This window comes from Rutidosis leptorrhynchoides, unplaced genomic scaffold (assembly GCF_046630445.1).
Source record: "Rutidosis leptorrhynchoides isolate AG116_Rl617_1_P2 unplaced genomic scaffold, CSIRO_AGI_Rlap_v1 contig224, whole genome shotgun sequence".
Classification (NCBI taxonomy): domain Eukaryota; kingdom Viridiplantae; phylum Streptophyta; class Magnoliopsida; order Asterales; family Asteraceae; genus Rutidosis; species Rutidosis leptorrhynchoides.
In genome coordinates, this window is record NW_027266473.1 from 1 (window position 1) to 70,170 (window position 70,170).

The 70,170-nt window shown below is 35.5% G+C and overlaps 10 protein-coding genes and 3 pseudogenes across 10 annotated transcripts; 8 read left to right on the forward strand and 5 right to left on the reverse strand.

The window, feature by feature from the left end:
- Positions 1-1,774: 1,774 nt before the first annotated feature.
- Positions 1,775-2,440, reverse strand: LOC139882085 (uncharacterized). Its single transcript, XM_071866459.1, has one exon. It carries the CDS (start codon positions 2,438-2,440, stop codon positions 1,775-1,777), a length of 666 nt encoding a protein of 221 aa, XP_071722560.1.
- A 4,055-nt stretch (positions 2,441-6,495) lies between these two features.
- LOC139882068 (serine/threonine-protein kinase D6PKL2-like) lies at positions 6,496-8,639 on the forward strand (annotated as a pseudogene).
- A 663-nt stretch (positions 8,640-9,302) lies between these two features.
- LOC139882069 (putative U-box domain-containing protein 55) lies at positions 9,303-11,451 on the reverse strand. The gene is made up of 4 exons (XM_071866444.1): positions 11,064-11,451; positions 10,047-10,165; positions 9,827-9,942; positions 9,303-9,570 (listed from the first exon to the last, which is right to left on the reverse strand). Exons 1-4 carry the CDS (start codon positions 11,449-11,451, stop codon positions 9,303-9,305), a joined length of 891 nt encoding a protein of 296 aa, XP_071722545.1.
- Positions 11,452-15,820: 4,369 nt separating this feature from the next.
- On the forward strand, positions 15,821-19,057 carry LOC139882070 (SEC14 cytosolic factor-like). The gene is made up of 13 exons (XM_071866446.1): positions 15,821-15,875; positions 15,986-16,014; positions 16,757-16,840; positions 16,953-17,006; positions 17,155-17,232; positions 17,354-17,407; positions 17,565-17,624; positions 17,698-17,793; positions 17,890-17,991; positions 18,111-18,191; positions 18,389-18,688; positions 18,842-18,913; positions 19,025-19,057. Exons 1-13 carry the CDS (start codon positions 15,821-15,823, stop codon positions 19,055-19,057), a joined length of 1,098 nt encoding a protein of 365 aa, XP_071722547.1.
- A 33-nt stretch (positions 19,058-19,090) lies between these two features.
- On the reverse strand, positions 19,091-20,818 carry LOC139882071 (WEB family protein At1g12150). The gene is made up of 2 exons (XM_071866447.1): positions 20,636-20,818; positions 19,091-20,530 (listed from the first exon to the last, which is right to left on the reverse strand). The coding sequence occupies exons 1-2, from the start codon at positions 20,816-20,818 to the stop codon at positions 19,091-19,093; spliced, it is 1,623 nt and encodes a 540-aa protein (XP_071722548.1).
- Positions 20,819-24,030: 3,212 nt separating this feature from the next.
- LOC139882072 (cellulose synthase-like protein E6) lies at positions 24,031-27,115 on the forward strand. Its single transcript, XM_071866448.1, is given in 8 exon segments — positions 24,031-24,317; positions 24,529-24,728; positions 24,731-24,852; positions 25,037-25,177; positions 25,272-25,569; positions 25,572-25,615; positions 25,704-26,273; positions 26,564-27,115. Coding segments are annotated over 8 exon segments (2,214 nt in total).
- Positions 27,116-28,830: 1,715 nt separating this feature from the next.
- Positions 28,831-30,628, forward strand: LOC139882074 (pentatricopeptide repeat-containing protein At4g33170-like; annotated as a pseudogene).
- A 719-nt stretch (positions 30,629-31,347) lies between these two features.
- On the reverse strand, positions 31,348-32,359 carry LOC139882075 (protein C2-DOMAIN ABA-RELATED 11). Its single transcript, XM_071866449.1, has 3 exons — positions 32,240-32,359; positions 31,774-31,869; positions 31,348-31,674 (listed from the first exon to the last, which is right to left on the reverse strand). Exons 1-3 carry the CDS (start codon positions 32,348-32,350, stop codon positions 31,348-31,350), a joined length of 534 nt encoding a protein of 177 aa, XP_071722550.1. The 5' UTR covers positions 32,351-32,359.
- Positions 32,360-33,951: 1,592 nt separating this feature from the next.
- On the reverse strand, positions 33,952-44,107 carry LOC139882076 (sister chromatid cohesion protein PDS5 homolog A-like). The gene is given in 38 exon segments (XM_071866450.1): positions 33,952-33,990; positions 34,095-34,456; positions 34,626-34,786; positions 34,876-34,938; positions 35,032-35,063; positions 35,182-35,265; positions 35,362-35,413; positions 35,510-35,589; positions 35,749-35,806; positions 35,808-35,828; positions 35,908-36,407; positions 36,496-36,576; positions 36,983-37,129; positions 37,241-37,397; positions 37,654-37,850; positions 37,980-38,114; positions 38,249-38,366; positions 38,477-38,613; positions 38,787-38,846; positions 38,942-39,091; positions 39,186-39,312; positions 39,392-39,546; positions 39,819-40,001; positions 40,370-40,561; positions 40,739-40,787; positions 40,894-41,008; positions 41,011-41,042; positions 41,324-41,424; positions 41,426-41,471; positions 41,546-41,708; positions 41,791-42,007; positions 42,256-42,474; positions 42,569-42,695; positions 42,976-43,006; positions 43,009-43,029; positions 43,032-43,155; positions 43,280-43,483; positions 44,012-44,107. Coding segments are annotated over 38 exon segments (4,836 nt in total).
- Positions 44,108-45,273: 1,166 nt separating this feature from the next.
- On the forward strand, positions 45,274-48,523 carry LOC139882077 (uncharacterized). Its single transcript, XM_071866452.1, has 5 exons — positions 45,274-45,702; positions 46,593-46,952; positions 47,171-47,389; positions 47,692-47,805; positions 47,936-48,523. Exons 1-5 carry the CDS (start codon positions 45,274-45,276, stop codon positions 48,521-48,523), a joined length of 1,710 nt encoding a protein of 569 aa, XP_071722553.1.
- A 5,433-nt stretch (positions 48,524-53,956) lies between these two features.
- On the forward strand, positions 53,957-55,148 carry LOC139882078 (F-box protein CPR1-like). The gene is made up of 2 exons (XM_071866453.1): positions 53,957-54,616; positions 54,711-55,148. Exons 1-2 carry the CDS (start codon positions 53,957-53,959, stop codon positions 55,146-55,148), a joined length of 1,098 nt encoding a protein of 365 aa, XP_071722554.1.
- Positions 55,149-57,458: 2,310 nt separating this feature from the next.
- LOC139882079 (F-box protein CPR1-like) lies at positions 57,459-58,544 on the forward strand (annotated as a pseudogene).
- Positions 58,545-60,152: 1,608 nt separating this feature from the next.
- Positions 60,153-61,276, forward strand: LOC139882080 (F-box protein CPR1-like). The gene is made up of 2 exons (XM_071866454.1): positions 60,153-60,690; positions 60,741-61,276. Exons 1-2 carry the CDS (start codon positions 60,153-60,155, stop codon positions 61,274-61,276), a joined length of 1,074 nt encoding a protein of 357 aa, XP_071722555.1.
- Positions 61,277-70,170: the final 8,894 nt, after the last annotated feature.

Sequence of the window (70,170 nt, forward strand, 5' to 3'; positions counted from 1 at the left end):
GATATTTTGGAGAGATTAGAGATTTTTTTCGAATAAAGAGAGATTTAGAGATAACATCGACTCCAAGTAATTATTATTTTATTATTATGTTATGTATTATTATGAGATAAATTTGGAAGTAGGTTTGTATATATAGGTATGGAAGTAAACGAAGTAAGAAATCAATGGCATCGATATTTTCGGAATGCATATTCAACGGCACATAATGAACATGCCATTGAACAGTAAATGCAATAGTAATATGTCTCTATTTCTTCCAAAATTTTGTAATATAATTGTGGAAAATTGGTTTGGTACAGTACACACTGGCCAATTTGAGCTGGATTTAGCGATAGATGCTACAGGAAACTTGAGGTTCTCTAATACTATGAGGTACTAAATATAATCAAACTTGAACTTGTATTTTGAAACAAAACGGTCGATTGTCGAATCGAGTCGATCTTAATTTAGATTATTAATTTTATGATCGTGCCGATCGACCCCAGCTAGAATCTCTGTCTTCTGGAAATGATTGAGGTATTTATAAGATAACCTAACACAAATCATATAGTTTATCGAAAAAGAAAATGTCTATAACCTAACAATCTTAATTACAATGAAATTGAATTCAATTTTCAGTATTTCCCACATATATACACGAGGGACTTTATTATATACTCATGAGTAGGGGACCTCAAAATTTCAATATATATTACAGTTGAGTAAATCTTAATCACCTCCTAACATAAAGAAAACATTCTTTAATTTTTATTTTTATTTTTCTTTTGATAATTAATATATAATATTGCTTCTATTTTATCGAGTGATCCAAACACGATGTCGAGTCCCATCATGACAACGATGAGGACGCAAAACGAATGAAATAAGGTTTATTTCATTATAATTATATGTAATATTATATAAAAAAAAGTGACAAGTATTTTTTGAACCGAGAGTATGTTTTAAAATTAGTTTTAACAAAAAAAATAAAAATTTGCAAAGTATTTGATGGTGATTGTTGTAAGCTAAAAATTGGATGATTATTATTATTATTTTGCTGGTAAAATGGGAAAAGAATTAAACTACCCCAACATCATCATTTACATTTTACAATTAAAAATATTAACTGGACCACCAAACTCACCATCTATCTTCCAAATATAACTATAAAGTTTGGACTGTTTATATTTACGTGCATGTATTGTTAACATGTTTTTATATTATTTTTGTTATAATAGTGACTCGTATCATAATTTTTCGTGGGTTCGATATTCATTTTATCATTATAATATATGGGTCATATATGTATTTTTGTGCGCGATTTAATCCAACAATATTTTACACCATTACCCGCATATAAAAGAGCACAAATGTTCAACTCGATCACACGACGATATTGATAAAAATACGAGTGTGAAAACAAATTGCAATTCCCAATATTTAGATAAAGAATATTGGTCGGAAATCCAAAAGTAATCTTTGACGGTTTGACCAACAAATATTTCTCACGTTTTACTTAACTCAAAATAAATAAAAAAGGAAAAAAAATATAATTTTTTTTAAAAGATATTTTGTAAAATTGGCTGTTATATATTGAACCAGAAAAAAAAAATTAATGTATATTTTTCCTAATAATTAGCGGAAAAAATAATATTTTTTTGGTCTTAATATTGGGAAAGCATGCCATGGAAAAAAGGCAAGAAAATGTAAAGTGAATCCATGTCAGGAGGAGGGGTATTTTGGTCAAATAGCTATCCAGTTGAACTTTTTTTTTTATGAATGGTACTGGTATATTTCATCGCAAATTGTGGGATGCTACATTTTCCGACGAGCTTGGTAATCGACCTTGCCAATTACAACCAAGATTAGTTAAGGAATGGGCAAGACGATTAGTCGCTCGAGGTAAAAAAATAAAAGAATAGGAGTCAAAAGCCGACACAAGAGCTTTGATCCTAAAAATGATCTCTTTGCAAGATAGAAAACAGATTCCTACGCTATTAATATTCTGAATAACTATCATTGCATCGGATTCAAAGATGACATTTGTATATCCCATCGAGATTGCTAATTGAGCTCCTGCTAGGATTGCAGCAGCTTCCGCATATGCAATATCAGGCGAGCTGGCTTCAATGGTGGCCTGGCATAGGATAACATGGCCTGAAGAGTCCCTAAAAACCAGCCCAAGACCCCTGCAGAAAGAGTTTGAAAAAACTGCAGCGTCACTATTGATTTTTATGTGGCCAATCTCAGGTGGAGTCCATCCACTATTCCTAGGGCAGAGGGTGACTTGCTCCCTATTAAGGGTTGAGGTCCATTCAAGCAGCATTCTTTTGACAACCATGAAAGCCGAAAGGGGGATGGAGCAAGATGAATTGTTCCAGGCTTCGTTTCGATTTTTCCATGTAATCCATAACACCATATTAAGCAGTTTCCACTTTTCAGAAGAGATCAAATTGCTCATTCTAATGTACCAGTAAAAAATGCTTCATTATGCCATTCTTTCACATTAAGTTCAGGGAACAAGAGAGTCCACAATTTGATCACCCAGTCACATTCCAAGAATAAATGTGAAACATTCTCAGAGGCTAGAAGACATACCGGACATTGTTTGTCGACTACCATACCTCTTCGCAGCAAGTTGTCTCTAGTGGCAATGCTTTGGTGTCCCAACCTCCATAGAAAGGTGGCTATTTTCGGCATGAATTTCAAGTTCCAGGTTAGCTTCCAGAATGCAGACTGGTTCGATTTGCGAGGTGGTAGAACATTCTGCAAAGCAACATAATAGGCACTGCGAACTTGGAAGTCATTGTTCTTTGTACCCTTCCATGCGAGGATGTCGGGCTGAAAACAGTAGACTGGGATTCGAAGGATATCATCAGCTAGAGAGGGCCTGAAGAGAGACCCGATTCGCTGGACATCCCACCATCCTGAATGCCAATCAAGAAGCTGAGAAACTTTATAAATGCCCATGTTGTTCAGAATATCAATATCAGCCCGTGTCAGGGTGCTAAAGGGCAGCCATGGGTCCTCTATTCGGATTTGTCTACCATTACCAACTCTCCAAATGGATCTCGAAAATAGAGTTGGTCTTCCTTCTAAAATGCTTCTCCATACAAAGGATGGATTGCATCCTGTTTTCGCTTCAAAGAATGAACAACAGGGATAATACCTACCTTTTAAAGATCTAGCCAGCAAGGAAGAAGGGTCCTGAATCAGTCTCGAGCCTTGCTTTGCTAATAAGGCTAGGTTGAAGGCCTTGAGGTCTCCGCCATGTCGTTTCGCGCTAGACATCGATTTCCAGCTGACCCACCTTGTTTTCTTGCGACCACCCCACCAAAAGTCACGAATGGCTTTCTCTATTTCCTTCAGAATCTTCTTTGGAAGGAGGAAGCAGTTCATTACATAGCTCGGGATTGCTTGGATAACTGATTTGATTAGAACCAGTTTGCCCGCCTTAGATAAAATCTTTGAGGACCAGTTTGTTAACTTTGCCCAGACCCTGTCAGCAATACTCCTGAAGCAGAAAGATTTGTTACTCCCGACTAGCAATGGCATGCCTAGATAGCGATCGTGAGAGAGAACCTCCTTGATTCCAAGGATAGACATTGCTTGGTTCCTATCATGGGATTGGGTATTCGGCTGAAATAAATCCCAGATTTTGCTTCATTAATGCCCTGTCCCGAAACAGCTCCATATTCAGTAAAAATCTGTTGAAGAGCTTCTAGTTCGCTGCGTTGTGTCTTGACAAAGAAAACGCTATCATCCGCGAATAAGAGATGACTGATTCTAGGACTGGAAGGATGAATGCTACACCCTGTTATAAGGCCAGAATCCTCAGCTTTCTTGAGACAAGCTGATGAGCCTTCCGCGCAAAGGATGAACAGAAACGGGGATAACGGGTCGCCTTGTCTTAAGCCTCTTTCCGGAGTAAATGGAGTCCCTGGAATGCCGTTGATAAGGACAGAGAACGAAATGGAGGAAAGGCAATTGAGGATCCAGCCATTCCATGTATCTGAAAAGCCTAACTTGGACAGTAGAGCTATTAAATACCCCCATTCTACACGATCAAATGCTTTGATCATGTCCGTTTTAACCGCACACCAACCATCAATACCAGATTTCCGCACTTTTAGGGAATGTGAGAGCTCATAAGCCAAGATTACATTGTCAGTGATGATACGACCAGGTAAGAAAGCCGACTGGTTTTGAGAGATTACCTTTGGCAGCACCATTCTTAGCCGGTTAGCGAGCACTTTAGAAGCAAGTTTATACGTGAGGTTGCGAAGACTGATTGGCCTGAAGTCGGGAAGAGCTTTTGGGTCTTTTGTCTTCGGGATAAGTACTATGTGGGTGTGGTTGAATCCTTCTGGGATATCTCCTCCGTTTAAGAAATCATTAATACAGCCTGTAATGTCTTCTTAAATAGTCATCCAGTGAGTTTTAAAAAACTCTGCTGTTAGACCATCCGGGCCAGGTGCCTTATTCACACTAATATTTTTCAGAGCCATCGAGACCTCCTCAACTGAGATTGGAGCAGTGAGCATGTCATTATCAGTTTGCTGGATTTTTTCTTCTACACATTCTGTGATAGTAGAGAACTCCTGGCATCCATTGGTGGAGAATAAGGTCTGAAAGAATTCAGAGGCCCAACCAGCAACATCATTCGGCCTTTCAAGCCAGTTACCTGCCGAGTCAAAGAAACCCCCAATATGATTTCTTCTTCTCCTGCTTGAGGCAAAAGAATGGTAGAAATGTGAGTTCTGGTCTCCCACTCTAATCCAGTGGCATTTAGCTCGTTGACTCCAGAAAACTGCTTCTTTATGGTTGAGCGATTCAATCTCATATTGTAAAAGTCTAGCTTTTTCTCTGTTTTCGACATCAGGAGGCTTAGATTGGATAGCCTCTAGCTGAATTGAGCAGTCTTTTATTTGTTTCGCCCAATTGGTGGGATGTTCTTTCCTCCATTGATCAAGCTTATCGCGACATCTATCAATTTTTTTCCAGCAATCAGAAACGGTATTGATGCTTCCCCCTATCTGCCATTCAACTTTGATCATCTCATTACAATCCGTATCCTTGCTCCATTCGTTGTGAACTAGCAAGCAAAGGAGAATTACCAGAGTCAGGAAGATTTGGATTATCTTGGTTGGAATTGATTGTGTTTTCAGCACCATTCGGTCCTCTCTGTCGAGCCACCCTCCTCAAGCTACGTCCGACGACCACAGAGATTGAATTGGAATGAGTCTGAAGAAGAGCGACTGGCGGAGTGGTTGTCTCTGTCACCGTAGACTAGCAAGCATTAACATTGCATTACAGACTTACAGGTGAGAATAGGGACCCATTTGGTAAATTTGAAAAGTTTCTAGGGACCATAACACCCACTAATCAAACTATAACTACTCGATAATCATTTCCTCTTTGTTTTATTTTGTTCAGTACAGTATAAGAATTTCTTAAGAAAAGTTTTGACTCATCCCTCTCTCTCTCTTGTTCAACATACACTCTCTGATCATTCTCAGCGAAGAGGAGAAAGGATTAGACTATAATCTCTCTCTCTCTCTCTCTGTCTCTCTCTCTCTCTATCTCTCTGGGTGCTGTTTAAGCTTTTTTTGACTATCAATTCATAGCAAGGACCCCTCACTTTCAATTTTTAAGCTCCCGATCCTTGAAATCAGGTACCTTTTTCTTGTTTAATCTTCGAATATCACTTTTTTTTTCCACCTGGGTCTGTATTGTTACTCTGGATCTGTAATGGGTTCTCTCTCAAACTGCCATTTTTGTGATCAAGATCTGAGCTTTGGCAGTTCTTCATTACTGATTTTGTTCATTTTATTTGAATATGGTTTTGACTTTTGAGCTCTATAGTAACTGGTGCTTAAACTTTAAACAATTTCTTCATTGTTGATTTCTCAGTTTAGGGTGGAGTTCATATGTATGTTCTTAATCGATTTCTTAGTTTGTGTTATTTGTCATAAGCAAGGCCCAAAAGTTGCATGTGATTTGAAGTTGCATATTGAGTTGGATGCTTAACTAACTTATTCTGTTTTAATTGTTATTATTCCATATAACTAAGGTTTGCATGTGTCCTGTTTACATGTTCTCTTTTTTCCCTTGGACAATACACATGATTTGGCGACTCGTTTTTTTAGATTTACTGCTTTGAGGCTATGAAAGATTGCTTTTGTTCTTCTTCTTCTTAACTAGTTTGCAGTAACTTTAACAACCTCCTTTTTAGCTGTATTCAATGATTTCAATTGAAAGTGGTAATTTCTAATGTGACTATCATTATTTATTTAGTCAGTTTGCACCTGGTTCCTGAATCCCGTTGTGAGGGCTAGGGAGTGTAGTGTTTAATACTTATTGTAACGTGTATAATAGGTGAATTTTTCTGTTTGCAGTGTTGGAGAAGGATATTTGTAATGCTGTGATGATTAGATGTAATGCTGTGGGGGGTCATTGAGAGCAAATGATCATTCGTTCATTCTGATACAATTTCAGGAATCTGTATATCTTCTGATGGCCTCAAAAACTGGTCACAAATCTTCCTCGAAAAACCCACCAGAGAACATCTAGTATTCAGCAAGTGGGTGCAGATGATCCCAAATCTATGCCTTCACCGGTTCCAGTAGCGGCTGCTGAAAATAAAAGGTCGCCTAATTCAAATCACGAGCTCACTGATCCCTTGAGCCACAAATTTGAATCTTCTCTTTCCCTCGCTCTTGAACAGACATCAACTGAAGTAGATTCTTCGACTAGAGGTTCACAAGATGTCTCCGTTGATCAAGAGAAGAAAATGTCAGAGTTTAGTGGAAGTGTGAAATCTAGTTCAGTTTCCGCCAAAGTCAGTGATGGAGCCAGCAGTATTGCGAAAACTAGCGGAAGTGCCAAGATTAGCAGTCGTCACGATTTTCTCGAAAGCGGAAAGAGTAGCATTTGTAGAGGGAGTTCAAGTACTGATGTGAGTGATGAGAGTTCTTGTAGCAGCTTTAGTAGCAGTATAAGTAAGCCTCACAAAGCAAACGATGTGAGATGGGAAGCAATTCAAGTTATTAGGTCAAGAGATGGTGTCCTTGGTTTAAATCACTTCCGGCTTCTTAAGAGATTGGGTTGTGGAGACATCGGGAGTGTCTACCTATCGGAATTGAGTGGGACCAAGTGCTGTTTCGCTATGAAGGTCATGGACAAAGGATCTCTGGCAAGTCGTAAGAAGCTGCTTCGAGCACAAACAGAAAGGGAGATACTACAGTCTTTAGACCATCCCTTCCTTCCTACACTTTACACTCATTTTGAGACAGAGAAATTCTCTTGCTTGGTAATGGAGTTTTGCCCTGGTGGAGACTTGCACACTATCAGGCAAAGGCAGCCTGGGAAATATTTTCCCGAGCAAGCAGTGAAGTAAGAAAGCTTACACTCTGTGCAATTTTTGTCATTCTTTAACTGTTCAGAACTTTGATATCCATTAGATTAAAACAGTAAAATTGGAATCATCATTGTAGAATAACCTGCAATATAGCTTCAGATAACTCTTTGGTGTTCCTTATCCATGCAAATTATTTGAAATGATGTCAAATCTATAATGTCAAAACCAAGTGGGACCAGCATTATCTTGGAACAGTCATGCCAAATTGTAATTTGGATTTTGGAATGGTAGCCAAATTATTGGATAATTGGATTTTGAAAAGTCATGCCAAATGTCAAATAACTTTTTGTGTTCCTAAATCCTAGTAATTAATGCATTTAGATCATTAATCATCATGGTTTTAATATATTCTTGCAGGTTTTACGTAGCTGAGGTCCTATTAGCAATGGAATATCTCCACATGCTTGGCATTATCTATCGTGATCTTAAGCCAGAAAATGTTCTCGTAAGGGATGACGGGCACATCATGCTATCTGACTTTGACCTTTCCCTCCGTTGTTCCGTTAGTCCAACGCTAGTCAAAACTGCATCTCTTGAGTCTGACCCTTTACGAAAGAACTCTGCTTATTGTGTCCAGCCAGCTTGCATCCAGCCTTCCTGTATTCAGCCATCCTGTGTTGCTCCTACCACATGTTTTGGACCTCGCCTGTTTTCAAGCAAGTCCAAGAAAGAACGAAAACCCAAAAACGAAATTGGAAACCAAGTTAGCCCGCTGCCCGAGCTCATAGCCGAACCGACTGACGCCAGATCCATGTCATTTGTCGGGACACATGAATACTTGGCACCGGAGATCATTAAAGGTGAAGGTCATGGAAGTGCTGTTGATTGGTGGACTTTCGGTATTTTCCTCTACGAGCTCATGTTTGGCAAAACACCCTTTAAAGGTTCTGGGAACAGGGCTACATTGTTCAACGTCGTCGGCCAGCCTCTTCGATTCCCGGAATCGCCGGTCGTCAGTTTTGCAGCAAGGGATCTGATAAGGGGACTACTTGTGAAAGAACCTCAGCATAGATTGGCGTATAAACGAGGAGCCACCGAGATTAAGCAACATCCTTTCTTTGAAGGTGTGAATTGGGCGCTGATTCGCTGTGCTACCCCTCCTGAGATCCCAAGACCTGTCGAAATCGAGTGTAGTGTACCGGCACCGCCGGCGCCTACAAGTGAAAAGGCTGCCGTTGCCGCAGCTGGTGCGCCTCTCCAAAAAGGTTCTGATAATTATCTGGAGTTCGATTTCTTCTAGTGGGAAATATTCATTGCAATATTGAAACTGTTGCTATTTCTTAGGGCATAAACGTTCATTGCGGTATTGAAACTGTTTCTTTTTCTTAGGGCTGGTAATCGTTCTATTCTAGACTTGTTGGTATTGAACTATGTAAGGATTTTCCATTGATAGATGATGAAGAATTGTATGTTTGCTCTGTTTCTCAACTGTCTTTCTTTCTGAAAAGTGTCTTTATTGATTGCATGGACAGTCCAAATTAATATATGGACATATAAGCCAGCTTAGAAGAGGTTTTGTCTGTCCTCTAGGTAGGAATATAAGACAATGTATGACCTTTAGTAGGTATATGATTTGCAAAATGATTGCCTAAGTTAACATGCACCGAGATTTGTCTCCTTTATAGACCTTTCTGAGTGTCACTTGTTTTCAGCTACAAAAGTAGAAAATCTAAACTTCCGTTCCTCACGTTTCATCAATAACACTTTTTTCGTCCCTTTCGTTTCTCCGTCGGAGTGTTATTGGTGATAAGAGCGTCTGAATAAATACTTTTAGTTTTAATTTCATTACCAGTTTGCAAAACTTAAAAATGCATAAAACACATTACCAACTATACAAACCAACCCATCATCATACTTAAAATAGTAAAAACTAAAAATGCAGATTCAGTCGAGACTTTTTATTTTATGAAGCTTTGGAACGGAAACATATGCAGGAGAGAGGGTCATTCTGTTGTTGCTGCTGCGTGCCTTCTACGACAAGTTTTGGAGAAGAAGAAGAAGCTGGTTGATTAGAAATACGTGGAGATGGAGAAGGAGACTCGGAAATTTGATCATCATTATTATTATTGATTTCATTTCCTTCACAAATGACTTTAACCTCACAACTTCCTGGAGCGTTCTGCATTATCTGTTCTGCTATACAATTCCCTCCTTGTCGTGACTTCAACTTTCTGCTCATTAACGGGGAAAAAAATGCATCAACGAATGGAAAAAAAACACGCGAATGATTAAACTCTAAAGGGAAAACCCTTGTGTGCTAAAGCTCCCCGCTTTGGAGGAATGACGTATGAGGAGGATGTCAATTTGCAATGTACATGGCCTGCCCCATACAATTGTAAAGAAGTTTTCGTGACTCAAACCATAACCAGCAGTGCAAAGGCTCACCCTCCAAATGATTAAACTCTGTTAAAAAAAGGAAAAGTTTACCTTGCATTCGATTTGGAGGTTCCGACGACGAGTTCTCTAATGTGGAGAATGGGAATGAGGTCGGAGATAGCTTTCGACACGTCGTCACTCTCTATAAGCATGGTGTCCACATTGATCTGTTGTTTTAAGCAAAGTAAGATATATCTGATGATTTTGCAAGTCATCAAAACCAAATTATTTTTGCATGATTTATTAATGTTAAAGTTAAAACACTTTTGACCTTATAGGAAGAGCACATAGTAAGGTACTTTTGAAGAAATTCTCTCCTCTTCGCTCTTTCTCGTGCCATGTAATTCTCTATTTCCTCTGGATTCACTTGGCTCTTTGGAATCTTTCCTACTAATTAATACACCAATTTAATTAATTATACACTAATTAGATAAGATAGTTAGGTAGGGTTATAACTTATAAATGTAAATGTCAAAATAAATTTAATACGATGAAACATTTGAGTGGGTAGTTTCTAAGAAATCTATCGTAACAGATTCAATTCGATTGAACATTTATCAATTAGGACGTGATCTAATATTTAGGAAATTTTTCCACTGTGAGGTTATGAGTTTGAATCCGCGGGTACGAATTTTGGGTGGGACTGCAGGAATTTATAAATACAGTAAAATAGAAAAAATTTATTGGACATTTCCAATTCTCACATGTCAAACCTACATATAGGACTCGGATAAATCAAGATTATTAATTATAGTCTAGATTAGATGCAGGAGAATCGAATACGAATATTCTGATGAAGTCAAACCTGCTATTAACTAAAAAAGAATATCTAGCTTTAAATAAATCATAATCAAGAAGAAAATGTTTGCATGATTTGAGATACCAAAGCATATTTAATTAGGTTAAAAATGTAGATTGTCACATTATTGTTGTTAACATCAATTAGTGTCACAAGTTAACAATAACTTCTAGTAGGTTTAGTGAAGACCGATGCCTCGAATGGCCTAGATTGTCGAAGCCATAAGTTTTGACGATGACTCATCAATATTAACAATACGTATCTCGATCTGATAACTATAAATATATCCATGATTCATCCTAGCTAGTTTATAATGATCGGATTCAGATGATCTCAAAATGAAGAATTATTCATTGTCAATGAGTAGGGATGTACGTTTGACCATGACTAGTCATAGTCGACGATACATATCTCTATTTAACAACTAAGATCGGATTCAGATGATCGCAAAATAAAGAACAGGCATATCTAAACTTTGTTATTACTTACATGGAGTAGGGATGTGTTTGACCTCCGGGAAGATATGAATGAGATAGACCATAGTGCCCGGCGGCCGTAGACTGACGACTTGCCTTAGAGCCCAAGAAAGCGCCTGAGTGCTAGTTTCAGTCTTTCCGACTGCCACATAAATGCTGTCCGATTCAATAACGTTGCCATAAGCGTCAATCGAGAACAAACTTCCGTCGACGTCTTCTTTAATCGGCTTCATCGTAGAAAATCCTCTTTCTCCGATCTCAACGAGATCATTGTCAGTCTCTTCTTCGAAAATCTCTTCAATCTCTGATATCCCACTAGTACTACTAGAGCTTCCCATGTAGTAATTTCCATTACTATTATTTGCGCTCATCTCTGTTAGTGAAACAGATGATGATGACATTATAGTAAATGAAATTAAGTTGGATTAATGGAGTTTATGAGAAGACGACAATTTCAGTTCTATATATATATATATATATATATATATGTGTTTGTTGTTGTGATAAATGTGTCGGAACTACTCCCTCCGTATACAAATACAAATAGAAGACGTTTTCACTTTTTAGATTCATTGTAAATTTGATGTATCTAGACAATAATGATGTCTAGATACATCAATTTTTCAATGAATCTAAAAAGTGAAAACGTCTTCTATTTGTATACGGAAGGAGTAGTAACTTTGAATGTCTCCAAAAGCCTCATCACTGAACAAGATTTATAATTTTTCTTATGGATAATAATATTCCGATCTACTTGAGTTTTAACGAAATAATTAATGATAATAAATATTAAATCTTTATTTAATTTATTATTAAAAATTATAAATATTTATATAAATAGAATAATTATATTTATTAATTATTAAAATTACAAAAAAGATAAAATTAAAAGAATAACTAAAATATGCCCAGCATTCATAAAACGAAAATTATTAATCCAAAAAAAAATAAAATCATTTGGTCAACTTTGTAGTCTGCCGCTTAATCGCTTTCAGACATGAATGCATATGTCATATGGCCAAATGGGTGTCTAAACTTTGAAATAATTAGCATCTAGGTGCTTATCGTTACAAAAACGCCAGCGCGGTACAAAACGAGACGTTAATTCATAACGGTACTATGCATATTCCGTTATTGTTGATACGTAAATGCCTAACGATGTCCAGCTTTTGAGATAACATACCTCTATGCATCTCAAAGTTCAGGTAGTAAACTATAAAGTTTGAAAAGTTCAGGTGGTATGCTGCAAAGTCGGACAAAGTTTAAACCCTATTGTGCACTTTTCTTATATTCTACATATAACATATGCGAGAATATACTATATATAGTATATACCATATGATTAAGGCAATAATTTATTTGTGTTTGCTAATACATGTACACCATTAATTTCTTTAAAAATATCGATAATATCGGAGGATTTAAGTTGTTTTCTTCTATATATCAACGTAATTGTGAGATTGAAAACCTCGTTCTTATTATGTTTTACGTCAATCTTGACTATTTTTATGTGTGGAATCCTGAATGTGTCCCTCCCAACAAATATCGGCTCGGAGGATATCACTCTCACCATATTACTACTTGGTGTTTCATTAGGTTTATATCGCTCATTTTTTAGAAAGAAACTTTATGACAAAATCAACGCAAGCTTTTTTAATAATTTTGGTCGATTTTTATTAATTATTTCTCTTGTAACTTTTTTTATTGATTTTTTCCCTGATTATTTTCTATTTTAATTAAGCTGATGTCGTTGTATAAGCATACCATTCACGAAAGAATTATCCCAGAATATCCCTTTTCGTTTTTTCTATGTTTATTTATTTACAATAATTTCTTACCTCATGCTCTAGTTTAATAATATTATAAGCTTACACCACGTATATTTTAGTTCTAAAATTTTATTAATATAAGTATAGATGTTGACTTGAAAATTGTTTTTCTCTTACATAAAAAAAAAATTGTTTTCCTTTGAATCAAAGAAAAAAATTGTTTTCCAAATCGGCACGAAAAATTTGAAGATATTATCCCTTTCTCCTCCTTAAAGATTTCCCTATCTTATACATTCAAATCACGCTTTGTCATGTGTTTATAGACAAAATCTATTCTTATAATGATCGAATAAATTTTAAAAAATATATAAATGTCAATCAATTGATAATATGCATGTCTAAATGATGATGTGTTAGAAAGTTTGTACCAAAAAATTTCTCTCGATTAATAATTAACACTTTTGCCTTTTTGGGCTTTTGGGCCTTAAAAATACTTTCGGAGATTTGCAGTATATTTGGGTTTGGGCTGTGGGTTTTTGTATTTGTTGGCCCAACAAATAATTTGTATTTGTAATAATTTTTCTTGTACCTTCCGAAATCTCATATTGGCAAAATAATGATCGAGAATATTTTTTGCACAATTAGTATTATATTTTTTTTTACAATATTATATGAATCTTAAAAAAATACTTGAATATCTGGTGATGAATAAAAAGGTGCCGATGTGAAAAACACCTCTCTCCCTTTTTTGCTTTTTCTTCCACTTTTGTGAGATAAAATTCAACATCACGTGTCAAAAAAGAGAGAATGATATTCCATACGTGAAGTTTATTTAGTTAATTAACCATACGAGGTTTAAAGTTAATTAACCATACGCAAATACACATATGGTGAAATGATAAATTAATTTATTAAATAAGTACCCAAAATCAAATGATTAAAATATCTGCCTTCTTCTTAAAAACTCGAATTTTTTTAGGACCATATAAAAAATTATTAATTAATTAAGTTCATTATTAATTATCTAATTATTTGATGGGTCTGGATGAATGTGGCGCTGCTGTAATGTTACTATAAGATGGTGACACCTTTCCATGTCTAGCTTTTCACGATTAAATGCATTAAGGGGGACCATCAATAGGTGTATTTTTGACAAATATTTTTAATAAAAAGAATTAACTTCATAAAAGAAATTAAAAGTAAAAACTACACTCAAAATTTCTGTATCTCATGTCTTTTTTTATTTTATTTTTTTTATAATCGAGAAAAATTGAATTTCATTCATTTAAAACATTCAAATGGACTAATTTAATTACATTAAAAAAAATTATGAAGTGAAAATATATAGAAACTAACGAAAAAGTAGTGTTCAGTTTTGTTAGAAAATAGACTAGCTATCGATTTCTCCTTTTACAAATGATAAATAAAGAAATCGAATTTTTAATCTTCATGATCAGAGGACCAAATAATATCGTGATGCTCGCTGAACGAGCTTGTAATTCCGTAAGCAGTGATCGACATTTCCCTTCCAACTCTATTTTTTTTTATATGCATCCTTAAAACCAATGATATAGCTCTTCAAGTAGCCAATACTTCAGCATGAAAAGCATCTTCTGTGTTTCCAAGTATCTTATATAATATGTCAATAATATAATTGATTTATTAGAACATGAATTTATATATATACAATATTTAAAGGTTTCATTTAATTTTTACTTTTGGGTGTAATTCCTAGACAAATTTAAAAGCAGAAATTGAATTTTACAAAGAACGCGTTTTATGAGTTGAATCATGAATGGACCACCAAAAGTCGAAGATGGGTAGCAAAGATTTTCCCTTTGTTTGCTCACAGCAGACCAAATTTATCTATTAATTTATGCCCATCTTCATATGCTTTCATTTTTCTGTTTAGAATGTTCTATAGATTTAAAATAATGAACTTAATATTCTCAAAAAAAATAAAATATATTAGTATAAAGAATTTAATGATATAAAATCAAATTGAATCTATCTATTATCGCTTTTAAAATTAAAAAAATCTCGTTATTATATATAAAATGTATTAGTAGTAACATTAATTAACTACCCTTGTTGACGGAGTCGGAGTATATGGTAAACCGTCAGAGACGTGGCACAATCGGCAGACGGCAGTATATACAATGCTTATTCATCGGACGGCCACCGCAAGATCACAAAACAACGGTGGTCCACCATCCTAATGTGTTAAAAAACAAAAATCAGTTTAATTGATTACGAATTATGTATTTGGAACATGGTTCTGTGAACATCTTCCAAATATATATTTTGAAATAAAATATGAAAAAAAAACACTTTTTAAGAATTTTTCAGATCATGCTATAACATCTCCTTAGAGGCTTACAACTTATGATTTTTATTTCGAGTTTAAGTTTTCTTTCACAAAATATTTTTCCTGTCTCAAAAAAAAATTAAAAAACAAATCTACATCTATTTCAACGCGAAAGTAGTATTGATAATGCACTTTCATGAATAAATCAAATCGATTCAACTCAAATTAAATTTAAATTATAAAATCTACGATAAGTTTGGAGAGTCGTAGATTTTATAATCTTTCTATATTTGTTATTTTTTTTGTATAAATTTATATGATAAGTATATTGAGATGGGGAGTAATAATAATTAAATTTGAAAAATGTGGTAGCTGGTAAAATTAAATAATACTAATAAGAAATTGAGACAAGAAGTAGTAAATATGAACTTTTGATCATGTGTAGGCCAGCCTTTGTTGAATCTTGACTCTTCTTCTGTATTATTATTTTCTTTTAATTAATTTCCCTTTTTCTCATTATTTAATTTACTAATAAAGCTGAGAACAGATTCAATAAACCTGAAAAAAGGAAAACAAAGATCTCTCTTTCTCTCTCTAAATGGTCAGTACTAGTGTATATATATATATATAATAATAATTAAAAGGAGCTAAATTTGGTGTTGGGTAATTTGCATTTTACCCAAAACAAGCAAAATGGGTATCGTTTCACAAGAAGCAATCATTCAGTTTCAAGCTTTAGTAGATCAAGGTATATAGTTCGATCTGCTATAAAAATTGTATTTTTATTGAAATTTTTTGCAGCTTTTTAAAGTTTACTAATTTTGTTTTGCCATGTGAAATGTATTGACAATTGGGCAGTTGAAGAGCCACTCAAGGCAACATTTCAGGTACGTTAGTTTGTCTGTTCTGTTTTCCAATACAGTTTAAATTATGGTTTTTTCTCGTTATTTGAAGAAATCTAGCTTACAGTTGAGCTGAAATTTAGAATGCTGGTGTTGGGTTTTAGTTGTTGGGAGTTTGGTCCCTTAATTTTTTTTAAAAATATTTGATTTTTGCTTCTGGGTTTTGGAAATTGACAATAAGTTCCTTCCTTTTTGAATTTGATGGAACTTTTGACCTCTGATCTCGTGGATATAAGCTTCAAGCTAGTTTCCATGGTTGTTGGAATGGATTTATTTGGTTTGGTGAATCTGATTTGAGTAGAAGATATTGAAACGATTCCATTGCTCATGAATTCTATCTCCTTATGGTTGGCTGAAAAAAGAGTTCAGATGTGGTGCAGTTAAAACATTTACCTTTTAGTTGGTTGATTTGAATTCGTGGTGATCTTCAATGGACCTCTTGGATAAAGATAAACCTCTTGGTAGAGAAACCCACAGATGTTTTGCATTTGTGCCTGGATATTGTCATCGATGGTTACAAGTACTTTGTTTGTTTTCAAATGTCATCTTGTAGTCCTAATAAAGTGAAAGATGGTACTGATTTATAACTCTAAAACTCCAAATAGCGTGAAAGCTTCACCTTTTAGCAAATTGCTTGATTTCTGTTTATCTGGATGCTATGATATTGATTTCTACCTCCACCTTAACTCAAAACATATAGCTTTAAGGGTTTGTTCTTGGCTGGCAGAATGTTCATCAAGGATATCCAACCGAAACTTTGGTTCGTTTTCTAAAAGCAAGAGACTGGAATGTTGCCAAAGCCCACAAGATGGTTTGTTTCCTATCTTTTTGGTTGGAAGATCTTACATCTTTGTGCTTCCTACTTGGTTTCAGTGAGTCTTTGTGTATTATTTAAATGAGACAATCCCTCTATCATGTTTCAGTTGGTGGATTGCTTGGAATGGAGGGTTCATAATGATATTGACGACATGTTAACAGTAAGTTCAACTGTGCCGGGCGTTTGTATTACTCATTTGGTTGATTGTCGTGATATATGTTAGACACTTGATCTTAGACTGAGTGTTACCTTTTTGTTTTCATTTTCTATATGGTAATTTTGTTCTTATGCTATTTTGTATTCCACAGAAACCAATAGTTCCTCCTGATTTTTATAAAGAAGTTCGTGATTCTCAGCTAATTGGAATGTCAGGCTATTCAAGAGAGGTGATAACCTAACAAAAGTTGTTCTATTCATTATCGACAATGTTAGTCTTGTTCATTGAACTAAGTGGATTTACCATATCCCCTATTATTTCTATTGCCTTAAGTCATATATATTTTGCAGGGTTTGCCTGTCATTGCCATTGGTGTAGGGCTTAGCACATATGATAAAGCTTCTGTAAGTACTATGAATAAATAAATTCCTTCATGGCCTTTTTATTGGGAACTTGGCTGGAGGATGACTTGCTATTACTTCTATTTCACGTCAATGCAATTCCTGATCAACCTTAAACATCAAAATGGTTGAATGGTCTCAATTATTCTTTTTACGACAGGTCCACTATTATGTCCAGTCCCACATTCAGATCAACGAATATCGAGATAGTGTGATATTGGTGAGTACCAGAGTTTGAGTTTGCTTATTTTCTTGATATATAACATTAGTCTGACTTGTCTGTTTTCTTGTAGCCTTCAGCATCGAAAAAGCATGGTCGACCTATCACAACTTGTGTTAAGGTCTTAGACATGTCAGGGCTAAAATTTTCAGCTTTAAACCAAATAAAGGTATGCCCTTTCTCCAAATGATCCTCTTTTCTTCAGATTGCATAGATTGAACTTAGAGTATCTCCCCACTCTCTGAAATCGTTTTATTTTATTCAGATATTGACAGCAATATCAACAATTGATGACTTGAACTACCCAGAGAAGACCAATACATATTATGTTGTAAACACTCCGTATATATTTACAGCCTGCTGGAAGGTAATCCTCTTCATTTTTTTATGTAGTATACGCTGCTTCCTCAGTGGATGGACTTCTGTCTTTTACTTTGCTGCAATTTCCATCATAGTTTCACGTAATGACCAATTTGCCATCAGCAGGTTGTCAAACCTCTTCTGCATGAAAGGACGAGAAAAAAGGTTAATGTTTTACCAGGCTGTGGGAGGGATGAACTCCTTCAGGTACTTGTTTCTGCTCATTGTTTGAGAAGTCGCAATGGATTTTGGTCATTTTGTCCTTATTTTGAAAATTTTACATCAAATTACAGCTTTCAAAAAGAAAAAGACTAATTCTGGATTTTTTCTGAAACACAACTACACAAGGAATAGATATCATATTGAGAAATAACTAATCTTGTTTCCTTACATTTTCTTTGTAGATTATGGATTATGAATCGCTCCCGCATTTCTGTAAAAGACAAGGCTCGGGGTCTTCTCGTTATTCTGACTATGGCGATTGCTTTTCTCTAGACCATCCATTTCATCAACAGCTGTACGACTACATGAAGCAGAAACAAGCAAATCAAGAACCTTCAGGACCAATCAGACATGGTTCTGTTCATGTGGAGCTTCCTGAAGAAGCTACTGCCGAAGAAACAGAGATTGTCAAAACCCTAGAATCGGAGCTACATAAGTTCGAGAATGGGAACGGGCTGTCAAGTTCCCTAGATGAACTCAAGGTATAATTAACTATTGAAACATGAATTCATATAGAGATTTAGTTTGACGATGAGTTTGTTATAGAGCTACTTATTAGACAAGGAATGCCAGTCTCTGTAGGCTAACATTCTGTATATACTACTAAACTATACGTATCATGTATCAATAAATAGCTCAGATCATCGTTTCGATTTGAGAGTTATGTTACAGCAAATACATTGTATTTTAATTACCTTGGACGGAAAGTCAGTTTGATAAAACGATTTTCTCTTTTATGCATATTAAAAACCCTTTTCTTTGGGTTTTTTTTACCTTCATAAAGAAGTTTTTTCCCTCTGAATCTTATGGATTTGCAGTTACATTACATAGTCTCTCAGGAAACCAATTAATTGGCTGCTTCATATTTTCCTATGTAAATTGTATCAACGGTTGGCAGTTTCTTGATCCACACGGAACTTCTGGAGCTCGTCGACAACCACAGTTTGTGCAGCATGTGCCTGCTCGGCTCCCTTCAAAGCAATGTCTGTTGCCGTCTTGATTTCCTCTATAGCTATCAGATTAGCCTCCATCTTCTTAACGGCTGCTTCTTTGCTCGCATTTATCACCATCAATTGAGCCACCGCCTCAGCCTCTTTTTCCTCCGCCAATTTCCGTGATTCCTCTGCCTTCTTCTGCAGAGTTTCAAACTCCGCTGCCGGAATTCTGATCTTTCCGGCCATGGAATCTTGTTGATTCTGGCTACTTTGATTTTCGGAAATCACCTTCATGTCATCACAAGCCGCCTTCTCTGCTTCTTTCGCCTTTTCCACCTCTTCTAGGGCAAGTTGTAACCTTTTCTCCAATTCCTCTGCCATTTTTCGCACATTCTCGGCTTCTTGTTTTATTCTTTCTGCATTGTTCTTCACATCTTCTGCTTCATTCTTAGCTTTCCCAGATTCCAATGTCAATTTTTCGATTTCCGCAAGATATCTCTCTGCTTCAATCCTCTCCAACTCTCCACGCTCCTTCCTAACATTTTCTATCTCCTGCTTAAGGCCATTCACCAAATTCCTAAAACGAGCTTCTTCTTCCACTACTTGTTGTAACGTTCTAGAAGCTTCATTGAGCTGTGCTGTTACGACTTTCACGACTCTCATTTGTGAAGCGTGTGCTCTTTTCATCTCTTCTTGTAATTTTCCTATCTCCACAGTAGTTTCCGCAAATCTCATCTCAAGATTCCTAGTCAATTCAGGATCATACTCATCCTTCAAGGAAATCATCTTATTTTGTATCTCTTCTCTAGAATTCCTATAAGATTCTTCCCTAGCATCTTTTTCCGCCCAAATCTTATTCTGTGCCTCTTGCTCCTCGATGGTCGCGAAGTTTAACTGCTGCGCCGTCTCTCGCATTGCCGTGATTTCCCTCCGGAGCTCCTCAACTTTTTCAGAATTCACATTGGCCGTATGTTGAGCCTCAGCAGCCTGTTGAAACGCTGCCTGTTTCGCGTCGAACGCAGCGTCGAAATCTTGTCGGGCTTTATTAAGTTGTTGTTTGGCAGCATCTAGTTCGTTGGCCATAGAGCTGTAATGGTTTCTTGCAGCGTCAAGTTCCTGTTTCATTACACCACTTCCAAGCTGGTTCGTGGATTTTGCATGTTCGAGTTGTTTGGCCTTTTCCTTGACAACTTCCGTGGCTTCAATTACCGTCTTTTTTAACTTGTTTATACCTTTCAGACTGGATGTTAAATCCTCTAATGCTTTTTTTGCTGTTTCGAGCTCGATTAGAGCTTTAGATCGTGTCGTTTCAGCATTTTCCAGATGCTGCTTTATTCTCTGATGTTCTTTCTTGGCTAATAATAGCTGAGTCTCTTTGTCTATCACATTCTAGCATGATAATAGTAATAAAAATTATTGGCAGATTGTGAAGGTTTTCTTTTCAATGACAGAAATCTAAAAATCGACAAGTCTTTTCAATAATAATATATATACCTCTGAAGACAATTTGGATCTTCTTGGTGTACGTCTGTCTCGTTTCTTGACGACTTCACCAAATAAGCTAACGGCAGCTTTGACGGATTGAAACGGTGCCCTTGTGTCGATCTCTCCAACCTCTCCTTTCGGAGATCCCCCTCCACCCTTCTGCTTATCGTTTGAACGAATTATATTCACCATTTTTTTCTATTTCTTGTCAAAATTCACCAGCAATAAGTCAATAACAGAAATTCTTAAGAACTTATGAATCAATCTGATTCATAGAATAAACATATGTTGAAAAGAAAAGAGTCATGCCTTGAAAATGAAGATCTTGAGAAGGACATGAACTTCTCATACAGAAATTAGAATCCTAGAGGTTGAACAGAAATCCTATAATCATATCGAACATGTAACAAAATCAGTGAAACAAATAAACAAGAGCGTAACAGAATTGCTCTTACGCGTAGGAAGTTTTTACCTAAGAATTTTTCGAGAGAATTGATGTTCTGTTTTTTTTTTTTTTTTTTTGTTTGAGATTGTCATGAAGGCAAGAGTGTATACGAGGATTTCGCGGGTTTTAATGGTAAATGGTAAATGTGAAATGTGAAATTTGTTTTTTCGATGTTATGATAAATGTGAAATGATATTATACTGTACTACTGTATGGTACTACTGATTAATCTACCATACATTTTGTAATTCATTATCATAAGAAATGAGATGGAGGAGAAAGTCATAAAGTCAACACAAAGGATACAAAATTAAAATTCGCATCACCTTATATGATTGAGTGAAATTAATCCGTTCTTTTTTCGTTTAATCTAAATTATTTTAATTGTATCATTAAATGATTGAGTATATTTTTAGTTCATTAAAATAAATGAATTGAATATGATTTAATTAATCGGATTAGTGATTGACGAGTGATTAAATATACATTATAAATTATGCTTTTCCATCTTATAATATATTATGTTTTCTACATAAAAATTCATATAAAATACATCATATATTTTGAGATAGAGATAATAATAAGGCAAAAGTAATCATATTTTTAACGTTTTTGAACTGGTCAGTCCCTCCAAACATAAATCGAACTAAATCGTCCCTCAAACGTTAATTTTTGAATTATTTAGTCCCTCGTCCCTAACGGACGTTAACTTTGACCGATCTGTCACTTTTAGCCAATCAGAAGGTGACATGTGTCACTTACGTGTAAAAATGCCACGTAGACTTCTTATCCCGGACCGAAAGTGAACCGGACCATAATCGAACCGGACCGGAAAAAATCAATTTATCTTCTCTCCCTCTCGTCTCTTGTTCGACCACGCCACCATCTCTCCTCCGTCTTGAACGATCATCGTCAGCCACCATCCCGCCCACATCTCGTCGTCGTTCCGACCACCTCCTTTGCCGCTGAAGATCTCCGAGCCACAATATGATGTCACTCAAGACTTACCTTCCTCCATTGGAAACCCAAAACAGCCCCCATTGGAAGAACATTAATTAACTAATTATAATCTCTAGTTTGGAATTCACAACCTTAATTTATTGATATAAACACAAGACAAGGCCAAACCTGCCATAAATATATTTTTGCCGATGAATTACAGCTACTTTAATTTAGACTAGAAACTTTCCGTCACTGAATCAACATGAATACGCAAGAAGGAAGCAAATAGACGATGAAATAGAACATACATGTACGACGTATGTAACCCAGTTGACTGAATGAAACCATTAATTAATTCATAAATAAAACCTCTATTCAACATCGAAAATCGAATCGAATGAAACAAAAAAAAGACCTTGAAATTCAGCTATTGAGATAGTGCAGTGCATAAATCGGTCTTTCAATTAGGTGAAGACGTCGATCTATTATGTGCGACGAGAGGTACAGAACGAGGAAGCAGAAAATGGGGCGATGAAGCCGAAACCCTCGGATCGGATGGAACTCTGGTGGACGAAGAGGTCCTCGGAGCCGTCGTTAGGGGCGATGAAGCCGAAACCCTTCTGGTCGTTGAACTACTTAACCTTGCCGGAAATTCTCTCACCCATAGTAATAATTTTCTTATTAGTATATATATTATTATTGAGAGTGTAAAGAGTAGATCTGTGGTTGTGGAATCTGTAGAAAGAGAGATTTCTTCTTTGCCTCCCACCTCACTGTCGCCAGTAGATCGAGAAGAGAACGGAGAGGGCCGAGAGTTGATGAAGAAGGAATCCTTTGGTTCCCATTTCGAACTGGGCGTAAATGTAGAGGGAATCGCAGAGAAGATGTCGATTTCGACGACGACTGGTGGAGGAATAGTTGTCTGGAATCTCGTATATGCAACGAAGAAACTGTTGATGACGATGACAATAGTGTGGCCTCCATTTCTGAGTATCTTAAGCTTTGTGAGAAAGATTGAGCTCGAGGTTGAAGATGATGTGAAAAATAATGGCGAGACGGAGAGTATATATGCTGTGATTGATTGAATTCGGTCCGGTTCAATTTCGGTCAGGTTCAATTTCGGTCCGGGATAAGAAGTCTACGTGGCATTTTTACACTAAGTGACACGTGTCACCTTCTGATTGGCTAAAAGTGACAGATCGGCCAAAGTTAACGTCCGTTAGGGACGAGGGACTAAATAGTTCAAAAATTAACATTTGAGGGACGATTTAGTTCGATTTATGTTTGGAGAGACTGACCAGTTCAAAAACGTTAAAAATAGGGACTAAATAGTTACTTTTACCATAATAATAATATTAAAAATCATACTCCATAATAATTAAGTGGTAGATGATTGGAGTTTAGTTAAATATATATTATAATATTATTAAATATTATACTAATAATAAATGATAAAAATTATAATTTATTTAACTATAATTAAATAAATAAATTAACATAAATATTATTATAAAAAAAATTAACATATATATATTGAATGAGTCTATACAGATCACGAGACAAAATTAGATGGAAAGAGATCGGGACCAATACCCCACTATCTATTTTAGAGATTCTGACTATATGGACTATGGTCCCAACTGCCAATCGAAAGTCCAATCATTTTACTATTTTTGTCGTCGTTTCCCGGCAAACAATTTATTTCGAAGGGAGTACAATTTTCAGTTTTGTTATGGAAAAAGATGTACAATTTCCAAATTTATTATGGAAAAAGATGTACAATTTCCAAATTTCAGTCTTAAATTAGGCAAAGAATATATTTTTTTATGGAAAAGATATATAATTACTAACCTACTCCCTCAATTCTTTAGTGCCTATCCATTTTAACTAAGAGTTTTACTAATACTATTTCCGTCTCTAATTAACTGTCGTTTTTCTTATGGAATTTCATAAGAATTAGGAAAGAAGGAAGTATATATTATCACAGATACATACTGCAAATCTTGTGCTCAAGAACATGGAAAAACAAGAAGATGAAAATTATCGGCTTTTCGAAACTAGAAAACCAGGAAAAGAAGGAATACTGTTTCGCTTATTAACAGCTTCTACATATATCAGTTTCTTCTTCATCTGTTTCTACAGAGTGAGTCAATTGCCAGAATCATCAGTTTCGAGAATTCAGTTCTGGACTTGGATTGGAATATTCCTAACTGAGTTTTGGTTCATCTTTTATTTCTCACTATTGGTTCTCGTGAGATGGAATCCTATTTATCACTCCACTTTCAAAGACAAGCTCTCTCAAAGGTCAGTAGTGTATACTCCCTTCATATCAAAATAGACGATATTTTGGATTTTTAGGTTTATTCATATAGACATGTATTTAGTTCATATTGATATATGTGTATTTGGTCGTCTATTTTGATATGAAGGCAATATATATTAGTAATATTTTCGAAATTTTATATTTTTTGTTTTTTTTTTTTGCAAAAATATGAATGATATTTAATTATTGTAGGTATGGTGAGAAGGATTTGCCAAGGATAGATATATTTGTATGTACGGCGGATCCAAAGTTGGAGCCACCAATAATGGCGGTGAACACCATTTTATCAGTGATGGCTTATGATTACCCGGCTGAGAAGCTGAGCGTGTACTTATCAGACGACGGCGGATCATGGCAAGTGTTCTATGCTTTGTTAGAGGCTGTCAGCTTCTCAAGATTTGGCTTCCCTTTTGCAACAAGTTCAGAGTAGAATCTAGATCGCCTGAGACCTATTTTCGTACAACTACGGCACAATCAACGGATACTTTGGAAAGTAAAGAGTGGAAGTCAATGAAGGTACGTAAATACATGTTTAGTCATATGTGTATATCCCACATTCGACTTTATTTTCATCACATTGTGACTGATTGTTACCTGCAGGACATCTAAATTTAAGTCCTTTTCAACCTAGTAGTCTTAAAAATGAATAGATGGGAATCTTTTTTTGTATCACTCTAGTTATTCATGTCTGAGTTTCCAGAAAAGTTATGAGGAAATGAAGGACCGAATTGAAAGCACGACAAAGATGATGCGAATTCCTGAGGAAGTATTAAAATGTCACAAGGGTTTTCATGAGTGGACCTTCATCACAAATCGTCGCGACCATCAAGCCATTCTTCAAGTAATAACTTAATTATTTCCATTTGCTAGTTTAATTTTACATTCTTGAAAGAATGATCACAATGAATTTTGGAATTGGTTTCAATTTGTTATAGATACTGATTGATGGAGGAGAAGCGACGGCCCTGGATGTTGATGGACAACCATTGCCAACTCTAGTATACCTTTCCCGAGAGAAAAGACCCAATTACCATCACAATTTCAAAGCCGGGGCCATGAATGCTCTGCTAAGAGTATCTTCAAGGATAAGCAATGCTCCGGTCGTTCTAAATTTGGACTGTGACATGTATTCAAACAACTCAGAGTCTATTAGAGATGCTCTCTGCTTCTTCATGGACAAAAACCACGGCCACGAGATTGCCTATGTTCAATTCCCACAAGCCTTCGAGAATTTGGGGAAAACGATCTCTATGGAAATTCCTTAAGAGTCTCCTTTGAGGTGCACATCAAAATCATGAACTTTACTAGTATAATCAAGTTTTAAAATAATTTACTATAGTAAAAGTTATGTTTTTGTTTGATTGCAGACAGAATTTCCAGGACATGATGGAAATGGAGGATGTTTGTATATCGGTACTGGTTGCTTTCATAGGAGAGATGCTCTTTGTGGGGGAATTTTCACAAAGGAATGTTCCAAGGTTGACATAAATAACGAAACAGAAATAGGAGACGACGCCGCTATTTTAGAAGAAACATGCAAGATTCTTGCAACTTGTAGCTATGAGGAAAGCACGGAATGGGGTAAAGAGATGGGATTTCTGTATGGAACTCCTGTGGAAGATATCGTAACCGGATTATCGATACAGTGTAGAGGTTGGAATTCCGTGTACTTCAATCCTGATAGGAAAAGTTTCCTAGGACTTGCTCCGACAACTTTGATGCAAACACTCATTCAGCACAAGAGATGGAGTGAAGGTCATCTTCAGATAGTTCTTTCCAGGTTCTGCACCTTAGTTTACGGATATAAAAGGATCCCTCTTAGACTTCAACTCTCGTACTGTCTATATAATCTCTGGGCCGTTAACTTCTTGCCGACGCTTTACTATCTTCTAGTCCCATCTCTTTGCATTCTCACAGGCATCACCTTATTTCCACAGGTAAAACTCAATACACTTTTGTCTTTACTGATCATGTAGTAATCGTCATGTCATCATTATTTTTAAAAAATCCAAAAAGAAAAACTGAACTTTACATCCCGAACGTTTGACAATCACGCCGATAAAAATGTTACCATTCAGTTTCCGCCACAGTACTCATTGACGTTTCTCTTTACCCGACATATTTATATTGCAGCGAGGCACAATTGTTCGTAAATTTTTGAAAAGTTGGCTTAGTATTGCAATTACACCGATATAGGCTAACTTATAAGTGTTCCATTGGTTAACAGGCTTCGAGTCCCTGGTTCATACCATTTGCATATGCATTTCTGGCATATCCATTGTACAACCTTGTCGAATACTTATCGTATGGTGGCACATTCCAAGGCTGGTGGAATGAACAGAGGATTTGGCTTTTCAGAAGGATAGGATCTTATCTATTTGCTTTCATTGACACCATAATGTTGAAACTGTTTGGATTGGGACAACCTGCATTTGCAATCACCGGGAAAGTGGTCGACGAGAAAGTGTCCGAGCGATACGAGCAAGAGATTATGGAGTTTGGTAGCGATTCAGTAATGATTACTATCATATCAACTACAGCAATGCTCAACTTATTCTGTCTGGTTGCTGGATTAAGGACTGCTTGGATCACAAGAAACGATTTTGATCGGTTTGCAGCACAGATAGTTTTGTGTGGAGTAGTGGTTGCAATCAACATCCCTGTTTACCGAGGCCTGTTTTTCCGGAAAGACGCTGGTCGGATTCCTTCAGCGGTCATTTACCAGTCTGTTTCATTGGCTTTACTTGCTTGTGTAATAGCCATATCATGTACCAGCTAGAATAAAGGAAAGTTGTCATTTTTTATAATACTATTTGATTCCACAAAAAAAAAAATTTCTTCACGTTCATGCAGACTTTCACTGAAATTTAATCTTCTAAGTTTAAATTATGGTCACTGATCATTCAGTTTCTTATAAAGATGAATTGTTTAATTGGCTGAACCTCTCGGAGAAAATTGAAATTTTTGTCCCCTACCTTACATAGCCGTTTATATCCTCTTGAGTTGAGCCGCCAGATAAACATATCCCAACGATTGTAATTTGTATTTTCCCGACTTTTATATCCTCATCCGTTAATTTGTGCCACATGGCTAACTATATGATATATTACCGATAAGACGACGACATATGTCATACTATGTGTATTTTCATCCATGTAGGATTATCCTATGTGGCACATGATTAAAAAGTATTTTTTTATGAAATTTTATTTAAATTTTTACCATGTAACAATTAAAATTCAAAAAATAAAAGTTCACAATTTTTTTTTAAAAAATAGATTTTTTAATCATGTGCCGCGTATGATTATAACGTGGCTAATAAAACACATATGATGACACATGTCGTCGTTTTATTGGTAATGTGGATAATAGTTACCCACACGGCACAAATTAATGGAAGAAGGATATAAAAATAAAAAAATTATAAACGTTGGAGGTATGTTTATTTGACGGTTCATATCGAAGGATATAAACTGTTTGAATCTCCAACGTGAGAGACAAAAAGTTCAAGTTTCTCGAACCTTTTGTATATGTTTACGATTGCCATTGCATTGCTACTTGGGAACAGAAACCACAACTCGGAACAAAATATAAAACTCGGAACAAAATTCCAACTCGGGTAGAATACGAAATTGACAAGAAGACACCTAATATTTTAATAAAGTTCAATTAAGTCCCTGCAATAGTACATCAACTGATATTTAAGGAATAATAATATTTTTAGTAGCTCAAAATCAATTTAGCTAACAACTTAATATCTCACACGTTTTTTTTACAATTTGCTATCTTTCTGTCAGAAATCTTAACAAACTCATACATTTTGTTTACGTGGCAAGTTAATTCCGTTAAGATTGTCCTAGTCGGCGCCACTTAAACGACACATCACCCCTTGACTCAGCTAATATGACACGTCAGCATCCTCAACCTTAAAAAAAAATTGCAAATTCCGACCACCACTTCCGGCGATGTCCCGGTCGAATATCGTTGGCTATCGAAAAATTTTATATAGCCAGACTGGTTTCGACGAGATGAACATTATGGTGGTGTAGGATTTTTCAAACTTCAAATCGTTTGATGCAGATCTAACCTTAAAGGTTCGATTTTAGCAACTTTAAGCTTAGATCTGCAGACCACCGACGGAAAGTCAGGCCGCCAATTCTGGCGGTGCCGCAGTCTAACGTCGTCGGATTTTGGAAAATTTTATTTGGCCGGACTCGTTTCGACGAGGTGAACATCATGGTGGTATTGGAATTGTTAAAAAAAACAGAAACCAAATTCGTAGCTAAATTCATTTTGATCTACTAACGTTATTAGCCCGATATTTAGCTTCTTCCAACTTCACTTCAACAAACAACAGCTTCAATTCGCGAAAAGACTTGAGGCACAAGTCATGAATCATCGGTAGAACCTTTCCGAGGAATCAAAACATATTCATCGGCGACCGAATCGAAAAGCGACTTTCGACATGAAATGAATATTTCAGTTGTAAATTAAATGATAGTAGCAGAAACTATTGGGCATCTCTTGCACCAATGCTCCAAAGCCAAAGCATTACGTCACGGTCTCCCTCTCCACGCTGTTGCTTGGAAGACAGGGTTGCTCCATTCTGACGTTTTTACAAGCAACCATGTGCTCAACATGTACGCGAAATGCGGAGAACTTACGTCTGCTCGGAAAACGTTTGACGAAATGTCTGAAAGAAAAAATCTAGTAACTTGGTCTGCCATGGTTTCTGGGTATGACCAGTTTGGGGAGCCTTCGCTGGCACTCGACTTGTTTTCTCAAATGCAGGTACATTTTGTACCGAATGAGTACATTTTTGCAAGTGCTGTCAATGCGTGTGCTAGTCTCTTGGGACTAATGGAAGGACAGCAAATCCATGCTCAAGCACTGAAATTCGGCTATGCATCCATCTCTTTTGTAGCTAATTCTCTTATTACTATGTATATGAAATGTGGTCAATGTGATCGGGCTCTGTCGGTTTATGGTGAAGTATTAGAACCCAATTCTGTTGCTCATAATGCACTTATATCTGGGTTTACTGAAAATAAGCAACCTGAAAGAGGGTTTGAGGTGTTAAAGCTAATGCATCATAAAGGTCTTGTGCCTGATCGGTTTACTTTTGTTGGTGCATTAGGAATCTGCACTGATATGAATGACCCAAAGAAGGGAATGATTTTGCATGGGCAAACAATAAAGCTTGGACTTGACTCGACAGCTTTTATTGGTAATGTGATTATGGCCATGTATTCTAAGTTCAATCTGATAGATTCAGTAGAGAGGGTATTCAGATTGATTGATGGGAAAGATGCCATTTCGTGGAATACATTTATAGCTGCTTGGTCTCATTCTGAGGATCATGAAAAGGGATTGAGAGTTTTCAGAGAGATGTGGTATGAAGATTAATCAGCAATTGATGAGTTTAGTTATGCTACTGTTCTTGCAGCTTGTTCTGGGCTGGCTTCATTACACCATGGTAAGCAAATTCATGCTAAACTCGTTAGAACAAAGTCCAGCAATGAAGTAGGGGTTGACAATGCTCTTGTCAACATGTATGCTAAGTGCGGTTCCATTGAACAGGCATACAACCTTTCCAAGCAGATACCGCATTGCAATATGGTATCATGGAATACTATGATTGCCGGACTTGGAAACCATGGTCTTGGAACAAAAGCCCTCGAACTTTTTGAGAAGATGAAGGGAATTGGGATTTATCCCGACTCTGTTACTTTTGTCGGACTTTTAACAGCTTGCAACCATGCTGGATTGGTCGAAAAGGGTGAATTTTACTTCAAAGCTATGGAAAAAGAGTACGGACTAACTCCAAACGTAGAACATTTCTCTTGTCTCATCGATTTATTAGGAAGGGCAGGAAAATTGCGCCTTGCTGAAGAATACATTCGAAAATACTCTTTTTGGAATGATCCAGTTGTTTTAGGGAGTTTGTTGTCTGCCTGTAGACTACATGGAGAATTCGTCATTGGCAAGCGCTTGGTTAAACGGCTTCTACAACTCCGGCCCGATCTTGTGTGCTTCAGATGAGATGTGGGATGAAGTTGCAGAAGCAAGGAGGATGCTGAAAGGGAGTGGATTGAAGAAGGAACCTGCTTATAGTTCGATTGAAGTGGCGGGAAATCGCGAAAAGTTTACTGTTGGAGAATTTTCTCATTCAAAGATTGAAGAGATAAAAGATATACTCAACACCATGGGATGGGAAGCAGGAGAAGAATTTCAATCAACTCCGAGGACAAAGAATTTGTTAATACTCTGCCTTGGATTAGTGCTTTCTTAAGATAGCTAAATGTTCTTTAGAAGAGTAATGTACTCCCTCCGTCTCACAATATATGATGTTTTCCATTCCCATCGTGTATTGTGAGACGGAGATAATATTTGTTAAGAATTAACTTGAACCTTTTCTTTTTTGGTTCCGAGAAATATAAAGAGAGATCGGAAGGTATTCGATCGGAAAATTATAAATGTAAACTTTAAAAAATAAACGTAAACATTTTGAAATGAAAGGATTAAGGGGTGAACATTTGTAGTCCGACCGGTTTTCTCATTGCCGGTCGGACTGCTTAATTAACATTAATCTTCCACCGGCAATGCTATTGTCGGTCCAAAGTTGACATTTTTCCTACCCTAGGCAATGAAGTTGCCGGTCCAAACTTGAAATATAAAGGGCAAAGCTTAATTTGGTTCAAGACCGGCAATACCAATGCCGGTTTTATATGATAATTAACTTCCCTTAATATTGATTAGTCCGACCGGCAATGGGAAAACCGGTCGGACTACATGATGTTCACCTCCGTTTGCTACTGTACACAAAAGTAGCGCACCCGGTATTCGATATCATTGTGCATAGTATTAAGCCTTCAAGCACATTTCTTTTTCAATTTCATCATCAAATTAGGAAGACTCTTCAAACAAGTTAGCTCTTAGTTGAGCCTAAACATTGTTTTACACAAATCACAACTTAAAATGCCTAAACTAAACAGCTTACATAATCATCATCTAATCAATATTAAACTTGTCATGATTTAGTTTTCTTGGAGTGACGGGAGAATCCATGAGACACTGGAGCTTCAGTTCAATCTCTCCAGATTCAATTTCGCAGAGTCTTAACCAAACGCTTTGCACAACTTCACCATTTATGCATTTAATTGTGCTGTCTCTGGCCAGACAGTTCTCGCCGTCAGCAACGACCTTTCTCAATGTCGTCTCCCCGTCGGAAACTTTTAGGATATGCCTTAATCTCGAGGCAGAGATAATCGGTTGAAGGTTGACCTGAGCATGTCCCATCTTATCATCTGACTTGAATCGGTCTCTATCAAACACTTCCTACAGACAGAAAGAAATACACAGATTTTAGGTCATGTCACAAAATATAAACTCCAAAATTAGAATCCCACCAGAATTTCCGTATGTTTCGAAACTTACCAGATTTAAGACCTCGACTGGTTCCGTTAGGGAGAAAGAAAGGTCTTCATGCCAGATTGGATTCAGATTTTTGTGGATAACCTTAGTTTTCGCCGTCTGATATAAGAGGAATGAGTGAGTTTCTCAAGAATAACAAGATGTACAACTAACGAAGTAATAATCATAAACATTTCTAAAGCCAGGAATGATCTTAGAGCATAATTGAAGTTAATACTCAATTGTGTTAGGAAATTCTCAAACATAGGACATCAAAACGTCAAAAACAAGGCCCCTACTGTCGGCTGTCTCAATAGATGCAAGAATTTAACCAACAAAACCATTTACAAGGGAAGAACATATATCCCTAATCAATGAACATTCTCAAGTCAAGATGTCATTTTCCATAGAATTCATTTCAGAGTATAAGACAATTGGACTGATAAGTAATCCGGAACACACGAAAAGATAGATCAACAAATAAAAGTACCTGATGACCAAGCTTGACTACGACATAAGGATCACTACTCTTGAAATCCCTAATGGCCAACCTCTTTCCTTGTACAACGGTAACTTTTAGAATCCCAGAATGCTCAGCCATTGATTGATTCAACACCCGGAAAAATGCAAATCTTTAGCTAATTATTGCGAAACAGACTGCAAAATCACAAAAACAGACATAAAAAACTCAGAATATCCAAATCAAACAACAAAATCCTCATGGGATTAGCTCAAAAACCAAAACTTTTTACATGGGTTTAAGGTTTTGAAGCAAATATGACAAATGACAACCTCCAAATCAAACAAATTCTTCCTGGGGTTAGTTCAAAATCAAAACTTTTTCAACTGGGTTTAAGGATTTTGAAGCAAATATATAGAAAAAAAAAACACATCCTTTTCACGAAAAAGTTAAGAATAATATAAAACCCACCATGAAAGTTGACAAATTTCAAGTTATGAGACCATGTCCAAGTCTCTTGGGTTAATATAAAGAAGTAAATTTTAGAGAGAGGGCAGCTAAGAAGCTACAAAGAAGTTTCCTTTAGAAAACAACCAGTGAACAAACAACAAAAACAAGTAAACTTGATGATGGCGTAAACAAAGAAACGAAGAAGCTATTATTAGTAGCTGAAAAAGAAATAGTTTTTCAGAAGTTTTTACCTATAAACAGAAGATTTTTCCAGCTTCATTGGTTTTTGTTTAGCTATGGTTTTTTAGCAAAACATCGTTTTAAGATTGGTTTGGCCGGATCATAACTAGTCGACAATTTCATTTACTAATTCGTTTTAGGTCTATCGACAGGTCACTTTAACGAAAAAGGTAAAATGGTCCTTGTCTAGTCCCAATTTAGATCATTCACAATTGACAGCTCACTTTATCTAACTTTTACATTTCGTGTTTGGAACATGCTCCCAATATTCAAAAAATGTATTTTTTACATGGAAAAAACCATATTTTTTAATGATATTTTGCTCGAGACACAAAATGGATGCGTAGTATTTTCAAGTATCTTGTACTCGCAAGATACTTTTTTTTTCTTTTCGATAACTACTCGCAAGATACTTAAAAGTACAAGTTGCTCAACCATTTGGAAATCTAATTCGAACCACATTTTTATATCATGAATTATTATGTCTTCCAAAATTCATTCATATCAACTCTCAAGTACACGGACTCTCGTTTCGGCTCAGTGGCGTGTTGTTTAACTAACATTCTTGAGGTCCTGACTTCGAGAGTCGGTAGACGAAGGAAGAAGAAGAGAGAGCATGTGACGAGGAAATCAACTCTCAAGTACTTCGAAAGAGATAGATTGATATTCTGGTTTAAATTAATCCAATTCAGAGTTTAGGGATGGAAACAAAACTGTTATCATGGATTAGATTGATCAAAATCAGAATTTAGGGATCAAAATGTTAAAATATAAACTAGGGCAGAATTTGTTAGATGCGGCGTAACCACAATCTGTGTAATAATAATAATAACCGAGAGAATATTGAAATAAACATTAAAATTAACAATAAAATTTAGTTTTGAGATAACTTTTATTCTAACATTACAATAACTAACTAAATTATTCATTTACACAACCATAATCATGGGTAAGGTATCTATAACTGATAAATTGATACAGTATTAGACTATTAAAAACATTACTACATATACTAACTTTAGAAAAGCTACCGGCTCCGCCACTGCTACTTCCTACTTGCCGGATTTCCCTACTTTACGCGTCCAATTGCTCTGCAAATTAAAAGAATCAAAACTAAATAAACTTATAAAACACAAATGCATGCATAGTGCTAAATATTTTCATAAAACAAAAAATGCAAGGTGGAGTGAAGTACAAGGGTCTCGTCGTCCGAGTCTGAGATTTCAGCATCAATAGGATTTGATGGTGTGGAAGACATTTCTTGACTCTCATCTGAGTCTAACTTTTCCTCTTGTGGGTCTTCATTTACTTGTTTCTCATCCGAATGAGTTTCCTCTTCGTTGTCGTCACTCTTTTCAGGATTTTGTTCCATGTTTTCAGAAAGGGTGCGTCCAGAGTCTGATTTTTCCTCATCATCGTCTGATACGGGAGCGAATTGTGGACCATCATCGTCACCTACTGGATGTCTTTCATCCGAGTTCCCTTCCTTGTCAGATTCGTCCCTGTCAGATGGACTCTCATGCACCATCTCAGCAAGGTCGTCCTCTTGAGAATTATCTGCAAGACGAATTTGTTAGGATTGAGCAAAAAAGAATCGCTCCCACCATTACATAGATAGATACCCCCCTGTCCATGAACAACTGTCACAAGGGATTTTTTTTGTTCACTCAAAATTGGATGTGTCAATAATTTATGGATGGAGTCATTTCGAGACTGATGAACACACCCGGTTTCCATTTATTCTGTTTGGATCTTCTGATGGGTTCAGCAGGCTCCGAATCCGATGCACCAGAATCCTCTTTAAACTCAAAGATGCTCAATTTGCTTTTGGATGCATCCTTTTGTCCTTTCTTCACATTTTTCTTTGGTGTTCTTTTTTCTTCAACTCTGAGGGGGTGGAAAACAATGATGAAATAATGCAATAAAGTTACACGTCCAATATCCTGAAAAAGGAATGGGACTGGAGATCTACTCACGGCTTATTTGGTTTCTTCTTTGATCGTGAGCCACCTGAAGTTTTAGTTTTCTTCCCAGAGGATCTAGAAAAAAGAGAGTAAAAAACTCAAAGACAAGTTCATCTAGAAAGAGTACAAAGACGAAAATAGTCAGCCTCACTCAAACGCCACACTTACACTTTCTTAGAGCCCTTCAATAACTTTGATTTCTGCCAGTAGAGTCGAGCAAAATTATTAGATCATGAAAGAATGTAAATAGAACATGAATCATCTCTCATACAATACTGCAGAGGAAATCATAAATTTATAAATAAATAAATCTTAAACCTTCGAATTCTTGAGACCACCAACGAGCTCCCATCGCTCTTTGTCCAAACGAAGTATTTCCACATCGCCATCTTCATATAATATCTGGGCAGACATTAAACATCATAAATACAAAATTACAGTGCATGGTCCCAGGCCAACATCAAGATGAAGGAATAGATGGGAAGGTTAGCAGCATACCACATGCTTCCCTTTTAAACTGTCGTAAGATTTGATTGTGCCTTCATAAAACCTGGCAACATCAGGACAATAGTATTAGAAAAGGAACAGCGAGGATTTGTATCAGGTGTTCTTCAGTTTTTTGCCTTTAATTTAACAGGGCTCTTACTCCTTATCTGTTGGCCACCAAACTTTTATTCTGCAACCAATCAAGTCTTCAAAGTTTATTCCACTTTTGTTCGTCATGCACTGGAAATTAATACATGAAGCAGGTCAGACAAAAAGAAAATTCTGACAGTGATAATACATGGTCGATTGATCATTACTCCATTGAAAATGATTCCACAAATAGAAAACTCTATTAAGATATGCTGAGGATCATGTAAAAGATGAGTTTCTAGGACAGACCTTGGCTAATCCCGATATGTTTCTTTTCCGTTTCTTGCTAGATCCTTTGGGAGACTTCGGATTTGTCTTTATTTCCATTGGTATAACCGGGTTCTGCAAAGATAGAGACAAAGTGGCCATTAATACCATATCAATAGATTAAATCGCATGTCAGCAAATTGACCATCAGAAAAACTCACCTTCAAATCACTATCGTCAGATGCACTGGATTCATAGCCAGATTCAGGGATTTTCGTTATTTTCTTTTGCTTGGATACTTTCTCTTTTGAATCATTATCATCGAAATCAGACAAAGGCAGCTTTGATCTCCTGCGTTTAGAAGCCGGAACTGATGTTGCGTTACCAGCTTTTCTTTTCGTACCTTTGTCATGTTCTGCTTCAACTTTTGTTTTCTTAGTTGGAGAATGTTTATGGCCATTGCTCGATTCAAACTTACTAGATACCCCCATATTATCCAAATTTATTTCCCTAACCAATGTCCCGATATCAACATCATTTTCAGCATTTTCTGTTTCATCTGGCAGAGACTTGGTCTCTTTTTCCTTAGCAACTTTATCTCTCTTGGATCTTATAATCTTCACAATTTTCCCCAGAGGCATTTCATTTTCATCTTCCTCGCCATCTTTAAGATCCCCGTCTTCAGCAACTTCATTATTGACCTAGTAAAATGAGTAGCATATGAGTAAAAGATGCAAAAGGAATCACTCGCGCCATAGTTAAAATATATTCAAAAGTACTACAACATACTGTGTCCTTGGTGACCAACTTTAGTGCTTCAAAGTGTGCCAATACATTTTCATCAGCCAACCATGTATGCTCTTCAGTTACCTACCAAAAGATTCAGAAACATAAAATAAACCACATATAGGTCGAGTACTAATGTGCCTGACATCAAATAGTTAGAATACTAATCAAGAATCTTCTTTTATGGAAAAAAAGAAGAAGACATTTTTGCCCACACCATGGAAAATCTAGCTCAAACTAGGTTACTCTCCCAGTCACTACTTAATCAAGCTAGACATGGAAATTGCAGATACAACTTTTATATAAAATTAAAGTTGAGTGGATATCAACATTTGATCACAGGCAACTGAAAAGTTTTAAAGCAGTAACACAAAACTCGAGCAATAAAGCAAATGACGAAGAATCAGCAACTTCCACCACATATAGCCACCCACAATTAATGTTTTAACACAAGTAGAGGGTAAAAAAAACTAAGCACGAGAGAACGTACAAGAGACTCGTCGTTGTCTTTATTTTCATATGGTTTGTATAGGATTGAGGGCAGAGAAACTGGTGCAGCCAACCCTGATATATCCTCATCCTTGGGCACCAAACGCTTGGTGATAGATAGCCCGAGGTCAGAAATGGCATGTGAATTCTGAGAGTTTCCAAAAAGTAGAGTAAGACTGGTGTTTTATATTTCTCCAGTGCTAAAAGGGAAACAATAACAATAAACATTATTGTGAGATTGGATAATATTTCATCACACCTTGGATAAGGCTGATGCAACTGCATCTTCCGAGCGCCTTATGCTTTTAAAGATAGAGATGGTCGTGGAAAGACTTTCCTTGCTGATGTTAGTACTATCCTCAGATTTGACATCCTCTTCTTTATGTACCAGCAACGATATCATCAAGTACAACTTCCTGTAAGATGTAGAATATGTTATCACCTTCTTCCAAAAAGTGAAAACAGATACAGTAAGTGGACAACCAAACTTAAACTTGGTTCTAATTTCACACAAAAACCACCGCCAACTTGAAAATCCAGGGAGATATAACTCACATTGCATCACTTCAAGGCATAGATATAAATTAGGAAGTACGATTCAGAAATAGGATTCATAAGTATACCCAAGCATACACACCCAAAAATTGTATTGGGTAACAAAACATGACATACCTATAAATAAGTTCATAAGCTTCGACATCCCTGCACTCTTCGACATTGGGACATGCATGATGAGCAAGCACATGTACCAAATAAGGGAGAATGCACTCGGGATAAGCAGTCAAGGAGTTGGCATCAGTCTGCATAGATATTTGCCGCGCCTTTGTCTGGTGATACATCTGAACAATGTCAGATAAATTATGCTTCTCCTGTATTTTTAAATTGAAACTTTAGCTGAAAATACATTCTTATTTTATCAAAATTCATAAGCGTTAATCAGAGAAGAATCCCAATACCAAACAAATCTATAATAGACGAATCTGATATAGTTGAGGTACCTGTTCATACTCAAGTGGCTTGGATCCACTTGTGCTAAACAAGAATGCACAAGCATATTTTCCATCCAATACTCTGTCCTTTATATATTGATGAACTTTGTTCAAGAACAATTTCTTAGCTTCGGGGAAAGAAATCTATAAAATGAAGAAAGAAATAAGCTACATGAATTGCAAAATATTATGATTTAACAAAAGTGAGCGAAATTCGAATCCATCTTTGAAAGAAAAGAGGGGGAGGGGGTTGGGAGGACGACATAAAATTACTCTACCTCTGGTGTCCTTATGGTTGAGTGAAAAATATCTATGGGTATTTTATCATCCCACTGTCTTGACAGTCGAAGAACGGCCTTTGCACATGCAAGCCTCAGATGGGCCTTATCACATGCACTGGAAGATAGTGGAAGATGACAATAAGTAACAGATCTCCAAACCTCATAAAAGAGTTAACAATTTCTAGCGAACACAATCAAATAAGAACTTCAACTGGGCAACATTACCTTGAATCAATATCCTTTGATATTTCGCCATAAGTAAATATGTCTCTAAGGAGTCCTAGAAGATTATCAACACCATGACGGAGATGAGCCCCGGTAGTAGGCAAGTAGCTCTTAACCAATGTCTTCAGCCCATATATCTGCAATGCAAAGTGAAACTTGTGACGACCAATCTCTCCACTGTTATTAAAGATTATAATGCCATACATTGTCCGGCAATAAGTTTTAGCAAGGTGTATGGGCACACGATATATTAGTGGTCGTTATATTTATAGATATACATAAAGTAAGAAAAGCTTGTAAAATTACAGACCTTCAATAAACAGACTTCACTTCTATCATCCCAGCTTGCACTTTTATTGCCTTCTGCTTTCTGAAAAGACAACATCAAATTTATAAATATGAGTATTAATTTCCACCCTAGACAGTCTATAATTTAACATGTCCCGTGAAAATCGAAAATCATACATCAGTGCTTCCTAGAATCTTGCTTTTTATGAATTCTTCAATTTCACCTCCTCTTGTTTCAAACACTGGCATAGCAGTCTGTGCAATACATCCTAGGGACTGTAGGACAGCAGGCAAATGAGTTTTCTCCTCTAGCATGTCAACAATTTTCTGCCAATTAGGGAAGAAACATTAGGCTTCTCACAGATGTTACTAACATATAGGAGTAGACACAATGTTATGCAAAAAAGGAATTACACAAAACCTTGTATAAAACTGAGAGTGACTTTAGCCCATCATCCTTTGCTATTGCTGCAAGGGCATGCACAGCATACTTGGCCTGTTTTCGACTACCTTCTAAACATAGCCTCTCCAATATATGATTGAGGGAACTACAATTGAAAAATTCAGAGCTATTAAGTCCTTAAACTAGAGAAGTCTCTAGTAAGTCAAAGATTTCAAGAGATATACCCAGGAGACACTGCAAGTTCCTCACGTATAGTAGCACCAGCCTTTGCCAGAATATGCAAAACACCTTCTTTAATCATCTCATTCTCATTATTCAGAAGGCTCACCAATTCTTCTTTGGACCCACCCAGAAGCAATGGACTAAAACGTGCTAGAGTCTGAAAAATCATTGACTATAGTCAAGAACACAGACACTGGATGTGCAAATATAAATCAACTACATGTACTCATTCCGATTATTTTTTCACTAACAAAGCAATCAAAATTCACAATTTCAAACTTTTTACAACTCAGGACCAAAATTATTGAGGAACATCATAGAGAAAAGGAAGAACGGGAAAAGCTTGCTAGCAACACTTAGAAGCTTCTGAAGGGGGGAAATTAGGATAGGGGGTGGATGGGATTTAGATATATGGAAATCATTTCTTACCACAAGCAAATCCATGCAAGAATGGATATAGTTGATATTCCCAAAAGGCTCTAGTGTACCAGCCTCCAGAAGAATCTCTTTCACATGCTCCTTGTTAAAAAGCATGTAAGAACACTTGAGAGAGAGTGTGCTAAGAAACTCATAAAGACGGTGTTTCTCACCAAGAATTTTAAGCAAGTCATCCTGAAAATGAAGAAAACATTATATGAGGAAAAACCATTACACTGATTATAAGAAATGTAATGGATTACAGTATTACCATAAGGGAATTCAAATGTTCCACAACAATCAACATTCCAAGCGAAGAACGAGAAGTGCATCTAACTGTTGACTACAATGGGTTTGCAAGAAAAGCCTAGTAAAATCATAAAAGCAACGCAGTGGCGAGAATTTCCAAATAATTATTAGGACTCCCTAATATAGCCAAGTTAACTCTTATTTGGGGTGACATCAAATAGACACAACCAACCACAGTAAAGACGATATAAACCCCCTGCAGCACTAAGCAGGAACATGCTATGTTTTATCACTATTTGTCACTTGGTACATACCCGACTAGTATAAGCTAGCTTGAAGCTGGTTTTTGCATCAAGCAGATTTGTTAGAATCTTCCAGATGTTAGTATCTTTTAACTGATGAAGAATGAGAAAGTTTTCTTCAGCTTTGGGAGGCTCAGCAAAGAAGCGGGACATGATTCGGAAGCAGATCAGCATTTTCTTCTGAACCTCAGCAGCGTTTCCATCCTGCTTGTAGATAAGAACCAACATTCTTGTTTTAAAACACGAAACAGCATAAGTGTTTGAAAGGCCTCACTACCATCCACCCACTTGCATGTCTGCTATATTTTCTTTTCCTTATTAAACACTGAGAAAGAAGCTATTTGTTTTTCTTATGCTTCAAAATATAGAAAACAAACGAACCTGAAGCATTTTCCTGTAGGATAGATACCTCTGCATCTCATGTTGCAACCTGCAATCCAAGAGGAAACCTCCTGAAAATCAGTACGCAACAGATCAAGAAATAAAAATCTAATATTCATGAGTTGCCCGACATAAAACGCAATATATTCACATACCGTTGCTTTTGTTCCAATATCTTCTCAAGAGCTTTCATCTCATTTTTGTCAAATCCTGAATAGACTCTTACCCAATGTTTTACTTTTTCTTTATTTGAGGAGCCTTCTGGGAAAAGGACCCACATAGAACATACTCTATCGTATCTGATCTGCAGTACAGAATATCACTCTCAGACGATGTACAATCAAAAAGGTTCAAAGATGGGTAAATAAAATTGGACTACTCATAACAACGATTTAATTAGGTCCAGTATTTGGTGACAGCAAATAACTAAAAACTGATTTAAAGTTCTCCGAACATTCAAAGACTAAGACCACTTTATGAGTGTTCTGTGACAGTTGCAACCTACTGAAAGTTGAAGAGCCGAGTTCCAATGGTGAAAAGAGAAAAGTTCCAACAAAGGAAAACATGTTTCATAAAATGTCTTACCTAAAGTCTCTGTCATACAGGCATCTCAAAATCTTCCCAGGAATCCAATCAAATTCACCAGTTTTAACTGAGCCAGTAGAGCACTCGATGCAGTAAACCTTTGAATATGTCAGCCAGCCTCTCCATGGTATATTTCTTAACAAAGTATCTAAACATTTCAAGGAATAAAGATCGTAAGTTATCCATTCAGTAGACTTGGAATGAGGAAACAAAACAGCAAACAAATTAACTGCACATACAACTTTGTCTCGGAGACGCTCGGCAACCATTTTTATCGTGTCAACTGGAACAGAGCTTAGAGCATGACAAGCCACGTCACAAATAACAGTAACAACTAGCTTTCGAACATTTTCATCATAATCCAAGAGACGCTCACAGAGTGCAGCTAGAAAATGGAAATCATGACAATTTTTTAGCAAATAGGCAACAAATACGGGTATAAGATTTTATAGCCAAATTGCACTTACAGATAATCTGAGGAGCTTCAGCTCTGGAAGGGTTTGACAACAGGCAGCTCTTGACATGTTCAAGGACAGATAGCCGAACCTCAACCACTCTGTCAGTCAACCTTTTCAAGAACTCGGAAAAGGCAGGCAAAAATGATTCAGAAACACTAGATGCTGGCAGAGAAAGTATATTCCCAACTAACTTCACCACTTTTGCCCGAGTTTCCAACTGATCAGTCTGAAGAAGTTGAAAGTCAAATATTCAGAAGCATTCTCAAAACTCAAATTATGGAACTTTCTCATGTATCTAAATTACATTTTGCAAGCAGAAATGAAAAGTCAAATAAAAGAAATTTCATAAACTCAGCAACCAGTGGAGGACGTGGTGTTTCACTACCCCATAAAGATGAGGTCATATTACGAGTCTCAGACAAAAAATTCACAGAAGGGACAACATAATGCCTGATATTTGAAATTATGACATACCAAAAGCTCTCCTGTGATGTACGGGACAACTCCGGTTAAGATCTGAGGAGCACAACAATAAATATCGTAGATAACTTCGTGGTAGTCGATGTCACCATTTGCTGACTTGCACTCTCCAGACATCGATGTTATAAGGAACTGTTTTATTTCAGCTTCCAGTTTTCCTGCACACAGCTCTATGACATTCATAGCAAGCTTTCTTGCAGCCTTACTTACATCCTGACACATAAGTTATGAAAGTGAGTTGTGCAATGCCATTATAAAGCTAATATACCCAATGTACCCTACACAACATCAAAGAGGGAACACTTACTCTCTTATCACGACCTAGTACTGACAATAAAATAAGTAAAAGTCCTCCCCGGACATCCTCGCTCTCTTCCAAAAGAACAACCATGATTGTTTTCATTGACGAAATAACATTTTCTGGATGATCATCACTGCACGTGAACATTTCAAAGGATTCATTCTTTTTTCCAAAAATACTGAGCAAACAAGTAAGACCTCAGGGAAATGGTTTGGTCAAGAATTTTACATCAAAAACACATAATTCGAATCTAATAAATTCTCTGGGCCTCAAGGACTCCATAAGTTCAACCTATATTATTATTACGCCACTCAAACCATCTTTGAATCACAGTTAGGAGTGTCTACACTACACATGCTGCTATTATAGGGAAGAAGATGTGCTAAAATGAGAAAAGATGGAAACAACCGAACCTGGCAACAGCGAAAAATATACGGAACATTCATTCACTAGACCATCACATTCAGGTCCAACATAACAACACAGGACCTATATCTTGCAAGAGTCTCCAAAATGACAACTCTCCTGCCAAATGATGGACCATTTGTATCATTTAACCCACTGAAAGTGCTTACTATCAAGCGGAATATATCCTGCAAATAAGTACATCACATACTCAAATATAAGTTAAACTGCAGAAGTGAAATTATTCAAGTAATGAAATACGGACACAGAAACAATTTCCTTGTTGGGTTCGCTTTCATAAGAGAAATCCACCTTTAAAATATCATCACCATAAGGAGCTTCAGGAGCAGTAATCCGAGTTATTTCACAAATACAGGTAGCAACTAGAAGCTTAGCATCCCTATCTTGATGCTTCAGCAACTCAGACTTCACAATCGCATTGAGAAAAGGCTGCATCGACTCCAGTATCGGAGCTGGTGGTGATTGGTCTATCTCAGCCAGACATGTCGCCCCTTGCTGCATGTTTGAAAGAATGTGGTAGTGAGAAAGTATCATAAAACGGTACCAAGAACACAAGTAAAGAAATTCACAACCATCCCCCTAAAATGGAACTCCCACCAGTTTAACACATATAACTTAGTAACCTCCCTGGAAATAACCCTTTCCAACCTCTAAAAGCCTCAAATTGAAACAATTCAACCACAGAAGCCTCATACATTTCGCAGATGCTAACTTCTTTTAAGCTAGCTTGGCTTAAAAAGTTCAAAACCAATAATCATTTAGCAGACTCACAGGAAAAAAAAACACCAGAAACCATGTAAAACTAGCTTTTCTTATGTTGGTAATCTCAAAACTTTCACCAAACAACAGTATTCATACAAGCCTTAAACTCCACCAAAAGACAGTGAATTCGAAATTTGCGATACTTATTCAGTTAAACCCTAAAAAACAAAAGCTTGGAAGCAGGGTACGATAAATAGAGAGTCGTAGTGCGTAAGCCGTAACGAAATTCCCAAACATCAAACAACACTAAAGAATGCACACCTTTAAGAGCTTAAGAAGAGAGTCTTTAGTTGAAGGAGGGGTCTCAAGCTTGGATCCCACTTCCTCAAGCTGCTGTTGAAGCTGTTTTAAAGACATTCCGAATTCAACGATACTGAAATTTCCCACAAGACTTCCCCTCTGACTTTTTAAATTCCACGAATTGGGTTTTTTTCTATGGATGAATTGAGAAAGGGGAAGAGCTCAAAGTTGAATTTTTTAGCTCGAATTGAAGGGATTTTACGGTTTCGTCTTCTTCCTCTTTCTTCTCTCTCTAAAAGACTGTATTTTTGTTTTACTTGTGTTTTGTGTTCGAACAAGATGAGCATGTGCAGTTTATGTTGTTGAAAAAAAAGCATTCCCACCTTAAAAATATTTGTAAATTGGTCCTTATATTTTATAGATATACAAAACTTAATCCTTTTATTTCACTAGTTTGCCTTTCTATACCCAGTTTTGGATTTCTTTTGTTTTTCTTTAAACAAGCGTAATACAAGTTTGGATTGAGTCTTTCTTTATTTGAATGTGTTGAATTTATTTACATTTTGATTCTAAATTGTAGCATTGGATTTGAATTTTGAAATGTGATTGTTGCTTTGCTTTTACTTCAAAGTTAGTGACCTGATTTTCAGCTAAAAATAAGTACATGAATTTATTATTTCAAGAGATATTTTCTGAGAATAAAATTGAATTTCCTTTTACATAATCAAAAGTTTATTTAGTTCGAAAAACTTTTCAAAAATACTTTAAATTTATAACCTGAATTTTTAAGATGAGATACTAACATCTTACGCATAGTCTTGCTAATCTAAAAAATAACTTGTCTTATATATTTCTATCACGTTTAACGATGGAATATTTCTTAATGAAATCGTTTAATTAACTTCAAAAAGAAAAAATCATTCGATGGATCGAGACATGTGACATTAACAACTCGACCACATTTAATTTTAGATATTTATAAAAATTTAATTTCTTATATAAAACATGAACGAAAATACTTTTAATTCAAAATTTTATAAGGTTTTTTTTTTGATAATAATAAGTTTTGTTCATGAATTATTTAAAAATAATACTAGTATATGGTACTGTACTATATTTTGGCAGACATTTTAATGGAAACTAAAATAAGATGTTGATGATATATCCTGCAACATCAGGGACCAATTTGTACTTTAGCGGCCATAAAAAAACCCTAAAAAAGCTTAAAACCTTTCCTTCTCTCTGATCAACGGCGACCACATCATCTCAACAATCACCGTGAAATGACGAATCAGAGTATAGAAAATGACCAAACCCACCTCCTCAACGACGACCCACCAGTCGCCACCGCCGCCGTGCCAACCACCACACTATCGAAGAATGCCCAGAAGAAGCTATTAAAGCTTCAGAGATTCGAAGCAAAGAAAGCCGAAAAGAAAGCGATTGCAAAAGAGCAAAGGAAGAAGGAAGGAGAAAGAAAGCGTAAGGAATGGGAAGAGACACTAGCTAAGTTGTCTAGTGAAGAGGAAAGGACTAAATTGATCGAGTCGAGGAAAGAATTGAGAAAAGAAAGGATGGATCAGAAATCATTAGAGAGGGAGAAGAAGATGGAGAGATTGACTAAAGCTAAAGAGTCTGGTCAGAAGATTGTGATTGACCTCGAGTTTTCTGATCTTATGATGTCTAATGAGATTCATAGCCTTGTCCAACAGGTACCCTTTTCGTCATTTGCCTTGGATATTGTTACTCGTCTCTTTTTTCATGTCGATTTTTACCTTTGCAAGCTTCAATTTGTTGAAAATGGTGTTTGGGGGCTAAATGGGTTGTTTGCATTGAAGAGCATGGCTTAGAAGCTAATGAGTAATGGAAATGTATACATTATTCCAGTTGTGATGGGTTCCTTGTTAGGAAAAAAGTTTTGATTTTGAGCATACGTCGCATGTGGACTGATTGAAAGTTGAAACCAATTTGATGTTTTGTTAACTTTGGCATATTCAAATTCTGCAGACAGATTTTGCCTCACTTTGGATCATTTCGGATGCATAATTCCATTTGTGATGAGTTCACTGTTAGGAAAAGTTTGTATTTTTATTGTGCAGAATTTTGCAATGAGAAGTACTAATTGAAACCATTTTGACGTTTCATAACTTTAGTGTATTCCCCATCAATGATGATGAATACTGCAGATTATGTACCCTTTTTGTGCCCTGAATTTTGTTACTTGTCCTTTTTTCTTTCATCTCAATTTTTACTGTCGCACTCTTCAAATTGTGAAAAAGGTATTAGGGGGCTAAATGGAGTCAAAGCATAATTCCTGTTGTGATGGGTTCCTTGTTAGAAAAAAGTTTGATTTTTGAGCATAAGTCGCTGGACTAATTGAAAGTTGAAACCAATTTGATGTTTTGTTAACTTTGGCATATTTCAAATTCTGCATATTTTACCTGTGGATCGTTTTGGGAGCATAATTCCATTTGTGATGAGTTCAGTGTTAGATAAAGTTTGAATTTTTATGTGCAGAATTTGCAATGAGGAGTACTAATTGAAACCATTTTGACATTTCCTAACTTTGGTGTATTCCCATCAATGTTGATAAATTCTGCAGATTATGTACTGTTATGCGTTGAATTCTCGATGTAGTTTACCAGCTCATCTTTGGTTGACTGGGTGCAATGGAGATATGGAAACTCAGTTACAAAGGCTTCCAGGATTTGATAAATGGATGATTGAGAAGGAGAGCAATTCATACATTGAAGCTTTAAAAGACCAGAAGGAAAATTTGGTATATCTCACAGCTGATTCAGAAACTGTGCTGGATGAACTTGATCCGAAGAGTATTTATATTGTTGGCGGGTTAGTAGATCGGAATCGGTGGAAAGGAATAACAATAAAGAAAGCAGAAGAGCAGGGAATCCGAACCGCAAAACTTCCCATTGGACAATACTTGAAAATGTGTAGTTCTCAGGTACTGATTCATTACTTTTATATGTATTTAGTCGGTGTAATTTTTCTGATAATGTAGCTTATACTGAGTCTCTCTGATATAGGATCGCAATTTTCCATTATGTTTCCGTTCTTTCTGAGTCTAAATTACTTCGTATTGTAAGATAAGAGCAGATATACATATGCATTAGAATTCAATGAAGTTTTACAAATATTGACTAGTTTTATGTTTAATTACAGGTCCTTACCGTGAATCAAGTGTTTGAGATACTCCTGAAGTTCATAGAAACTAGGGATTGGAAAGTTTCTTTCTTCGAAGTGATTCCTCAGCGGAAAAGAATCAAAGCCGATACAGAAGAAAATCCAGAAGTCGTAGTAGAAGGTGAAGATAATGAGGAGAAGAAAGAAGCTCAAACCGAGAACAAAAAGCAGTGTGTTGATTTGGCGACAAGTGACTCAGTCAGTTAATGATTTGTAGGCAGGCTTTTATTGTCTAATTTTCATTCTGTAGAAAAAATTTCCGAGATTTTCCATAATAACTGAGTTGTAGAAACAAAAATATCAATTGCAACTGATGAGAATATAAAGAATTTGAATTCAGTTGTTTATTTTAGTGACGTGTAGCGAAAGCAAAACCTAGAACATGAGTGGGCCCTTCGGCCTTTTTCTAACACAGAGACCGACAGAGGAAGGATTCTAGGGTTTGGCTTTATCCCTTTTTATTTATTCCATTTCAATATTGTGTTAATTCGTCGTACTAGGGCATCATGATGCAAATCAACGATCTCCCAGAGAACCTGCTGCTCGAAGTTTTCGGGAGACTTCCTGAAGCCAAATCCGTCATCCGTTGCCAGCAGTTTCCAGAAATTGGTACGGTATAATATCTTCCGACATCTCTACCACTAGTTACATTAGCAGCTTTGCAAATCATCATATCAATCTTAGAAATCCTGATAGATGTAGTCTTTCTCACTTCGTGCCCGAAAATCCTGAATCGCGAAACAGGACTTCCATCCTTTTCTCAAAGGAATCAGCAAGAGATCACGCGTGGTAGCATCATGCAATGACTTGTTACTTTGCCGAATCCGAATATTATCCCGAAAAAGAACTGTCTACTGCATATGCAACCCCCTCACTAGGCAATATGCTATCCTCCCTCCGAGACCTAACCAAATTATTTCTAAAAACGTTCTTGTACGATTCATGTGCGACCCTTATATTTCATATAAGAAGAATGAACAACAACATTGGGATCATGCAGTTATTAACCCTAACTACAAATATAGGGTGGTGTTCGTCTATCTTCATTCGGAGAGACTTTTAGGTCTTATCACGAACATAACAGTGCGTGAATTTTCTTCTGAAACTAATGAATGGACTGATCGTAACATCAACTTACTAGCAGATCATCAGAGTCCATTCTCTATGATTCAAGATGAACATATAGATAACCTGATTTTTCATAAAGGAATGGGATTTTGGATCAGTAACTTCCAATCGAATATATGTACTTATGATCCTCAAAACATTCCCATCCTGCGCGTCAGTAAACTCCCACGATGTCTGACCGGACCTGTCCTAGGAATTTGCTGAGGTTCGATCCTTGAGATATTTTGGGTTGACCTATGGTGAAGATGACGTCACTGCATGTGTTTGGAAGCTTGAGGAATTGAATTTAGCAGGATCAGAATGGGGTTTGGTGCACAATGTGAAACTTCATCAATTGAGCGACCTTTCGCGGGGGTTAGGAGGACTAGATGGCAGACGACGACGTACTCACTAGCAATCGATCCAAATGATCCTGATATTGTTTATATTGCTACTGTTGACGAAGATCACGAAATCATGTCGTACAACCTTAGAGAAATGGAAATGAAGACGCTTCGGAAGCGCTTTGTCGGTCATCTGGACTGCACCTGGCAATGGTATGAGAGTAATTTCTCCCCAGTTAAAGCTCCAATTTGGCCTACACCATCCGCTCGGTTAATCAACGATAAGTTTTTTCTACGCTCATCGATGTCCAATGCGAACATATAACATAGTTAAAAGTATTACTCCTTTCATTTCATAATAAGTGTTTAAATTGTTTTTTTTTATTCATAATATGATAATTATCACATAATGTCAAGTTTTTTATTGTGCTTCCTTTATTTAATTTTGTATAAATTATTTTATTATTTAATCGCTATGCTTGTCAAACTTACATTAGCATTTGAGGGGTGACATATATAGCAACCAGATATATAAACAGTTGTGTTCCTCCAGGAAACGACATGATCAACTGAAAATTACAGTTACACCCCTTGATTCTCACTCTCTATAAATGAAGTCCCTAATAAATCATTATCAAACTACGCCATTTATTCCTTCCTTCATTTACCAATTATTCTAAGGGGAGAAGACGGACGTCGTATATGGATCGTGATTTCGCATTGGGGCGAGGCTCAATCGGCGCAATATTGGTGGTGGCTTTAATCGTGTTATTCACTCCGATGATCATGGGAACACTCAATGCTCCGCCGCTCTCCGTCGTCCTCATAATTCCGGTCGTCATTGTCACATTATGGATTTTATTATCTCATCTGTCCAAGTGATCATTGTATTTTTTAATTTTGTACACACTCAAAAATAATAAAACTATGTGAACCATAATTGAGTGTTAATTTACTATATATTTGAACGATGATGAACTTGTTATCTATTTCCCTTTCTATATCTGTTTAATTCAATGGATCCATTCATATCTGTTTAATTCAATGGATCCATTCATATCTCAACATTGTTATATACTTTCCAAAATTATGATCCATCGATCCAAATTCAAAATTTGTTTCCCTGTCTACTGTCGAGAAGAGATTATTATCCATACTTCACTCGAAACTTGTTTACAATACTGCTCGGGCCGCAAGAACATAAACTTGTTTACTCAAATTTTTTTTAGATTTAATCTAATTCGAGACAAAGAGGTTTTAGATTTAATCTAATTCGAGACGAAGAGGATATTTTCCGTTAGTTAAGTAAATTCAACTGACAGCCGCGCTTCATTCAAATAGTCGGCGCATAAAATGATAACTGGGCATAATAATTTTTTCCATTTTCAAAGATCGGAGAGGAACTAAACTATCGCGCTAATCCTAATCTCCGTTACCGTTAATAAATAAATTAATAAAATTTAATCTTTATAAAATTCAGCGATGAACTGTTGGTGCCTGGTGGAATAATTAATGTTTACTTTGATGTGTCGAACGATAATTCACGTAGCAATTAGCAATCCCCATAACAAGACAGAATTAAAAACCGATTCAAACATACGTGTCTCACTTTATGAAACGACAAGATTAATCAAATATTACGATTAAATCTTTTTATTCTCACTCTCTATAAATTAAGTCCCTTGGATTTAGAAATTAAAAAACGAATTTCGCTTTTTTAGTTTCTAAATCCAAGTGCTATCTAATTCAGAGGAAGAGGTGTTGACGATTTGTCTTCGGAACGGTGTCAACAAGCCTACGACTAGGAACAAGCTTAATAACTCTACAACTCGCAACAGTCTACAACTCAGAAAGCTCATCAACAAGCCTACAACTCGATCGGAACGTACTGAAAGCAAAACGCCAAAACTTAAGAACATGAGTGGGCTCTTCGGCCTTTTCCTAATACAGAGACCGACATAGGAAGGAGTCTATAATAGGGTTTGGCTTTATCCCTTTTTTATTCATTCCCTCCAATATTCTGTTAATTCTTCTTGCTGGGGCATCATGTTGTAAATCAACGATCTCCCAGAGAACCTGCTGATTGAAGTTTTCCGGAGCCTTTCCGAAGCCAAATCCGTCATCCGATGCCAGCTAGTTTACAGAAATTGGTATGGTATAATATCTTCCGTCATCTCAACTACTAGTTTCATTAGCAGCTTTGCAAATCAGCATATTAATCTTAGAAATCCCGAACGATCTAATCTTTCTCACTTCGTGCACGAAAATTGAAAATCCTTTTCTCAAAGGAATCGGCAAGAGATCACGCGTGACAGGATCATGCAATGACTTGTTACTTTGCCGAATCCCAACATTATTCGAAGAAAGAGATTAGTACTGCGTATGTAACCCGCTCACAAGGCAATATGATATCCTCCCTCCGAGTCCTAACAAGATTATGTGTAAAACCGTTATTGTAGGATTCGTGTGCGACCCTTATATTTCGTATAAGAAGAATGAACGACAACAATGGGATCATGTAGTTATTAACCCTAACTACAAATATAGGGTGATGTTCGTCTACCTTCATTCGGAGACACTTAGGGGTCCTATCATGAATATAATAGTGCGTGAATTTTCTTCTGAAACTAATGAATGGAGTGATCGTAACATCGACGTACCGGATCCGATAGCATACTCTATGAAACCAAATGAAGATAGATAACCTGATTTTTCATAATGGAATGGGATTTTGGATCAGTAACTTCCGATCGATTATATGTACTTACGATCCTCAAAATATTCCCATCCTGCGCGCAATTAAAGTCCCATGACGTCTGGCCAGCCCTGTCCTGGGAATTTGCCGAGGTTCCTTGAGGTATTTTGGGTTGACCTTTGGTCGCACACTGCATGGTGAATATGACGCCACTGCGTGTGTTTGGGAATTGAATTCAGCAGGATCAGAATGGAGTTTGGTGCACAATGTGAAACTCGCTCAATTTGGCGACCTTTCGCGGACAACGTCTGGAAAGCATAGGACGTACTCACTAGAGTCGCTAGCAATTGATCCAAATGATCCTGATATCGTTTATATTAGTATTGCTGGCGGATATCACGACATCGTGGCGTGCAACTTTAGAGAAATGGAAATAAAGACGCTTCCAAAGGGCTTTGTCGGCCATATGGGCCGCGTCTGGCGATGGCATGAAAGTTTATTGCCAGTTATGGCTCCAATTTGGCCTACACCGATCCGCTCGGTTAATCAACGATAGGTTATTTATACGCCTATCGTTGTCCCATACGAACAGATAATTTTTTTTCTCATCCATCCATAAAATGATTATTTAGACATATTGTCAAGTTTTTTATTTTTATTGTGCTACTCCATTTAACTTACTACCATATAAACCGTTATGCCCCTTCATGAAACGACATGATTAACAGAAATATGGATCGTGAGTTTGCTTTGGGGAGTGGCTCGATCGTCGCAATATTGGTGGTGGCTTCCATCTTGTTATTCGCTCCGACGATGATGGGAACACTCAATGCTCCACCGTTCCGTCAATCCTCGTAATTCCGGTCGTCATGATCACAATATGGATTATATTATCTCATCTGTCCAAGTGATCATTGTATTTTCTAATATTTGTAAACACTAAAAATAATAATCAGTAGAATAATTAATTGACTGTTGATTTAGTATTTATTTGAATGACGAACTTGCTATCTATTTCTCTTTCTATATGTTTCCATGTCCATATTTTACTCGAAACTTGTTTACACTACTCGTTCCACAAGAACATATATAATCTTAGCAAACTCTGTATGTAGGTTTTGTCACTCTACTAAGCCTACCAACAGGCTTACAACTCGGAATTGCAAGCGTACAACTCGGAACAAAATCAACACAAGTCGGTAACTCGGAAAGTTCCTCAAGTAATATATATTTTTTTGTAGTTAAGTTAATATATATCTGAATGACGATCTTGTAATTATATCCATTTCCATTTTCTCTGTGTTGCAATGACTTGAGATATAGAAACATTAATCCACGAGATAATCAGCAATCTTCATAACAAACAACACAAAAGTTTAAAAAAACCGTTTAACAAACCGTTGTGTCTCTTTATGAACCGACATGATTGAACCGAATATTTCAATTACACCCCCTTTATTCTCATTCTTTACAAGTTTAAGTCCTAAAATCATCATCCAATAATCAAGATAATTCTCTTCTTCCATTTTATAACCAATTCAATTAATGCTTATTAGAGGAGAAGGCTTCAGATACATGGATCGTGATCACTATGGACGGATTGGTGGCTAGATCATTGTAATGCTGGCGATCGATTTCGTAATACTTTAGGCTCCATCATAGATGAGGCCCTCATAGGCTCCGCTATTCTACGCCGGCCGGCGTCTTCATTTCCGTCATCATGGTGGCTTTATATATGGATCATACTCTCTCATCTATCTAAGCTTATTAGGCAAAGTATAACACTATGTATTGTATAATTAAATATAACTAAAATAATAACTACAGTTTATTTTTTGATATTTCTAATACGATATAAAATCCACACATGTTCTCGAAAGAGTAAATGTCGAATCATTATATAATTTATGTAACAGTACTGTAGCATTGAATTGATATATACACATAAAACATGGTATATTGTAATCAAATAAGCCATATCAATGGAAGAAATATTATTGTTATCAAATCTACGATCTTTGACAAGGAGAGAGTTCCTGTCAACAAAAAAAAATTGATTTTTGTCGGACTTGCATATTTAGTCCATTGAATCTGTCAAGTCAATTAAAAAAAAGAAGTCAAATTATCAAAAAAATAAAAATAAATAAAGTTAAGGTAAAAAATCGTCAATACATTCATATTCAAAATTTTACATTCAAAATTTTAAATTTTACCCGCAAAAAATATTGACCCACAGAGGCAAATACTTGAAAAAAAAAATTGAAAGTCCAATTGAAAACATCCACGTATTAATATATAGAAAAGTCTATATATAAGAGAGACATTTTACAGTTGTTTTTCTTTTTATGTCAAGTAACTGTTTTTCTATCAAATAACTGCCATCCTTGCAGACTTCCGAGATTCCATTCAACAGATTCAAAATATCGTCTAATTAAGATCTTTTTGTTTGTCAATTCAAAGTTCATGTTTTTGTCTCTCTCTCTCTATATATATACACTTAACACCAAAAGGGAAGTATCTAAAGCAACGTTGACATTGAATTTGCAAGTCTGCAAACTATATATACATAGTATTCTTGACCTTCATCCTCTTGCTAGTTCGATCACTCCTACTTTCCTAATGGAGAAATACTTCCCACCGGAATTATTATCGGATATTTTCTCTCGATTACCGGTTAAGTCTATCCTCCGTTTTAAGTGTGTTTCAAAGAAGTTTTGCTCCACAATCAACGATATCGATTTCGTCAAACTCCACTCCTCTCAGTCCTTGAAGAACAAAACAAATTTCAAGCTCGTCATCACCGATGGAGATGGTCACATCATTTTACTACGATTTGATTCACTTGAGGACCCCGAGTTTCTCGAAAACCCATTGAAATATAAAACCAGAGATTTTGTCTATCCGATTGCGGTGTGCAACGGCATTGTTTGCCTTATTAGACTAGATAACACCGTTGCCTTGTTCAACATCGCCACGAGAAATCACCGAATCTTGCCTTCCTTGGATGATGAATCATTCTCTTTTCAAGTTTTTGGTTACGATCCTTCCAATGATGACTACAAGGTCGTTAGGGTTACCGCTCCCGAAGTCATGGTGTATAGTTTGAAAGGAAATGCTTGGAGGAAGCTTAACAAAGATTTCCATTATCCCATTAATTCCGTTCACACTTCAGCTCCATGTTTTTCAGGCAACGTTCATGTCCTACTGGCTCCCGTTCAAGGTATAAGGGAAGACAATTTGATTCTACGTTTTGATTTATCAACTGAGGAGTTCGAAGAGGTGCCATTGCCTGATTTTCTTCTTCCGAGCAATGTTCATATGTGTTTGGCAGCGTTAGGAGGATGTCTTTGTGTGGTTTGGCATTATGATCAAGAAGCTAGGGGAAAATATATGGATGATGAAGGAATACGGGATAAAGGAGTCGTGGACGAAGCTGCTTTCAGTAGTCGAGCAAGAAGGAATTAGGCAAATGGATTACTCCTTGGTACTTCCGGTTGCCTATTCCTTGAATAGAGAAAAAGTGTTGTTGAGATTGACAGGTTCAAGAGAAAAATGCACAAAGCTAGCGTGGTATGACCTGAAAAAGAAAAGGATTGAAATGTTAGGAAAATTGAAAGATACGCTGCCAAGAGATTTCTTTGCGAATGTCACGGTGGAGAGCCTTGTTTCTCTAGAGGAAAGGAAGCAACAATTGATCTTGTACGACCAAGACAATCATTATGGATGGGATGGTCGCGGCTTGATCACCGCAATGCGTATTTTCATTGTGCTCGTAATCGCTCTGCTAGCTCTATGCTTTATATCATCATGATCATCGGCTCATCATGTCCATTGCCGTGATCGCAATATATATAACAATATAGTAGAATAATTGAGTGCATTAATTTAGTTAGAATGATTGTCCTATATTTTCCATTTTATGAGTTGTATTTAATTTATATAACATATTATATTGTAATAAACTGTGATCCATTAATCCCATCAATGAAAATTATGAAATATTTAGCATTGCAGTTTAATTAATTATTAAACTTATGAATGTTCCTATAAGGCTAATCCTGATTGTGAAAACTACGGAACATCTTTATTCTAGCTCTCGTAGGAAAACTAGTCAGCCAATCCTAATCATTTTTTTGATCAATTGGTTTATTAAACTGATTTGCGACAACCTCATGATGATCAATTTGTTTCTTAAAACGTATCATTTGCATTAACATTATCATCCAGTAAAAGCAAACTCTCCCGAAAAGGTCTGAAAACGCAACTAGCAGCTAACCATTTAACACTTGCCGTCTCTAAGTCTTGTTCGGTGGTAATGATTGCACGTGGCATCTCCAAGTCTTGTCCAGTCGTAATCTGATCAATCATTCGTTGATTCAACAGAGGAAACAATTCCCAAAAATTTCTGCCGAGCTTTTTCTAACGCAAAAGCAGTATCATTCTCCGTAGGTCAACCAAGGTAAGGATGGCAGGCATATTATTAACAGAGCTTAACTTTCATAGTTCATACGTTGGTCCATGACTCCATGTTACTGTAATCTTTCATTGCCCACAATTGTATTAAAATACCTTATATATCACTAGTTTTGTATCTAGCATAGTAGCCTCCAAGTTATGCGGAAACTTGATCCATCGAAACAACTCTATATTCACATCAAAGCCCAAAATGACAGAAGTACGATTTCCTTATTCCTTTCTTCAGCTATCCAATGTAGAGCCACCATTGAACATAGGGGGCGATTGTTGTTTAACATAGTACTTGTGATGAATTTGACCATTAAATTTCCAAGAATTATGATTTATTGAGAAAATTCAATTTGAGAATCTACACCTATTTTGTATTGAAGAATTCTCAAAATCCTCGTAGTCATTAGCCAAAGAGTCGAACGCAAATCCAAGATGTTGAATGAATGTAGAAGGACGGTTTGGGATGAGATTTGATCGAGGGAGGGTAAGCAGCTTCTGTGTGGTGGGATTTAACAAAACAATGGAATATAGATGTTTGGCAAAGCATATGACACCATTGCAAATTGCGATACAAGTTGTGACAATTTCGAAACATCATCCAGCGAAGGTATGCCATGATCTGGTAAATCATCTACAAAATCATTTTTTGTCTGATCCGCACCAAAAACTTGAAGAAAAGGCCCAAGCATTTCAAGCACGAGGGAAGTGATATCTCATCAGGATCATGGTTTACTCTATAAGGCCATCACAACAAGGGTTTTGGATTGAGGGGTTTAGCTAATCCTAATCATGTTTTACTTCTACTTGTAATTCCTATGTATAGTAGACGACTCATTCATACAATCTTGACAATCTTATCTTATTTTATACTATATACAGTAGAAACAACTAATTCAAATGTTTTAATTGTAGATTTGACCGTCTGATCGAATTTTGACATGTGTTTATTAATTTTTAATAAGAATAATAGAATTAAGATTTTAATAGGATTATAATTGAGTTGTTCCAATTATAGATTTTATCGTCAAATCTAAATTCGACAAACGTTGAATAACTTTTTAGTTTATTTATATATCAAAGAAAAAAATAGAAGTGATATTTTAATGAGATTATAATTCTAAAAGAAAACTCAAAATAATTGTAACTAGTGTAGTACCCGAGCATTGCCCCGATTCATGTTCCATATATTTTTTTGATGTTGAATTCATATATACAAGCCCTACACTCATTAGAGATGATTGCGACATCTTCCCACACGTTTGTGACTATGCCCATGGATAAAGCGACGAGCGATCTTCGACTCGGGATTTCATCGGATTATAATTCTAAAAGAAAACTCAAAATAATTGTAATTGATCAATTTATATATTTATTGTTTAAAGTATGGTTTCCATCCAACGGACGGGGCTATAATTTGTATATTAGAAATATGCATAGAGTTTCTATCATCATCAATTACAACACACGGATCAAAAACATGTCAAGGAAACCTGATCTAATGGATTCAAAATAACTAAAAACATCTTTATGGATCTACTTCTTTCTTAAGTAGAAGTTTAGGGACTTTTCTTTTCTATATGAGCGTTTACTTTTGTTCGTCTTCATCTATATATCCTCTCGCTGCTTGTTCTCCTAATTTATCAAACAAACTTGGATGGAGATAACTGATCTTCCACCGGAAGTAATAAGGGATATTCTCTCCTGATTGCCTGTGAAGTCTCTGCTCCGATTTAGGTGTGTTTCGAAGCCCTTTTGCTCCACCATCGATGGTGATGCTTTCGTCAAACACCACTATTCTCAGTCCTTGAAGAACAACGTCAATTTCTCCCTCGTCATAACTAACGAGAAATCATACGGTGACATCGTGTCCTACCGATGTGATTCGATCAAGAACCCTCTGTTAATCGAAAACCCATTGAAAGATGGACACGCCAATGATTCCTTCTGTGGCGTAGGGTTTTGCAACGGCCTGATCTGCATCGAGACAACCAATGGATATGTTGCATTGCTCAACATCGCCAGGAGAAAGCACTGGATTTTGCCTCGTTTCGAGGATGTTGGATATATTCACATGTTTGGTTATAATCCTTGCGCTGATGACTACAAAGTCCTAAGGGTTCGTAGTCCCAAAGTTATGGTTTATAGCCTAAGAGAAAATGCTTGGAGGAAGCTTCAAAAGGATTTCCCTTACGGAATTCGTTATATGCACACTGAATTACCATGTGTTTTAGGTAACATTCACTTCCCGCTATTCAGATATGTCAATACGGTAATTCATTTTGATTTATCGACGGAGGAGTTGGATGAGGTGCCATTGCCTGATTCTCTACTTTCCAAAAAAGATGAACTGTATTTGACGATGTTAGGAGAATTTCTTTGTGTTGCTTCGCATTGTGTGCCAGGACCCACTAATACTACAGATATATGGGTGATGAAAGATTATGGTATAAAAGATTCTTGGACGAAGCTGCTTTCTGTAGTTTCACCTCCTGAAGGAATAATGACATTCATTCTCAACATAATTCCATTGGCATATTCGTTGAACAGAGATAGGATCCAGCTGAGAATTACTAGTACAGAAAGTTTGGCTTGGTATGACTTGAAGGAGAAAAAGATGGACATGTTAGGAAAATTAACCGAGATGCGCCTGCCAACATATATCTTTGTAGGTACCATTGTGGAGAGCCTTGTTTCACTAGAGGTAGTGCAAGAAGAAAAAGAAAGAGAAGCAGTTAATTAGTGAAATAGAATAACAATTTTTTTACTCAATTCCACAATTCTTTATTTTTGTCTGAAGAACTGGTTGTTTTCCTAATGATTAGCACTTTGAGACCTTAGCTATTCTTTTGGACAAGTTAGTCGAGCCTGATTTTTAGACTCATTATTCCATAGACTAAAAACGCCACAAAGTGCGATGAGTTCAATGAAATGAATCTATGTTTGGATGAGTCCATTTATCACACCCGATTGTTTTAAGCATAATTTTTAATTCCTTCAACTTTAGTTTTGATTACCTATCTTCCATATATAATCACATCTAAAGTTCTCAATAGTATATTTTCTTAACATTCGCATTCAATTTTTCTAAAACTAACTGATGGGAAACATGAAGGTTTAAATATTGCTCCGCACATATTCCCTAAATGACATTAAGAAAATGTCTATAAGTTGTCAGACATACCTACTTAGAATCATATTAACTTGCTTCGGAAGGGGGGAAAGAACGAGCATTGTGCGTTGAGCATATGTCATGTCGATTTGGAGGGACGTTTAAACTGGTTTTGTGTAACATCGGAGCATGCATGATTGAGAGAGAGGCTCCGCAAATTCGAAAAGAAATTAACTTTAACCATAGTTGGTGAAGATCTCAAATATAATTTTCTATTTTGCCTACAGATCATGTCTGGCATGAAAGAATGATTGTTGATCCCTAAACCCTATTCCTCATATGTTCTCCATCTCACTTGCTTTACTCTAGCTGAATTCCTTTTTTAGACACCGCCCAGATTTTGGAAATGCATAGCTCAACTTCTGCTCAACTTTAGTTATTAACGTTTTAATCCCTAACGTCTAAAAACCGTCCAGTATAGTCCAAGATATTAAACAATGTTCAGACGTGGATACTTGAAAAGTTTGTCTCCAGACGAGATTTTATTAGTATTTTCCACTGTTGTTTAATCTTCAATAGTTTATTAGTATTACCCTCAAAAAAAAAATTAGTATTTTTCTTTTATTTAGTATTTTAATTTTAATATGATGTTTTCTATTTTCCATTTTATGTGTTGTATTGAATCGAGATAACACATTGTTCCATTTATCCCATCAATGAAATATATAACATATTAATTTATTTATTTTGAGATAATATAACATTAACTATGTTTTTAATACAAAATAACATTAATTTATATATATACATATTTAATTTATGAATATTCCCAAGGCTAATGCTAATTGTAATACTATTCCTACGGAAAGTCATTATTCTAGTTATTATAGTCCTAATAGGAAACCTAGTTAGTTAGCTAATCCTACTCAAGTTTTACTTCTTCTACTCCGTACTTGTCATTCCTCAGTATAGTCCAGAAAAGAATTCATACATTTAATATATTAAGAAAATATATTTAGTTTCTATCATCAATTACATTAAAAAAGGATAAAAAATATCACGGAAACCTACCTAGCTAGTCGGTCTAATGGATTCAAAATAAGTAAAAAAATATTTTTATGGATCTATTTATTTCTTAAATAGAAGTTTAGGGACTTTTTTCTTTTCTAGACCGGCGTTTACTTTGTTCGTCTTCCATCCTCTTGCTCCTTGTTCTCCTAATTTATCTAACAAACTTTGATGGAGATAACTTATCTTCCACCGGAACTAATAAGGGAAACTCTCTCCCGATTGCCTGTGAGGTCTCTGCTCCGATTCAGGTGTGTTTCGAATCCCTTTTGCTCAACAATAGATGGTGATGATTTCGTCAAACACCATTTTTCTCAGTCCTTGAAGAACAACGTTAATTTCTCCCTCGTCTTTACTTGTGCTGACATCGTGTTCTACCAGTATGATTCGCTCGAGAACCCTGTGTTAATCGAAAACCCATTGAAAACTGGACCCAACGCCAAGGATTCCTTCTATCCAATCGGGTTTTGCAACGGCCTGATCTGCCTCGAGAGAACCGATGGATACACTGCGTTCCTCAACATCGCCACGAGAAAGCACCGGATTTTGCCTTGCTTCGAGGATGGAATTCACTATTTCCAAATGTTTGGTTATGATCCTTCCATTCATGACTACAAGCTCATTAGGGTTTTTAGAACCAAAGTTATGGTTTATAGCCTAAAAGAAAATGCTTGGAGGAAGCTTAAAAAAGGTTTTCCTTATCCGTTTGGTACTTTTCGTTTTGAAGCACCATGTGTTTCAGGTAAAATTCACTTCCAGCGATTTCACTGCTCGGATGTCAAATGGTAATGCGTTTTGGTTTATCCACGGAGGAGTTCGATGAGGTGCCATTGCCTGATTCTCTCCTTCCAAACGAAAATTACCTGTATTTGGCGATGTTAGGAGAATTTCTTTGTGTAGCTTCTTATTGTGTGCAAGGACCGGCCACTACAGATATATGGGTGATGAAAGATTATGGTATAAAAGATTCTTGGACGAAGCTGTTTTCTCTATTCTTACCTCAAGATAGACTAATGGGATCAATTCCCAAGGTAGTCCCAGTGGCATATTCCTTGAACAGAGATAATATCCTGCTGAAAATCATCACTGGTTATACAGGTTCATCACAATCTACAACTTTGGTTTGGTATGACTTGAAGGAGAAAAAGATAGACATGTTAGGAAAATTGAACGAGACGCTGCCAACATATTTCTATGGAGGTACCATTGTGGAGACCCTTGTTTCACTAGAAGTAGTGCAAGAGAAAAAGAAAGAGCAGCAAACAAGGGTTGCACAAGTCTTTATTTTCGTCTGAAGAATTGGTTGTTTCCTAATGCTTAGAAATTTGGGACTTAGCTATATATTCTCTGAAGCAGGATTGCAAAACATACAACTCTGGGCTTTCCACATGCATGTCTCTTCTATTTTTATTCATTCAACTTTAGATATGATATCTTCTATATATTCTCACATCTAAAGTTCCAAATATTATATTTTCTTAACATTCGTGTTCATTTTTCTAATACTAACTAATCGGAAACGATATGAAGGTTGAATTGCTCCGCACGTATTCTTGAAAGAAATTAAGAAAATGTCTCACAATTAAGTTATTTATAATTTATTACTCAACATATTATTAATTTTCCAATTAATTTGCCTGCGGAATGTCAGGCATGAAACTATGAAAGAAGGATTGTTTTTGTTATGGCAATCATTAGCTGATCACTTAAACTATGCTCTACTTAGTTTTTAAAGTTTCAATTCCTTAAGTCTAAAAATCGTCGAGTATAGTCCAAGACATCAAACAATTTTCAGACGTGGATGAGTTCTCTTCTTAAGTAGAGAGATAAATTCAAAAAAGTTTTATGTGTACCAAATAGGATATACTAAACAGTTTGATATGATCCTTGGATAAATGGAAAAGCTATCGTGAATCTCATTTCTGGAATTGAAATTCATGAATCGGAATCAAGAGAAATGCCAAAGTGTTCGATATTTGGAAGAATAATGATTGGGATTTACCACAGCCGATGACAACTAATATTGAGGAAGCCTGTGAATTGATTACTAACATGAATGAGAATATATATATGCAAGGACCATAGAACATTTTTATGGCAACCTGCCTCCAATGGATCGAGTTTATCCAATCAAATCTGGGTGGAATGCTCTTAGGAGGAAAATCTAATGCAGTGCCATGGTACAAGCTTGTATAGGGAAAAGGTAAGTACTTTAGACACAATTTTATTGTGTGGTTAGCTCTACATAACAGGTTGGGAGTGAAGTCCAGGCTATCTAGATGGGGTATTTGTGCCGATAACACTTGTTGTCTTTATGGAAAAAGTGTTGAAACTGTCCATCATCTATTTTTCAAGTGTGAATTTTTTATGCAAGTATGGAATGCAATCATGACAAAGTTTGATATTTTTAGAAGACCCATCTATTGGTTGAGAGAGATAACTTGGTTTACCAAAAAGGCAGGTGGTATAACTAAACTAGCAGAAATCCGGAGGAAGACTTTCCTAGCTTTGGTATATCATCTATGGCTTGAAAGAAATAGTTTAGGTTTCCAACAGACGACAGGAAGCACCAAGAGAGTAATTGAGTTAGTCAAGACTTCCATTTAATACTCATTACTTCATAAAGATACTCCAGTTAGTAGCAATTGGTTAGCCATTTGAAAATAGGCTCTTTGTCGCCTGGACTCTTGTTTAGTGCAAAAGTATTTAGTCTTGTATTAGAATATTGGTTGTATGCCACTATTTTTGTAATAAAATAAAATTTCTATTGACAAAACAAAAAAGTTGAGGCGTGGATACTTGAAAAATATTGTGTCAAATTTCTATAAAGTCTTTAACTAAAATGAGTTGATCCTATTAAGTATATTAGTATGGGGCCCGTTTAGTCGATGGGATTTTAATTACGGAACTTAATCCTAAAATAGTATATAACATATGTATATATAGATGTCTATTTTAAGTAGAAAAAATTAGAATATAAATATATATATATATTAATAAGATTTTAATTAGAAAGAAAGATTTTGATCGTAAAGTTGAAAAAAAAGACACCCCTATTTATTACAATTTAATCCATAAAAATTGTCTATATATATGTCGGTATTAATTAAGAAGGAAAATAATAGAAAAATAATTTGTAATGAGATTTTGATTTAGAATATGAGTTTAATTGGAAAATAAATATTGTGTATTGTAATTTGATTAGAAATAAGTTTAAAATATAAATAGAAAAAAAATTCATATACTAATTTTCAATTCGCAATAAATAACTTCATGATGAATTCGACAATAAAATATGTAATTAGAACAAATAAAAAATTGGAGAGATTCTTGGATAGTAACTTTCCACCACATAAACATTTAGACATGCTAATTTTGACAAAATTTTGACTAAACACAATACATGAAAACTCAATTAATTTAAATGACTAACTAATTTAAAAGGAAAAGAAAAGGAATACACTTTTTAATTAATTCAAAATTATTTCCGTGCACTAACTCCCCCTTCACCCAGATTTTTAAAAAATCCCCAATTCAATTAAAAGTTCCATGAACCCTAGTTTTTCAAATTTAAAAATTAATAAACTCTTGAATTTTTTTATGCTCTTCGGCGTGAGTGTTTGGGAGTCCTTGTTTGTTCTCCGTCAAGTTGGAGCCCATAATTACGTGGTGCTTTCGAGGACAAAAACAATTGATGGCCATTAAATCACAAATCAAGCTGGGTAAGTTCAGATAATTAGGTTTTTTTTTTTTTTTTTTTTGACACTCAAAACTGCCGTGAGATCTGATTTGGCCATGAAATACTTTGTAATTTAATTATTCTCTTTATTACATGTATAAGAGTTCCAAATGCAATTGAATATTCCCACTAACAATTATTTTGATTAGTTTTTTCTAATAGCCGGAAGATTAAGTTAGAGAAGAGAAAGTTACAAGAAATTTTATTCCTCCGTTTAAGTTAATTAATTTGATTGACTTGTCTTATTTAATTTTAAAAATATATGTCTTTCTCTCTCTTTTTTTAAATAATTAATAATTTAATTTTAAATGAGTTTTCATGTGTTGTGTTTAGTCATTAATTTTGTCAAATGTCATCATTTAATTAGCATAAATACTTGTGTGGTGAGTTCACGTCCAAAAATTTCTATTATTTCTATTGTCTATTAGAAGATTATTGGAAGCATAGTTAGTTAGCTAATCCTAATCGCAGTTACTTCTTGTACTTGTAATTCCTGTATAGTCTACGTTTCATATATACATTCAATATATTAGAAAATATATATAGTTTTGTCATCAATTACAACACATTAAAAAGGGAATTATGTGCCAGTTCCTACTGTTTCGTGCGTTGATAGTTGGAATGAATGATTAGTGTTACGGCTGTCGGCTGTGTGGATACCCGGAAAGACCTAAAAAAGGATAAAAAAAATATGTACGAAAAAATAAGTAGAATTTTATTTTATTTTATTTTTATAGATCTATCAGTAAAAATTATAAAAACAGAGTTTAAAATTGAAGCATTCTAAAGCCTCCCATTAATTTAGGATCTATTGACCAATCAGAAATTTTCATCTTTTTAATTAAAAATAAAAAAATTAATATTTTTTAAATTAATAATAATACAACTTTTTAAATAAATAATTTTAATTTTCATAATCATGCCTTTTTAAATAAATAATTTTAGTTTTCATAATCATGCCTTTACGTATTTTTCCAAAGGATGCATTGCTTCATATACATATAAAAAAAAAGGGTGCATTGCTTTTGTTTTTTCATATATAAAGACCGAAAAAAAGAATAATTTTTGTCCCGCCCGATTACAATTGTAGTAATAATAATTTCTTATTCCTTTTTTCCATTCTTTTGCCGTTGAACATATGTATGTATAACGAACCCACAAGCATAACCAAAAGTCGAAGATGATCATTAATAAAGTAATTATATTTTTATTCGGTCTTCAATATTTTGTTTTGAGTGTCTTTATTTTTGTGAAACATTTGATCTCTCTTTAATTTTGTGTTGTTTCACGAACATTTTGGTATTATTCCACAGAAGGCCGAAGTATAATGAAAAAAAAGTTACAGTCTTATCAAGACAACACATCTAGAATAGTGAAGTTTCCATTTTATTTTTATCTTCATCAATTTTAAAGTGTTTGCACCTCTTGATCAGGTCATGTGTAAGTTTTCTTCTAAAATTTTAGTTATGTTTAAATTTATTTTAAATTTATTTTATATATATTTAAATAAACATTTGATTGTTTTATTCTTTTGACGTTTATCTGGAGTAATTTTGTGTGCAACCTTCAAAAGTTGAAAATCTTTCAATTTATCTCCCATTTATATCTTGCATAATTCGTACTAGTAGTTATTATTGTGTGGTTAGCTCTACATAACATGTCGACAGTTAAGTCCAGGCTATTTAGATGGAGTACTTGTGCCGTTAACACTTGTTGTCTTTGTGGAAAAGTGTTGAAACTTTCCCTCATCTATTTTTCAAGTGTGAATTTTTTATGCAAGTATGGAATGTAATCATGACAAAGTGTGATATTTTTAGACGACCCGTCTATTGGTCGAGAGAGATAAGTTGGTTTACCAAAAAGGCAGGTGGTAAAACTAAACTAGCACAAATCCTGAGGAAGACTTTCCGAGCTTTGGTATATATATTATCTGTGGCTTGAGAGTAATAGCGTAGCTTTCCAACCGACGGCAGGAAGCACCGATCGAGAGAGTAATTAAGTTAGTCAAGACTTCCATTTAATAGTCATTGCTTCATAAAGATACTCTAGCTAGTAGCAATTGGTTAGCCATTTGAAGATAGGCCCTTTGTCGCCTGGAGTCTTGCTTAGTGCAGAATAGTGTATTTAGTCTTGTATTTGAAACTTGATTGTATTGTATGCCACTCTTCTTTATTTTGGTAATAAAATAAAATTTCTATTGAGGAAAAAAAATGTATATGTAGATAAGATTTTAATTAAGAAGAAAGAGTTTGATTTGAAAGTTGAAAAAAAAACCCTATTTATTACAATTTGATCCATAAAATTTGTCTACGTACATGTCCGTATTAATTAGGAAAAAAAAGAATAGGAAAATAAATTGTAATGAGATTTTGATTAGGAATAGGTATTTAATTAGGAAGTAAAATATTGTGAGTTGTAAATTAAATAGAAATAAGCTTTTAAATATAAACAAAAAAATTCATGTGCTAATTTTCAATTGATCAATAAAAAAATCACATGTCGAATTTTGTTTCTGCAATAAAATATGCAATTGTTCAACAAATCGAAAAGTTGTTCATATTGTCTATTAGGAGATAAGATAAGATATATTGGAAGCCTTAATTGGATTCATTAATTGATGGTTTTAAAATTGGAATAATTAATCTAATTTGACTTTTTAGATAGAATGAGATATAAATATGATTATCATATGTAGTGTTTGGATATACTGATCTAATATATGGATTGAAGTTGTAATTTACCTAAATACCCTTAATAAACCAATTGGTGATTTTTCTAAGTGTTTTTGACACTCTTTCATTTTTTTTATGTCTATGAACATAACTATCATATATTGAAGTGAATTTCATGCTCATACATGGATAAATTTGAGCTAACTTTTGAAGTTGAGTTAGACATCTTATCATGGTATCAGAGCTCAAGTTCGTTTCAATGTGTGGATACTCGTATTGGGCTACTCGGCTGCCATTGCTCCAAGTCTATATTGGGAGTGTGGGGTGCGTCTTAAAGTCTCACATCGGACCATTACTAAACATGGGTCTTCCTTCTAATGACTTATGCAAACCTCCTTCTTTGAGCTACCTTTTGAAGTTGAGTCACGGTGCAACTCCGGGGTGGGATGTAGCCGTAGGTAGGAAGTTAGCAAGTGAAGAATTGTAGACCGATCCCTGTCGCGACGGTTACATCGAAAATTCTTCGGCTCCTCCATTTTTGGTCTGGTCCGCGTGTATTAAAGTAGCAAATAAGAAGATATAGGGTTTGATATAGCGTTTCAAATATGAAATAGGAGAGAGAGAGAGAGCTTACTTGAGCTGAGCGACGTAGCAAGTATAGAGTAGAGAACGAAAGATTGTTTAAAGAGGGAAAATCATTTGTTAAAAGAAAAAAAGGGGGAAAATGAGTTTTGTAGTAGTCTGAGACACACAAAGAGGATGCGTGGCTCAAATTGATTGGGTGATGGAGTTGAAAACTGTCCCTTTTTGGATGGAGTGGGTTGTAATTTCCAGCCTATAAGTTGACTTGATTGGGCTTTCTCCATATCATAAAGACATTATTAATTTGCATTCCAAGTAATAAGAGTTGAAATAAGTTGGAGTTTTATATACTGTTTGACACAATTCCGAGTTGTTGGCTTGTTGAATTCATTCTGAGTAGTAGGCTTGTTGAAATAACAAGTCAGTGGGCCCGTCCGTTGGACGGAAAGTCCGTACCTTTAAAAATTAACAATTTAAATACATATATCATATAAAAAATTGTATAATAATTATTCGTATTAAATATTATTAAATCTATGTCAAATATTATGTAAAAGATAATTATTTTAACACTATATCAATTATAATTATATTAATTTTATTTCAAAATCTACGATCCTATTAGAATTAAAAATTTATTTTATTTTCAAAAATAATAAATATAGTAAAAATTAAAAGTTACATATCAAGATTTGATTTCATAATAAAATTTATAATTACATTTAATCAATTTAGTTGTTCCTATTGCTTAAAAATAAGATATTTCCATTTTAATTAAGAATAAGAAAAATATATAGCGGATTTTTATTAGGCATAATAGTTTAATAAAAAAATTAGAAAAAATAATATATATTATACTTCAATTAGGAATAATTTTTTTAATAATATGCATGTTTGAATAGGAAAATATGCCTTTTTAATTAGGAATGGGAAAAAAGAATAAAATGAATTTTAATTAGGAAAAACCATTAATTGTTTGAAAAATAAGATATGTCCGTTTTAATTAAGAATAAGAAAAAAAATATAGGAGATTTTTAGTAGGAATAATAGTTTAATAAAAAGTTAGAAAAAATAATATATATTATAATTTGATTAGAAATAATTTTTTTAATAATATACTCGTTTGAATAGGAAAAAAGAAGACGTGCCCGTTTTAATTAGGAATAGAAAAAAGGAATGTGATAAATTTATTAGGAAAATGTTTTTAATAAGAAAAATAAAAATATATATAGTGTATTATAATTTTAGGGAAATTAATTTTAAATAAAAGATAGGAAATTGATTAGGAATTATATTATTATATTAGCAAAAAGTAATTGGTATAATTTTATTAGGATCATTATATTTTTATTGTGTTTTGATTTCCTAATTAGAATATGAAAAAAAAAATATCATTAACTTAAAATTATAACTTGAAACATAATTAAACTCAAAATTTTAAAATACATGTGTCAAATTATTATTCATTAATAAAACGTCATGTGTCGAATTTTGATTTGATAATAAAATTTGCAATTGAATTTATAATTGGAACAGATTTAAAATTAGAAAAACCTCGCTATTGTATATATAAGATTTCGAGTAGTGGCGTGAAATGGATTGCACACAAACCTAAACTGGAGAAGTGATTTGACTGGTAAACGGGAGAGAATATCCGACACTACTTCCGGCTGGAGTTGTCTCGTCACAAAATCCCCGTGAATTCTAATTTAGATAACAAATATGACATAGTTTATTTGTATCCTGGAAACTGATGACAGATTCATCGTCACTCACCCACAACTGGTAAACTCGGTAAACTGATGACAGATTCTTCAAAAATATTTTAGCCTTAAGATCAGGTGGTAATGCCAAGGACGGTGGAACTGGTGGCTCCTCGTGGTGCTTAGCAATCCTCCTCCCGGCCATTATCTGGTTACTTCCCATCTCATTGCTACCTTATTTTTATAATATAAGCTCAAATGATCCAGAAATGTTATATGACACACTCAATCTATTGAATAGTGTTAATTTTACAAGTTAATTTCCTTTTAAATATGTGTTGCATTGAATTGAGATGCAATTTTAAGATATTAATTCAAGTGAAGCATAATTATTCCAATCATTGGAAGATATATTATTTTGGCAATTGAAAATAATATTCTTGATTAGTCAGTTTTCTTCCATCTAATGTGTGTACTAATTAACATCTCAATCCATGTTTACTCAATCTTTCTATATTGCTTGTCCATGCCGATAGATGAAAGTAATAAGATCAGAAAGCGCAATATCCAACATTGATAAAACGTTTTGACCGTTATTATTCAAAACATCCGAGATAAGCGAAAACCTAATCCGCATATAATTGTTAAGAAATAAAAAATAATTGTGTGTACACGAGAGGTATAAATTTAAAATGAAATGAAATGTTCTTATTGGACGAAACGTCCAAAATTCACTGGCGGCTACTACCGTTATTTTTCAAAACTTCCAAGAAAAGTGAAAACTTCCGTGTATAATTTTCAAAATAGTAAACGACGTACTAGACGCGGTAGTTTAGATTAAGAAAAAAATGAGATGTTCTTATTGGACAACTCCGGAATTCGTTCCCCGCAAGATTTTAACTCGATATCCATTGACAGTTAGGACTCGGCATAGCGGCCGGCTGGCCTTGTGAGCACGAAATTCCATTAAAATGCTTCAGAGTTGAGAAACCTAGCTAGTGATCATGTGATGGGTCCAAAGGCAACAGGAAAAGAAATATTAGGGACCTAATTCATTCTACTTTAAAGTTGAAGGACTATTACAGACTGTAGTAGTAAACACTACAATGCCCATGTTTTGAAACGTACGCTTGATGAATTGGTAACGGAAATGTGTTCTTTCAGTTACAAGCAATTAGTGCCACTTGGAAGATTGACAGACTGACTGATGCATTTCCTTCTTCTTCTTTCCTTGTCATTTACTCTCTTCTTCTATACGAGAATGCTCTGAAAACCAAAACCAGACATGGGATCATGTGCAGCCTTGTTCTTCATGGCTATATTCTTCATATCAACCATTTTGATCATCCCACACTACATGGATCGTCAAGATTCTTCTTCCGACGTGCTGATTTTCGCCTACTCGATGGTTCCCATTTCCACGATGTTGTATGTTCTCATCCTGGCGCTGTTCGTATGGTGACAGACAATAGTCTTTGTAAATTCAGTTCTCT

Coding starts and splice junctions, on each gene's coding strand:
- LOC139882069 (XM_071866444.1), bottom strand. CDS start 11,451: ATGTCATCATCATCTGTTTCACTAACAGAGATGAGCGCAAATAATAGT. Junction 10,166..11,063: donor CAAACACATCCCTACTCCAT/GTAAGTAATAAC, acceptor TGTATTAATTAG/TAGGAAAGATTCCAAAGAGC. Junction 9,571..9,826: donor ACCTCCAAATCGAATGCAAG/GTAAACTTTTCC, acceptor GTTAATGAGCAG/AAAGTTGAAGTCACGACAAG.
- LOC139882075 (XM_071866449.1), bottom strand. CDS start 32,350: ATGGCTGAGCATTCTGGGATTCTAAAAGTTACCGTTGTACAAGGAAAG. Junction 31,870..32,239: donor TAGTCAAGCTTGGTCATCAG/GTACTTTTATTT, acceptor CTCTTATATCAG/ACGGCGAAAACTAAGGTTAT. Junction 31,675..31,773: donor CAGTCGAGGTCTTAAATCTG/GTAAGTTTCGAA, acceptor TTCTGTCTGTAG/GAAGTGTTTGATAGAGACCG.
- LOC139882078 (XM_071866453.1), top strand. CDS start 53,957: ATGGAGAAATACTTCCCACCGGAATTATTATCGGATATTTTCTCTCGA. Junction 54,617..54,710: donor CAACTGAGGAGTTCGAAGAG/GTGCCATTGCCT, acceptor ATTATGATCAAG/AAGCTAGGGGAAAATATATG.
- LOC139882080 (XM_071866454.1), top strand. CDS start 60,153: ATGGAGATAACTTATCTTCCACCGGAACTAATAAGGGAAACTCTCTCC. Junction 60,691..60,740: donor AGGTTTTCCTTATCCGTTTG/GTACTTTTCGTT, acceptor ATTCACTTCCAG/CGATTTCACTGCTCGGATGT.
- LOC139882077 (XM_071866452.1), top strand. CDS start 45,274: ATGACGAATCAGAGTATAGAAAATGACCAAACCCACCTCCTCAACGAC. Junction 46,953..47,170: donor TGAAAATGTGTAGTTCTCAG/GTACTGATTCAT, acceptor GTTTAATTACAG/GTCCTTACCGTGAATCAAGT. Junction 47,390..47,691: donor ATTTGGCGACAAGTGACTCA/GTCAGTTAATGA, acceptor TCGTCGTACTAG/GGCATCATGATGCAAATCAA.
- LOC139882085 (XM_071866459.1), bottom strand. CDS start 2,440: ATGAGCAATTTGATCTCTTCTGAAAAGTGGAAACTGCTTAATATGGTG.
- LOC139882070 (XM_071866446.1), top strand. CDS start 15,821: ATGGGTATCGTTTCACAAGAAGCAATCATTCAGTTTCAAGCTTTAGTA. Junction 16,841..16,952: donor TTGCCAAAGCCCACAAGATG/GTTTGTTTCCTA, acceptor ATCATGTTTCAG/TTGGTGGATTGCTTGGAATG. Junction 18,914..19,024: donor TTAATTACCTTGGACGGAAA/GTCAGTTTGATA, acceptor ATGGATTTGCAG/TTACATTACATAGTCTCTCA.
- LOC139882071 (XM_071866447.1), bottom strand. CDS start 20,818: ATGGTGAATATAATTCGTTCAAACGATAAGCAGAAGGGTGGAGGGGGA. Junction 20,531..20,635: donor GATCCAAATTGTCTTCAGAG/GTATATATATTA, acceptor TTATCATGCTAG/AATGTGATAGACAAAGAGAC.